The sequence below is a fragment of the Glandiceps talaboti genome, chromosome 12, assembly GCF_964340395.1.
Source record: "Glandiceps talaboti chromosome 12, keGlaTala1.1, whole genome shotgun sequence".
In the NCBI taxonomy this organism is placed as follows: Eukaryota; Metazoa; Hemichordata; class Enteropneusta; family Spengelidae; genus Glandiceps; species Glandiceps talaboti.
Window position 1 is genome coordinate 15,198,219 of NC_135560.1, and position 72,089 is coordinate 15,270,307.

The window sequence follows — 72,089 nt, forward strand, 5'->3', positions numbered from 1 at the left end:
GGTCATAGCACATGTCAGCCTGTATTCTTTGACTAGGACCACCAAGAATTAGAGCTGTGGGCACCTATTCCCGTCACGTGCACAAACAGTGTCAGGATCTTTAAGGTTTTTCGACTTTGTTGCACATTACTGCCAATATATACAGCAGATGTACGCCAATCGAATCAAAGACTTTATTTTGAAGAGTAAATCGTAATCTTGTAATTTTGTTGTGCTTAATGATGGTAAAACGTGACCGGGACGTACGTGCTCCCCTGTAGTCAATTGTGAACGACACATCACACGCTTCTTAAAGAGTAATACTGAAATATTTGTTCTAGACTCAACAGCATCATTACCTTGCATACTCCCAATTCTTGTACAAACTGCTGACAGCTATGAAGTAATTTTGCTCATTAGATTCCTATGGCAATATTGAAGGTAAACAGAAAAAAAACAACACTTAACATTCGTCAAATTCTTTCTTGAGGAGAACGTCCTTCCACCAGAGTCTACGTGACATGAATTTGTTATCGTATCATTAAACCCGTTAATTATCTCTTACAGTCACTCTAACGTAGTGGTTGTAGCCAAACGAGGGTACAGCAAGAATTACAAAATATCTTGAAGTCAATGAGAAGTCTGCAATTTTCCGTTTAACAGGAATTCGTTAAAATCATAAGCTGATTTTGGACATCGTTGATGGTCGGTTCATCATGCCTTGGTTTTCAACGACTATGATTTGACCATTATGAGAAATTACACAGCTCCTCGCCAAATTAACTCCTAAAGCAAGATGATTTAACTAGATTAAAGTAAGGGTTGATGTGTAACTAGGTACGTGCAATGATAACATGTCGGGAAGAAACAACGGTTACCGTACAAGTCAGAATCATACAAAATTAATTTCAGCACCGCCTCACGCAGAAGAGCAATGGTCATGGATGACGATTCCTCACCTATGTTTACTTAGAGTAGGAGAATGGTATTGTAACGTTACTTATTACATTTTCAAGCGAATTAATACGTCACATATTACAGGGAATGAAACTGTTGCCGTTCATTTAATTATTTTCTTAGCTAGAGGTAGGAGTTAGGCTAGTCCCCACCCCCAACCCCACCCCCCCAAAAAAAAGAAGAAGAAAAAGAAGAAAAGATTGGTTGTGGTCAGGACAGTCTGTCTACAATGATGTGACCACGGAGAATTTCTTTTTTTTTCTTTTTCTTTTTTTAATTCTCAAGAAACCTGTCACTCAGTCTATGGCAGTTACTTTTCTTTTTATTTACTACTTTCGTTTGCTTGTGATTGGCTCTGTAGTTGTATCCACTGAAGTAAGTAGGGGGTTATTTGTGTGTTTCACCATGAATCTGCAGACTGCACGGGCTGGACAAACACAAAAACGACAGACACGAGGGTATTTAAGTCATGCGTGCGCTGACCAGAAACATCTTTCTTGCCTTATAACACGTTTCTTGACAACACGCCACGAGGGGATATTATGAAATGTATCTGGACAGGAAGAAGAGATGTTGTATTGTTTGGGATGAAAGCTTCATAACGAGAAAATAGCAGACGTGATTGAGGTGAACGGATTCAGCAGTGTAGAGACAAGACAAATGTCTTCATAATTAGTTGACATATATCATGATAGCTAACCTTTCTTGTGTGTAATATTTTGATTTGAGAACATATCTCCAACCATCATTGCTGTAAGCGTTCGATTAGTCATAGCGTTTTGCGAAGACTATACATATACCTATCACCATATTCAAAACTGAATTTGAAAAAAAAACACTCATTAATATATTCTCATTTGGGTAATGTTGAAGTGGAATTGGAATAGCCTATTATATAACATACGTCGTTCAATGAATAGATTCAAGAGACTATAAGTTTCACCAGAAAACATTCGAAGTTTCTCGCTTATAAATACACAGATATCCGTAAATAGGTATCGAAGGCTATAACGACAAGCGAAATTACCTCTTAATTTACGTACTAATTCGGCCAGTTTTGATAGATCGATACGTTAAAGTCACAAAAGGAAAGTCTCCGTTTCCATCAATTTGTGTTTTTTATTGGTTCGTTAAATTAAACGAGTGGCCACTTTATTGCTGGGTATAGGTGTTCAGTCGCAATTGTCATCATTTTTCCAACTCTAATTTCTGTAATTATATCATTTTACAAGTGTATTGATCGAATTGCTGAAATGATTAGGCAATTTAATTTCTTCACTTATTCCAGTTTGATAATTATGTGAGGGATACCCTCAGGAAACCGTTTCCTATAATCCGCAAGGTCATTCATATACTTTTACAGCTGGAAACACGAAAGGTCTCACATGTCATTTGCAACCGCAATATGTGACTTGTGATTTTCCTCTGCTTTCGAGCTATACATCAATTACGTCGTTGTGGGTCAAAGGTCGACACTGGCAACTATTCTTGTGCAGTATAATAACAGATATTCTAATGTGTGGGTCTCGAGGACATGTCTTAATATCTCCCAACGTGCTCCTTCTATTTAGATAAGGAGAACACAAATTTTGCAAGGTATTAAGTGAAAGTCAAACATACTTTCAGATAAACAATCACCATGAAACAGTGGCCGCAAGATTTATGTTACCCTAGGGCAAGGAGTAAATTATGTAGCTGGTTCCATGCGATTTGTTGTACACTAGACACTGAGGCGGGCGTTATAGAATTTATTATTTATAAACTTTTAACAAACTGATTTAAACAATCTAAATATATTTATATCCCCTGCAGTGTACGCTGACCTGACGGGTAAAGTTCGTGATAGTCACATTATGTCTTCCGTGACCTAACACTCTAGTTTGCAAAACCTTTGAATTTGAAATTGAATCGACCAGTTTGCGTTAAGAGCAAATTGTTCATGTTAAACCCGAACGCGTTCACAAATTGTTCTTCTCAACGTCTCATGGTATTGATAGAATCGTTCAGTTACATTGTGGTGTTGCATGACATACTGAAAAGATCTCACCAAGACAATGTTATATTTTGGATTCCGACAGCTTAATACACACTCTATGTGACAGTTAAACAATTTTATCAACTTGTGGAATGGTTTTAATTGACATATATTTCAAATTTGTCTCCACCGGCGATCTTATATATTTCTGAAAATCAGCTTATTCGAAAACATAAGAAGGTATTGGTCTGTGTCATTCAACACTTGAAAGAAGACATATTGACTATAGAAAGGTAATGCATACATATAACGTTCATAAATTAGTCATAACTGACAGTTATAGTACGGCTCCCTGCCTGTTTGATGGATATGACAGTACACTTTTGGGACAATGTCTATTTATCGCCTCAACAAAATACCTGATGACTGCATGCCCCCAAACGTGTCAAGGTAAAACCATTAAGCTGCTGGGGAGCCGTACTATAACCAACTTGAGATATACTACTAATTCGACGGCGGGAACTTTATTACATTTTTTTATTAGCATGTTGTAATTAGCGTCATGCAGTATGTTACATAACCCCTGTACAATACAATTACTCGTTAACTTATTGATGAAATTGCTCCATGCCATAGTCGTTAAACACTGGGTCTAATGATTGTAACCCAGCAAAGGTATACAATTTTGCAGTTTTTTAAAGCACACATTACTTCAATAACAAGCAGACAAATAAAAACGAATTCTTAGGAGAGACAGCGTGTTTACAAGTTTACGAGCAAACCGTTTCGTGGTGATGGTTAACAAGATTGCAGACAGTTTCAATGAGAGTTAACAAGATTGGGGACAAATAAGACTAGAATGTTCTGTTATTGGTAGAAAATAAACAGGGTTTGAACAATGGGGATGAGTTGAGGGGGAGTTTAAAAACGGTTACGTGTGGCCAATTTAAGATTGCAAAGCAACCAACTAAACATCCCCAAACATTGTAACCTGCTTTCCCTTTTAATGACGTTATCTAAAGAAAACAGGGAGCATGCTTAATTTTTTAAACACAAGGTTCCTGTGCAGCTTTCCTACCAAGTGAATTGGATGTGTCCGTAGATAGAGAAACAATGCTCTTTCCCGATATGATACAGCCTAATCGATTTACTATATTAAACAACTCCAATGTATACAAAGTTTCTGAAAGTCGGCTATGCTTGTTTATCTGCCGACAAAGTGAATGTATATGAAAACGTTCTGTCCAGATGGTATATTGTTTGTGATATAAGTACAATGGGGGAACGTTTGCACTGAATTTATAGCCTTAGATATTTGAACTCACTTAAGTGCCTGACAACTAAGTTTACATTCTCACGACTTGTGCTAAAATACAGTAGAAATGCTATTCCAATAAATTGTGCATATGGAATTACTACCGGATGACTGTTCCAGCTGTCTTTCAATAAATTAATACAACGATATTTCCGCTCTTCAATCACATGGTCAAAAACTTTCTCCAGATGCCAGATTTTAATGATTGGGAATTGAATATGCTAATATACCACAATATTGTTATTATATAATCTCACGACTGTACGGAATGTTATTGTCGTGCTACGCATACATACTCAAATGGTTTCTGAAAGGAGTTCCGTAACATTCTCAATGCCCAAATACAAAGGGATTATTGTACTTTGATAAAGTGTTATATAAGATACGTAAATGAAAGGGAAAAATCACTATAAAAAGTTTGAAATCGCCTAAGAGTAACCTTTAAACATGGTTAAGCATATAGGTGTGAACCAAATGAAGCCTTGGGGAAAACCTAGGTAGTTTTAATACCAATTCAATTCGATCCTAATCAGACCTATATTTAAGTCATACGTAAAGGTCAGTTTCTTGATGTGTAAGCTAATTTAACAGTCTGGGCATTGATTACACTCGAATGTACAGTGCAGATGTTTACGAACGCTGTGCTGTGAGTGTACTCTGTACGTAGATGTTACCAAAAGTCCATCGTATTGGTTTATCGTGTCATTTTTAAAAACTTGGAATGGCTTAAGTTATTACAGCGAACTCGAGAATACTGAGAGATATAATGTATAATGTGCAACACTCAGCCAAAGCAGATAAAACAAGTCAGTAACAAACTAGTGTACCATCTGTAGATTCTACATCGAACACGTGGAACACTGGACAACCACTTGTTGTTGTTGTTGTTGTTGTTGTTGTTGTTGTTGTTGTTGTTGTTGTTGTTGTTGAGGGAGGGGTTTACTTTTGACAAAAGTTTTTTTTACAGTTACAGTTAATAAGAAAACTAAAATGTTATATTTTAGAGAGAGAAACCCTTAATTTTCTGATTCTGACTCCGAAAACTATCATCAACTGTTTATGGAACACGTACTGAAGGAGCATTCTATTACATAATCAAACTTGTAAAGGAAGTGTTCGATTTTCAACATGTGTTGAGCCATATAACATTTCTTGAAAAATTGGAAAATGTACCATTGATTTACAGCAGTATAACATAGAAACGTATGACAAGTAGTTTAAGTGATAAAGAAAGAAACTACCGGAGTAAAAGAAAGCGAACCGATAAATCAGACCATGAAGTGATTATGGTCTATTACTATCCTACTATATCAGAGTTTTATTCGGCGGCTTGCATTGTGACCATGGATGTGGTGATTATGTGCAGTAGACGTCCTAACCCTATTCCTGGAAATCTTTGTATATTAATCGTTCTTGAATGCAGCAAGATGAAATCTTCAAAGCGGGATTTACTCTTCAATGTGGATAACCTTACCTTAATTGTAAAATATAGTTTTTTTTTTAACAAAAACAACTTGGGGATGAAACGAGAGAGTATGCAGGCGGTTAAAGTGCATGACGTTCGTTGATGAATACTATGCGAGTTTTATTGAATATATGCGTAAACAATCAACTGCTATTGAAGCATTCCAGTATTGTTCTCTAGTTGTGTCATTTCAACGCCGAAAACAGCTGGAGTTCACCTCTGCCGTGCCCCGTGTTGAGAATCACCCAGTGGATGGCAATAAAAAGATATCGTAAAGATATGCGTACAGCAAGGGTTATGAGTTGATTCATATGTAAGCTGAGGACATTTTAATCAAATGTATGAATAAGGTCGAAATGAGCATCTCTGAATTCGTATCATGCTTGTCATATGATTGTATTTAATTGAGTAAGTCTTGAATATCGAAGGCTTACATATTTTTTTCGTTTGAACTCACCATTGATAGATATATTAATCAGGGGCTATTTTCTTCGCACTGTAATTTAGTCTTGCCGTCTCAAACATTACACGCTATAGTCCTTCGTCTACTATTGAATTGGAATCACATATATTCCGCATCACGAAATAATAGTTCACCAAGTCACCGATGCGAAAACAGTCTGTTTTTTGAACCATAAAATGGAATTGGATTCTAACATACACGGCCAAAGCGAGGGGCGAGACAATCACGTTGAATTTGTTTGTTTCACAGAATATATTCCAATATTACTTTTCCAACTGTTATTACCCACTTGAAGTACATCCCATAATGCAATATTGTTTATTCAATCGGGAAGATATCATCGATATACAAGTAATGGAAAATTAATTAATAAAACATCACAAATATTTTAATCTAAAACTTCAGCATTATCTCTGTCTTAATAAATATGGGGCATTATAAATTACTTATATAATGGTTTCCAAGGGCATAATATTTTCGGAGAAAGTTAAGTTATTTATTTTTATATATGTGGATTCAATTGTGTTGTTTTTGTAGGCAAGTCGTGTCTGTTGGCTAAGTTTAGCTCAAGTCAGACAGTAAGGGTGTGCTAGCCACTGTGTGATTATCTTCGAAGGACTATTGACGTAAAAAATATACATCCTATCCCCAGTGTCTTATCAATGGATCTACAAGCTTTGCTTTCAAACCACATGTATTAAACATAATATGTTGACAAGCTATGTGAACGTTATACTGCACAATTGTCGTAAGTAGGGTTTTGCACACAGTGCATACACTTGCAACGACACTTTGTAACCCATAACTTAGGGCAATATTGATACAATTTTCATTTCCATACAGAAGCATGGTATCTATGTGAAAAGTCAACTGCGAAGCAATCAATATGTAAATTAGCCACGTCACGGACAGGAAAGTGTCTATCAACAGTCACCCCTAAAGCATCAATCAAACGTATGCGTTATATTATTTTTAACAGAATATTTCTGGTGATGGTAAATACTATCAAATAACAGCCCGCGGAAAGGGGAAGAAAAAAAAGTAAATTTGCTGCATTAATATTCATCCTCGGGGCTACATTTGGCAATCAAGAATATGCCTTATAAGTATTTGTTGTCAGGTCGCCTCATAATTCAAATTCAGCGTATAGCTGCAATTACTACTTGGTCGTGAAATGGCAGACAACATCTTTACGATCCATAAAGGGCTTTGCCGTAGCATCAATTAAAATCGGGAAATAAAGTGAATTGGCAATGATGCGTGTTTTCTTTAATTCCACACGTTTTCCCATTGCAAACCGTGCACCTTATCGTATTTACCGAGGATTGGGTGAATTGTTCGGAATGACAGCTTTGTTTCCCCCGGGAGAGATAAGCTGATTGATGGACAAGATCGAACACGGGGAATGTTTATCCCCGTGAAAAGAGATTCCGAGATAGCTTTGACGATACCTTAAATACTACTTCGCGTGCAAATAATTCTAATAATGCTAACGACACCTGTGGAAAACATAATTCGGAAATATGGTCTTCAAGTTGGTCTTTATTTGAAAGGAAGACATTATGAGAAGTATTTCAATATGCTTACATGGAAGTCTTAACAAATATTTTTGGCTTACATATAAATTTAAGGCTAATGTTATGCTACTGCATATGTATCGTTCATTTAAAATGTTCTTTGAACACGGATTACTATCATACTACTTAATTTCTCACCATGTTTTAAATCTTATTTGAGCATTGACTGGGAATGAAGCGTAGGAATTCGCAAGGAAATAGCCACCCATATTAAGATGCTTCAAATATATTTACTCGTTTAGAGGATTCACTCGATTCACTGATTCACGTTCATTCTTGCACGTCCCAATATTTTGAAAATTAGTCATTATCAAGTTAAATGTGGTTATTTGAAACGTTCCTCTAGAGAAAGCGTACGGTCAAAACGCTGCTTCACAGGAGGTCAATTAACTTTCCAAACTAGTAATTATGTTTGAATATCCGTTTGAGCTTAGTCCTTTTGTTGTACGTTGTCATGTCCGTATCATGTCAGGTATTGTTCGGTATGTCATTACTTTGTCATAATTAGGTTAAAAGTATCTGCTCTGTAATTTATTCCCTTGTCAAAACACAAATCCAATCAGGTTGAAACTGGTAAACAGAAATAACTCGATTACTTTGCGGAAGGAGAGAGTTATTGGTTTCTTTCGCAGAGCGGAAATTTTCGTAGCGGCGTGTGACAGCTTCAATTCATACAACCCTAACACGCAGATGAAATCGTGTACAAGGTAAAATGTATAGGTGTAAAAGGACATTTAAAGACAGTTGATTAGCTCAACGAGGGGTTATTACAAAATCAAAAGCCATTTAGGTCCTTTGAGATGAGAGTGTAGGCCAATTTACGGTGATTCATGTGCACGGCAGTGAGAAGGAAATTTGGACGGATTGGTGGCCATTGAAAAATATAACGTTTAAATGAATGTGTCGTACCTTGCAATTGTTCGCTTCCTTCGCTTTGACTTACGATCCGGATATCGCCTACTGATCAAGATGAACGAAGCCAAAGATTACTGCGAGTCGGTATATATGATTATTGATAGTCGAGGAATATACTGCCTTTCTCTTGAAGGCACATTTGAAAGATGATTTTATGATCCCCAAACATAAAACCTGTCGACCTGAAGTAAGTGCGTTTTGCTTCTTAGTGGCTGACTTATAGCCGTTAATTTTGCAATTCTTTTGATTTGTCGTGCCAAGGAAACTAAAAAAGGATTTACACGCATTTTTAGTATCCGGGAATGAATCTGAGACTAGCTGTAAAAATATAGGAAACAATCTGTGCATTGAGCAGACTTTTCAATGAGAAGACAGACGCGTACGGATAGCTTAACTGACATAGGTGGCGATGTTTGCAGGTTCAATACAGCTAAAGTCGGCGAGGCTGTCGACTGTCTATTCACCTAAGATATATCTTGTATCATCGACATGTGAATGTGAATATATTGGGGGGGGGGGGGAAAGATTTTACTTGGGTAAAGTAATTATTCATATCTCGTTTGGGTGTTTTCAGGCGTCACAACAGTTCGATTTCAATCAGTGACCGGCAACGACACACCTGTTAATTAACTCGGACATGGGAATATGTGCAAAACAATAATATTGAATAAAAAAGCGAATTTCCCTCTTTCAGTTCACTACTTCTTTATATTTAGATTTCAACATGCAAACTATAAATTATACGTTATGTATGTAAAAACAATACACAGAGGTAAATTAAATGACTGAATTCACTAAGGACTGGCCTGTTTTCAAGTTATAACTTGGGATTCTCTGGTTAATGCTTCCATAAAAGCAGTGGTAACGAGTATCTACTACGCATGCGTAGAGTATTATTGTGGAGAAACATGTTACGTGTCTTCAGGAATATTAACAACTACCGCGGATTCATCGATATCTCCACACGGCCCGAACCTAATTATGCACGGATGGACGAATACGCTCTCGATGTTCGGTATATAAAGCTCGCAGTTTATGTATGAGCATTATAGTTTCACCGCTAACCACCAACACGCAGGCTACAGTTCACATCGTGTATAACATCATGTGGTACACTGTTGCACTGTTGAGTGTTTGAATGTAGAGTGAAGGATGGAGTCGTAAATGGAGTAAGCTATATCGCCCAGTACTAGTGTACGGGGTAGGAATTTGAAGGCCACAGAGGCGTTAAGTGCGACTCTTGCTGACGTTAAGAGCGTTGCTCTGCTGTGAAGTAGTGTTTGGATCTTTAAACAGTTCCACTCAAGACCAATCGAAGGAATCGGACCCCGGACCCGATCTATTTGTATCGAAACTTAACATCTGTTATTATGTTGTTTAACTACACGACGCCGTGTCCAAACATGAGTACATGTACCAATAATGCTACCAACGAGAGGTATCAAGTGGCGGACTACAACCGTGAACTTCGGCAAGTAACTATGGCACTGTTGTTCATTCTATCTGTGACTGGTAACGTCGCTGTCTTCGTGTGGATGTGGTTCAACCGTCGCGCCAAAGCCCGCATACACACGTATATGGTGCATCTTTGTACGGCTGACCTACTAGTGGCTTTCTTTGCTCTATTGTCTCAAATAATAGTCGAGCTTATCGCAGGCAGATGGCTGATCGGGGAAGTTGGTTGCAGACTCTTCAAAACTATACAGTCGGCTACACTATTCGCTTCATCCAGTATGGTAGTCGCTATAGCAGTCGATCGATTCCATTCGGTCATATATCCCTTTAAACAGCGGAAGAACGTCTATACAATCCTCGTACCAGCCTGGGTCATTGCTGGGCTGCTTTCTTTACCGCAGATATTTGTGTGGCACACGGCAACTAACCCAGACGGTTCCATGGGATGCCATACATCTTTGAAGAACAACTGGCAGAAACCAGTGTACTTGACTTACGTCAGCTTAGTGATGTTTTTTATTCCTTTTATCATTATAACCATCTGTTATCTGAAAATTGTTATCCGTTTGTGGGAGAAACGTAACAGTGTCATACCAAATAAGAGTGAACGACGCCGTAAAGCAAAGATGAAAACTCTCCGCATGACTTTTGTAATCATTTCGTTTTTCGTCATATGTGGGTTACCTTATTTCGCTGTAGACATGTATAAATTTTCTACTCGCGCTAGAATAGACCGGAATATCTACGCTGTACTGGCCATCTTTTCGGTTTCCCACTGTGCAGTCAATCCGTTCATATTCCTCGCGTTTAACGCAAAAACCCCAGCGTCGTCGAACAAGTATCAAGAAAACTCTACAGTGACGACAACACCGACGAGGACATCACTCTAAATTTCACGATCGTCGATTCGACGTCATTTTTTTGGTGATGACGCAGTCTCCGAAAACCTACACTGTCACTTTGTAAGCAATTATAGGACAATGACATTAAAATTCTGTTGACACACATGCACACGTTGAAACGATCGGGCGGAATAGTCGCAAGCAGACACCTGTCATGTATACATCCTCATCACACAGTATCAACAGAACAAAATGCCATTAAAACGCTATAAACGTGCATGCATGGCATACGCGAGGGACAGCAATTGCTATTCTTTTTTGCAAAACTCCTATTAATGCTCGAACTGAGACTGTACCAGATTTGCATTGAAGTTAATACGTTTGTTATCAGTTACCTGAATAATTCATGAATGTGTAACATATTGAATCGACGGCATTTTCGTCAGAAGACCAGAGTTGCGGCAGCATAGTTGAACAGTTTCAGTTCTTACTGGCGGACAGGTTGGAGTCTCATCTCGTGGTAGCGGCTGCTTTAGAGGTACTATAACACATATTACGCAGTGATGACTTTCACATCATGGTCACCTCCTTTTGCCTGGTTGGTTGTGTGCCAGCATCTGAGTAAAGTCTACGTGAGTAATGCATCTAGCTACGGATTTGCAACCATTGTCATTGCATGATTGAACAAAAACTCTTTAGAGAAATCATACAACATAGTCGATTATTTTTTGCGATAATCTTTAATTTTATGTTCTTGCCTTTCCATTATTTTCTTAACGCGTTAACGCGCAATTCTGACTAAGAATATTTCTTTCATCATGGATTACTTAAAGACCTAGTGAAATGAAAACGTTCATAAAGGCAGTGGTTGAGAACTAAAAAAAGTACAATGCCTGAGCTGTAGGAAGAGGAAATTAAGGGCATAGAGATATAAGCTTAGAGGAACAACACGAATCGAATTACAGCATCTGTGAAACTTGCTTAGTAGCAGCGAATTTAATGTTATATATCTGAAAAGGCACAAAGTGATTTGAACGCATCTTGAAATTGATAGATTTGGATATTTTGAACACAGCGTGTACTTGTCGCCTTGAAAACTTCCACTTTACACAGGCTACTGTGTTTCGTCATTTGCAGTATATTACGTGTTAAGATTTTCTTTTAACGAGGACAGTTATTCATGAACGTGTAACATAATACAGAATTTCAGATGATTTTTTTGTAACATAACTTCATGTAGACAACACTTGAACAATTCCTGTCTTGAAACGTCAAATACTATACAAATGGTGCTGCTGTTATATGCTAGCTCGTAGTCTGTTGACGAGGTCGTCTGTGACTTCTAGTTGTTTTATCCGCGGCAAAGTGACGTCACGTCAGCCATATTAGTCAATGGGTAGATAAGTGGACAATTTTATGCCTTGATTGTGTGGAATTTGAGATCTAACAATTCATAGATACTCAAAAGATAATTTGTATCGATGTCAGGCTATTCATAGCCCCCGTTTTCGTACCTGAAGGGTAGACACAAATCGTGCGCGCACGCTATTTCAAAATGTGCGCAGTTTTAGTGCGTGAAAAAAATTGTGCAATGTCCAAGCAGTCCATATTTCACCGTTTTGAAGTTGTATTTAGTAGTCTATTTGTGTTCAAACCGTACTGATATTTTAGGGAAATAAAATGGTAAAAACTTCACCAAAACAGTATGTTTACGTAGTCTGACTGACTTGTGTGTTGATGGAAACCGTCTTTTTGAAATTAATTCAGCAAATGCACCGTAAATAAAACTTGGACAAATCTGTCAAGTAATTATCGTTTAATAAATGTAATGTAATTTTTCTATCACTTTCAATATTGAATATAAAAACCCGTGAATTCTGATACTTTTTTTGTGGATGTTCTTCTCGTGTCAGGAATTTTAATGAAAGGTAAGCCTTGTAATCCGTTTCAGCAAGGGCTTATTGAACAAGTGTTCACGTGGGAACATGCGTATGGAACATGGAATAAAGCGCAATTCAACAAAATTCGTAATCGAAGGTAAATGTTTCTCAGGATCAATTTATTGAATTACTGTATGTAAGGACACCGGCTCTATGACTTCACTACATTTTATACTAGTAACAGGCTTAAATCGATTGAACAAATATGATACCGCTTTCGTGGACAGTAAACTCTTCATTAACTCTTCAGTAAAAAATGATGTAAATTTGCTTACTGTTGGTAACATTTTTTTAAATCGGTTGAATGGAAAATATGATCTACTTTTGAACATATATCTATAGTATTGAGAATGTCATACATCGAGCGGTAAGCTCTGAGCTATTTATGGTACATATGAAGGCATCTGGGTTGAAGGAAAATCCTTTGGCGCTACAAAATTATTGCTAATATTGCTACAAATAAAATCTATTTTTTTAAATTTTTTTGAATATTGCTGCATCTTCGCGACAAAAAACAAAACAAAATTAAAGTGAATGTGTTACTTTGTAATCCATTTGACTTATCTTCAATATAGTCATTACTACATTGTATATGATTTGGCGACAATCTTGTACAATAGTATCTCCCCTACAGACAATGTAGCAATGTCGGCACAATTGACGATGAAAAGAAGCAAAGATTTGTGTCGAGTTAGACAATGCGCGATGAAATATACCAATGTTTAATAGCAAGATATGTGTTGATCCATGCAGACAACGTTTTTGTTTTAATTCAGCTTGTTTCCATGGTAAATACCTTTGGTAAAACGACTTCATTAATCTCTGCAAAAAATCAAACTTATAAGCACACAGACGACATGTACACCTCAGTCTGAAAGCATAAGCTTGACCTGCACGATTCCGTGCCATCGATATGAATTGAGAAGACAGCTACATTGAGTTTATAGAGGTGTGGCCGTAACTCTAAATAGCAATCGCAGCTAGCAACTTTCCTCCAGGGAAAATGTAGATATAAAGTCTCAATTTCGTTTTAAATGGCCAATAGTACTGGGTTGTTTAATCATCCACTCTGGGTCACTTTACAAGATGAGACTGGTTGACAGCACCGGGTCCCGAAACGATAACAAACGCACGAGAATGTGTAGTTTGATGTAAATATCTTAAAGTTACAGACCCTTCAATTCGTTTAGTGCTGAAATATATACGTGTGTATTGGGAGCAATTCACTGTTACTAACAATCAGATCTCTCAGTCACATATTGCTTGATAAACAGATCAGATCAGCATAAAACGTCTTCATTTCAAACAAAAAGCTCTTAGATAATGCACTTATCATATATATTACCCTTCTGTGAATTAGCCCACTTACTCGACCAATGTAAAGACATTCATTATCAAACCAAATAGATATAGGTACTTGATTAACCTTCAGCAGTTACAACATGCAAAATGGAGCATTGTTAATTATTGAAATATATGTTCAGAACTTCAATAAACCTCACAACTGAATCACACGCCCCAAAATACTTATATGCCGACGTCAATGACCGTCAAAAATCTATATTGTATGGATATTAAAATAGTTTGACAGCTCTAAAATACACATACCTAGCTATTTTGTCTGAAGCAATTATTTCGAATAATCAAAATGAAAAACAAATTGTCTTCGAGTCACGTTGGCGACTTTCTCGACATGTGGTTGGGGTAACAGCAAAACATTCATGATAGTGTATTGGAACCGGTTTTAAACTCAATACTCAATACAACTGATAGACATAAACATTTATTTCCATCAGTGGACGTTTTGTCTTTATTTGCACACCTGTTGATGGTGTGTCTCACATTATTTATCCATCGTTAACTTCAGACTTGGTCAATAAAATGACACGTTGCAAAGCCAATTGCAAGTGTCTGCACTAACAAATAATGGACTCAGTATTGTTGAACATTGCAATACATCAATAAAAGTTATATCATCACAAACTGTCCAAAGGCTGTTTTTTGCACACAAAAAAAGTGACTAATTATAAATGTGTCGCTTTGCCGAAGGAAATACACGTGTCCTTGAATAACTGCGAGACAGCAAACAAATGAGCAATATTCAGAGCTAAAAAAATGCACCTACTTTTTCAAAACTACGAGGTTCTGACTACCTGTACACCCGACGATAGGTGTTTATGACTTGTCCAATTTTCTTTAGAAGGAACATAAATTTCTTCGCATCATTTGCGATATAAATTGTACTTCTCAGAGTTTCAACAAGTAAAAGGCCAACCATGGGCATTTCACGCTTTGAATCATCACACAACGTTCAGCATGATAATTTAAGTGAAATGCATCGGCCTACAGATCGATTGGTGTAACACACAGTTGCTCGTTACATCTGACATCTCGTTCATTAGCCTAGTTCCTACGATGCCTATATATACATATATATATTCCTCGCTGAGAAAATCTTCAATTTCTCGAACAGCCAGGGAAATAGAAACCATTAACATCACTTGTAAAGGTAGCGGGAGTGTGCAATTCTCAAATCGTGCCTAACGGCGCAATTTTAATAAGCACTACTGTGTTCAGGGAATGATGTTTATATATCTGTGGACTGTCCATATGTTTTACGCGAATGGAAATGAAATGTCATTTGTTAACATCGTCGTTTCTTTCAATTCAATTTATAGCAAACAGTCCGAGGTAATACAAGCAGCGGAATTAAAGTGCGGCTCTAGTTTGTTTTTTCGCTATCACTATGCCAACGTAAGCATGAAGTTTGCTTCAGTGCACCCTATCTATTGCCATAGCAACTGTACTCGAACAATACAAGGAATGAAACTTGTTTTAACGTGGTCACGGCACTGTTTGTTGGTTAATTAAACAAGCTCTCTACTATTAAATATACAAAGAAGGTAAAGCCAACCTAAATCGAACAACATGATGATAATGATGATCGGAATGGAAATACGATAATTCTGTTTTCAGTCAGTGTCTATGTTGAAACACATAGTTACAAGGAAGTGTTTGTAATAAAAACAACCACAACAGATCGACTCCTTGTTATGGTTACCATATCAATGCCTATCGTGTCTATATACCCCCTTTTCTTTATTTTCACACTCTTTGTTCAAGTCACGTTGGTGACATTCAGGTAAGCCAAACTCTGATTTCTGCGTCGATTAAAACGTTGTTTACTGTATTATTGTAGAGTTGACAGAACCCCTTAGCTTTCTGGCTTTTCATCGTGTGACACAGGGATATTAAGAGATAAGCCAGTGTTGGCCTCGTTAACTCTGTATTTCATTAAGAAGCAGAGAGGCTGATGCCATGTATGTCACATCGTATAATTAAAAAAACACAAAGACATTTTTTTGTGAGAATACTAAAATATGTATTATAATAGTTCTCTGTGACGTCAATGAAATAGTATATTTTATATGCCAATCATTGCAGTCCTATTGGGCCCTACGATTACGTGACTCACCACTGAGTATGTAATGAAGATTAACCCTTGGGCAAGAGAATCTATTGGAAATAGCAGTTGAAATGAATTGAAAGAAAGGGCACATCACTGTTATTATGTAAGATGAAGCTAAGAAGTTGAAACTTAAGAATCAATCACCAACAAACTATAAAACTAGGCGGAAACAGGCAATACTGACTAACGTATTGCCCTACTAACAGAAAACAAACAACCATATGCCATCAACCATCTACTCATTCGATCAACCGATGACCGAGTCGATATCTCAATCGATCAATCACTGACCGACCGACCGGCTGGCCGGCCGGCTGGACGACCCACCCACCCACTCGCTCGCTCGCTCGCTCGCTCGCTCACTCACTCACTCACTCACTCACTCACTCACTCACTCACTCACTCACTCACTCACTCACTCACTCACTCACTCACTCACTCACTCACTCACTCACTCACTCACTTGACCAGCCAGCCAGACTGTCGACCTCAAAACCAACAGAAACCAATGCATTGGTCAACAACAACAACAACAACAACAACAACAACAACAACAACAACAACAACAACAACTATATAAACTAGATTCCAGACATTCTACTAAGACTGGTCCGCATTGTCTAAAGCACTTAAACATTTTGTTATGTACTTATGTATTGTGTTAGTTGTCCATTGTACCTTGGGTCGTCGCAACAACTTCCGTTTGTCGTCAAGAGATCAATAGCTAGTAATGTATATTTCATGGGAAACTGTCTGTTACTACATCAACAGCTTATGTAAATGACACAAACTCTTAAACATTCACTCAACACATTTGCTGTATAATGATTCTTTCTATATCAATCACATGAATGTTTACTTTAATGATGATGACCAACGAAAATAGAAATACGCAAATTGTTTTAAAATCTTCTGCAAGGTCATTCTGGTTTACTGTAATGATGATAACCAACGAAAATAAAAAAAACGCAAATAGCGTAACATTCTTTTGGGAGGCCATTCTGATAAATATCCACAAACGTGTAAGATGCTTAGTTGTCAATGACTGGATTATTCGATCGAGACTGATGGCGAGTCGTGTTCTGTATGTCAATATACGAGTACATCAGAGGTATTTGCACATCGCTGCAGTTTATGAATTGAAATTGGAAGCAATAGCAATGTAATGCTATCGTGATTACCTTTGGCGCGAGACGAATTGATTTACTCAGTTTTGCAAGCATTATTACTCAGTTGATTTATAAGCAAATATCGATCTTCTCTGTTTGTCAGAACAGTAGTGTTTTTCCTCCGTCCATATAACTGTCCTAACAAAAATGATGAAACACTTTTATAGTTACACATTGTTATGTCCTGATAGAACAACTACAATGTCACCACAATACTAACCACAGTATAATAATATGCATGACGTTTGTTTGAGATTCATAAAGGACTTCTTTTCATCCATGTTACACGTAGAACACAAGTGCCATGGGAAAATGGAAACTCTGAAATCCACTTTAACGTTAGAGTGTCGTTGTTCATTGAATGTTAGTTACGAACGTATTCATCCTCTCCATCGAATACATATACGTGCTCAATAAAGTGGAAAGACCATTACTTGATCGTGGCAGTAACCCGAGGCAAAAAGCCATAAGGCTCCCTCTGGGTAATTACTATGACTTAAGAATACTACCGTGAAGATAATTTGTACTTCAAATTGGTCCTAGTATTAAAGCGCTGCTCTGATTATTCATTGCAAAGGAGAGATACCATCAATTGAGAGGTCAGGCTCACTAATGACACCTAATATGTAAATATTGGACTTATTTATAGTGTATTAAAAAGCCAGTGTCTAGACGTACAAAATGATGATTAAACATTTTTGTTGTCTATCGTTGTTGTCATTATAAGAAATTTTAAGAGACAGTTTAAATATTCGAAATACAGTCGACATTTAAACATTACTCCCTAATGTTTGTTGTTCAACTTAAGAAAACACACGAACGAGAGAGTAATGACATTAAGGGTCGTGTTGTTATAGCTTGAGGCAAGTGATAAAAGCTTTATGTCACCGGTATTATTCAGCTCTCAGTGAATGAAAATACTCATGGGAGGAATATAATTATATCTGCATATTCAAGTTTAACTAAGAAAGAACGGGGGTCGGGGAGGGGGGGGGAGAGTAATAAGACTTTGAACGTTTGAAGTCATATTTGGAGCACTGTAAAACCACTGACGTCGTCACACATTTTCGTGACGTAAAATGACCGGGGAATAAAATACCGTATTCTCTGTCCAAACACATACAACCTGGCTTGTGTTTGCGGTATGTTATACCATGTAAACTATCCGCTAAATAATTTTATTTAATGAGAGGTCATCTGGGAATTTGAATCCATGTCTCTCAATTTAAGAAATCATCAGTGAACGCGCCGTGCAATGTCTGTTGGGAACTTCATCTCGTTTCAATAAACGATAGTCAGAAAAATACCAGCTGCAGCAAGCTTGATCGTCTTCTTTATTGAATCTTCAACGATAACAACCATGAGATATTTATAAAAATAGAATACATTGCTGGCTGAATACATATAAATGAGTGCAGCGCAAACATGGCATCCGATACTGAAATTGCTCCTTGATGGGCTTGGATTTTGCAGACTATATTTTACTCAGTGCACTTACAGAAAAGATATAACGCCAGTAAAATATCAATGAATTAAATTATATGATAACATACATACTGAATTAGTACTATTATTGACGTTACAAACAGAGAGCCGACAAAGTAAAAAAAAATACCGAGTTTTAACAACGAAAATATTGCTGTTGAGTAAACTAGTAACGCTGAATTGCTTAAACACAATTCCAAATATATATTTCTGATTTAAACGTTCAACAATTAAAACTGAAATGAAAATAAAAAATTATTAATTTGTATTGAGTATAAAAATTGAATAAATAAAGAGTTACATAGATAGAAATTGAAATATCAAATTTGTAAACGTACTAAATATAATTTAGTGTACAAGAAACAGTTCGTACAAAAGTCAGTCTCATAAATCCAGAATAGTCAAATCTCAAATTGCTTCTTAAATTCCTAAGAGTTACAGCGCATTATTACAAAAAGGAGAAATTACGAGAAGTGTCGGCGATAGTTGCTTCTAATAAGACTGGACAGTTATTTTAGATCGTTGTGATAGTATCAGCTAGACATTGTTATCTTCGATTTCATTTCCCTTGATAATACGTGTAACCCTTATATATATATATATATATATATATATATATATATATATATATATATATATATATACATTTGTGTGTACGTAGATATGTATGTATACGTATGCGAGCGTGTGTATGTATGTATGTATGTATGTATGTATGTATGTATGTATGTATGTATGTATGTATGTGTGTGTGTGTGTATGTATGTTTGTATGTATGTATGTATGTATGTATGTATGTATGTATGTATGTATGTATGTATGTATGTTTATATATGTGTAACTTTGTGACTGACTGACTGAGTGACTGACTGACTGACTGACTCATCTATCCTCTAACTGAATCGCTATAATCATACAAAATACAATCGGAATTTATTGTTTTAGCTGTCAATCTACTCTGAATACTTAATGGCTTTTAAGAACGATATATTGAAAGGGAAAAATATTATTGGTCGTTTTCCCAGCTAACAGGAAAGCACGAAAAAGACATTACACATCGTTAACATCAATTGGTTGTGAAAAGGTTGGGTGACCACAAAGCGAATGACGTGTATTGAGTTTAATGTTTTCAAATAAAACCACAATTCGATAATATATAGAAAAAAGGCACTGTGGATCTACGGTTTCAATACTACATTATAATCATTTCAAAAAAAAAATAAAATATACAATATATGTGTGGTTTTCAATTTATGTCATCTAATTGAAAGGTTATCGAGGAATGCCAGTCAGAAAGTTAACGGGATGTCAAACTACTGTGTTTCACATTATACTCTAATTTAGTTTTCGCTGAAATGTACTCGATCGTACTTTCTCTAGTATATATGCCTCCGTTCAAGTTTCTGTTGACCCCAAATAACTCCGGGATTAGCTTTGATTGTCAGTTTGAAAGTAACCTCAATAAACGTATAATTGCATAAATGTAACCTGCGTAGCCCTGTGTTGTATATTTCTTTTATAGTAGACAACGTAGCCATTTATATCTATTCTTTAGTATCAAAGTCTATTAGAGAAGCAATATTAAAGTATCTCACAAATTCGCTGATGAAGAAAAATTAATATTGACAATTAGGTCTTGTATTGGAACGAACTCAAAAGAACAAGAAAAGGAGCCATGTGCAGGGGCCAGGTACGTTAAGGAACCAAGATTCTAGAAGTATCTCTCTAAGGCATCGGTAATTGCATGTCTTGCCATGACCTTTCTTCAAATAAAGACGGCAACGACTTGATTTCCTCTATTGAAGGTATCTAGGTTCTCAGAAGTGAACGGAAAGGAAACCGCGAGAAAAGTAATTTTCTTAATCCCATGGGTTAGAAACAATAAAAAGTGTCCACAAGGGTGCAAATACGTTGATTGTTTGCTGTACGTGTGTTATTCATAGCAATACCAATAAGCGATACAAATGAGCTCTCCGTGATTAGTGCGCAAATAAGCCGAGTCTGTAAAGACACATCAGGCTGAAGAATGAAAAATATGGCAATAGGAAAAGTTCAACCCCTTTAGTAAAGATTAAAGTAAATTGACAATGTTTAAGAATATTGACTCGGTATAGGTCAAAGAATTTCACAACGTAAGAGTCAATAATGAAAACGGAGTAGATTTTTCGCTCAAAGACACAAAATGAGATCTCTGTACATGCCCATGCATTGATTAATATAATTGAGAGTATCATCTTCGATGGGGGGTAATATTCTTGGCACGTCGGATAACCTTTTTTCAAGAGGAAGATGATACAGGCATGAAATGTGGCGTTCTGATTTGTGTCTTATGTTCTGCTATGCAAAGAGGTTACATATATATGGCCATTATAGGCGATGCGTATTATGTGTTTTGAATATATAATATATAGCTACCTACTGAGGGTTTACCGTGTGATTTAACACTGAGGAAATAGTGCCCATGCTGTGCAATTGTTTTTTTCAAACTTAACGATTCTCATTATGTGTAAGTACTGTGTGTGTGTGTGTGTGTGTGTGTGTGTGTGTATAAATTATGTAACCATCCAATCAACTTCACGCGCAAAACGATAACCCGTCAAGTAAACACATACATATTTGTCGAAGCCAGCTGCACGTAGTCATGTTATCGACTCGCAGTTGTGGCACCAGTATGCGTGCAACGAAATCTCCATTAAATGCTCATCAATCATTATATCCATTCCGTAAATTATCAAAACTATATCCATAGCCGAAACGATCTGTCCATCTAGCAATCAATTAAACCATGACAACATTTTTACCCACCGTCTATTCACCCATCTACCCAACCAAACCACTTACTCCTGCCCACCCATCAATCCATTCATCAATCCATCCATCCATCCATCTACTCCTCTCCCTATCCATCCATCCACCAAACCCACCATCTTCCCATCCATCCACCCATCCATCAGTTCATCCAACCATCTATCCATTTACCCATCTACCATCCAGCCATCTATCCATCCATCCATCCATCTATTCTCCTAACCAACCAACCAACCAACCAACCAACCAACTAACCAATCAATCAATCAATCAACCAACCAACCATCCATCCATCAGGCCATTCATCCACCAAGCCAACAATCCATCAAGCCATCTATTTATCTCCACATTTCTTCTCAGTACATATTTTCCTTCAAATCTAAAAATCCAAAACAACATTAACTAACGAGAATACATGTGTTTGGAATTCTTTGGAATTGTTATTACCCGTCTTTTTCATTTTTGCGAGAAAATAATAAAACTGGTCTTGCGTGCCTGCCAAATAAAGAGTTATTGAATAATTCTCGGTCAAAGGTCATCTCGAATGAAATAACACACACTAACTGCAAAACACGTATTTATGTGAACATTACTTGCTGTAATTTCGAAATAAAAAGTGAATATTGATCATTAAATTATAATTTGATGGACCTTGTGCCTAATAGAAAAAGATAGATCATAAAATAAAATGCTGCGGTTTTACGATAGAATTCCTAGTTACGAATAAAAAGCATTGGCGCGTTAAACGTTATGAATATCAAGTAAACGCATAACGTTATCGTAATAGTCCTATAAATATGTTAACACTTTTGAAAATTATCTTGGGAAATGATGTTTACGATCTACAAGGCGCTGGTCTGCAATCAGATTTGTCGGCCCTGACTGATACTTCTAAGATGTTCGAAAATCACGTTAAGTTCTGTACAATATTCAGGATCGTAACAATGTAGACTACCAGATGTTGCTGACTAGTTGTAAAAATGAAAATGTGGGGAATGAAAAAAAACAAAAAGCACGATGCAAGTAAGTTTTGAAATTATCCCGGTTATTCACTCGTTAAAATAATGAATGCACTGCAAATCAGGCTATTTCATTCAATAATGTTAGTTTTTATACATTCGTGTCCAATAATAGGAGTTTCACTAGTCAACTAAACATGATCAAACTTTTATATCTTAATCTTAAAACTGATAGTGTGTGCATTTTTTTCTTCGATAATTAACTGGTTTTGTTTTTTGTAGATGCTATGAGACTATTTTTTCTGGCTGTCACGCAATCTTTCAGTTGGCAGTCAACACTCGATTCTACAATATTCTCCTTAACGCCATCTATTCTGCAGCAGTTCACGTGTGCTTTGTATATATGTGCCACATTTTGCTCGGGTGATTCGCTATTGTTACAAATCAAAGACCCACCTAAAATAGATTTATTAAATCCAAACCTCACTCTTGTAATGTGAATAGTGTTATTGACTCCAACCATCGATATTTGGTCAATAATACATTACATTTTCTGCCATGTAAACAAGTTGAATCAATATGGATGGGAGCACTCGGTCATGTTGAATGCTCGGTGTCATGACTTCCATGGCTGACTGGTTCAAATAACAGTTATATATTACATTTGTACTGTTTTGGTTGCAATCTTCCAGGTGTATTAAAAAGAACGTGGGGAGCTGAACTGAATTCATACCTAATAAACCACGGCATTGTTACATTCAACAGCAAATAGAAGAGGTGTGACCTCTTTTATATATACGACAAGTGACATTGGAAAAAACTGACGTATTAATATAGAGGACTAGTATTTAAAGATTGGTGAGCTGGAATGCAATCTTTCAGCCAACTCAATAATCTAGGTTTTATGTTCAGAACAGCGGTACATGTAACCAATGTTAATATCGGGTTATTACAATCAACTTTTACAACAAATTGAAGTAGCAATACCGAACGAATGCGGGAGATGCCAGCGACCGTATGATAAGCTTATAGTTGTCTCAGCCGGTATTACAACTTTACACAGAAAACTGTTGAATTCTAATTATTAAAATACTTGTACGTGTAATCCATTTTAGCACAGAACTTGCGCCCCTCTCCCAACTTCTCTACCCATCAGAACATGCACACTTGCAATAGCAATCATATAACCTGGTCCAATATTTCGACGAAACATATCAAAATGCAGATTTCGGTTGATTTCAGTGTGGTTAGACATGTTTAAAATGAAGCATTTTATCTGCGTTGCTTTTCCTTCTCTCGGCCAAAACGTTTCACGATTACCGGCACTGTAATTTGTCCTGAATTAGCAAATACTAACGATTTTGTTAAGTAAGTGTAACTATCGATTGAGCCGAGTATTTAAAAATACACATATTCCATTTTCAACGGAACAATGTATTCATCATATTTAGCACGCTACATGTTGTATTGTTCTGCGCGTTGACATCAGCCAAAACAAACAGTTATGTTCTAATGTAAAGATACCTCGAGATATAATGGTTTGGAAGGGACCGTTACTATGTCAACCAATGCATGTAAGCATATACGATCTAATATTCCAGCTCTTACCATTTCTGTGTAATTCATATCAACGCATTACCTCATAACATTGTAGTTCTGTTATTGAATGGGTAATATCAGTGCTAGTGTGAATGCATCCTAGGCGTGCGTATGTCATACACTCTTAGACTTAGTAGATTATGCAAATTATGAGGTCACCGTAAGAACCAAGACACTTTACAGTTTATGATTTTCATTAACTTTTAACTGACTTTTAACTGACACAGTTTAGACACATTCCAGCTTAATACAAGTAGTCTTGCTAGTGTGACTACAGGATATATAAGCGTCATATATGTCAGGATAATTACTATCACGTTACAATTAACACCTCAATAACACATGTGGTCGAATTCTGTTGTTAATTCTTTACTACAAACCTTATTGAAATTCTGCATGTAGTCAATATGGTGTGATTAAAATGTCTTACATTTTGTGGTTTGAATACATATAGTACGAGTAATGTAATGTGATAGTTGAATATATATTGTAGGAGAAACAGTCCCAAGGCTCTTTATTTCGCGTTGTACATCGATTGCGTACCCGACAGGCTTGCCTCATACATGTATGTAATCGGTCCCATAATATTCTCTTATGTCTCTATCTGCAATTAACAAAGCTAATCAAGACCCCCGTTTCAAAAACAATCATCGACGATGGTTGAAAGTGGCTTCATAGTACAGAAAAAAAGAGCAAACAACTACATTACAATGCTAAGACGACTTCTTGAAAGTCACATTGCTGATACTGTCAACACCTTATCTTGACGTGACGGTTTGTGATCGTAATTCATCGCACTGATAGGGAGACGAGATTTCACAAGATTAAAGCCAGGAGTCGCCCAGGTTAATTGTTCTTGTTTTTTCGGAGGGACATGTTCAATGAGCTTTATCTTATGTTTGAAGAATTGATAGCCGGGCTTCCATGGGACTTAAGCTTATTACCTGACAAAAATCGTACTTAAGATAATGATTTTCTCATGCAATCAAGAAACATCACAACCTGATAACAACGTGGGAATGGATTGGATTATTAAATATGTAAACGTCTTTAATTTTTCACAGCCGACAATCCATCTTTCTGTTGTTGTCCTGTAGGCATCGATTTTCTAAGAAAAATCTGTCATATTCACAAGGGCATGATTTACACCTCACCTTCTCCCTACAATACGGCTCGACAGTAGGCGAACTATCGGAATGGATACATCCACATAATTCCAGAAGCACACAGTAGACAATGCACATATTACGTGTCTTAGTCTTTTGGTAATTGGTAAAATTTATGAATATACAGTAATTATTAACTGTTTTGTTCCAGAGGGGGTTGTCAAATAGAATGAGTGCCGTCTATTCAAATATTTACTGTGGTTTTTATCAGAAACACTACTGAGAAGAACACATATAAGCACATACAAAACTTTATAAAATTGTATAATTTTTAGAAATAAAGATATTAAGTAATTGACGAAAATAAGGCTATTTTAGAGTCCAATATGGCCGCCGAATATTGAGATTACTCTATGGATAACTGAAAGGTATTCGATGTCCTTGAAGAAAGACAGTGAACCCAACATTGACAACCTAACGCTTTTTAGTTCAAAGTACACTAAGAACAAGCTTTGATGCGAGTGTTTGCAGGTATTTCAAGAACTTTTATTTCCAAGAAATTGTAACTCTAGCCTTACCCGTTAATAGAATCCCTTCCTACACAAATGGCTATCACAGAAATACATATGGTGAGCGACGTGTGTTGTAGTGTATAAGAATAAATGGATGGCTTAGAAATTGGGTCACAAGAACTGGCTAGAGTGATTATATGTATATATATATATATATATATATATATATATATATATATATATATATATATATATATATATATATATATATATATATATATATATATTTATAATATACCTAGTGATATTGCTGTGCCATGATTCGCTAGAATCGGTCACGTGATAGGAAAATAGAATGACTATTTCCATAAACTTTTACATGGTCACGTGACCACCGCGCGTTCACAGCAGGTCAAAATGGCAGCTTCTGACGATGATGTATGCCACCGCGAGTTCACAGCATGAGGTATATTATAAAACACATATTGCCTGGCCATGAGGGCTATAGCACCCGTTTATTACACCCTCGTGACTGTGAGTTACCAGAATCACATGTTATTTCCCTCGGCCAAAGTATATATATGATATTATTTAAATCTTCAATGGACCATTCAGCACCTTTGTTTATCAAGTTGAACATTCTAGACATAAACCTTAGAAATATTAGGTAGGCTCTTCTTTATGGTTTGATCCATCATCAACACTCATCTCATATTTGTATGATTATTTTAGAGCTACTTGTCACGACGATGATACTCGATTTTGTGTATATCAAAATATATACCCATATCATGCCAGATCGAACCCAGGTCAATTTTCTATTTCTTTTTCTGGCGCAAAGGTTGCATGGAATGATATCCCTGTCAAGATGAAATGTATTAACTCTTGATACAAACAAACCTTCAAGCAACATCTATTGAAGCAGTACAACTGTATATTGGTATTTTTATCATGTGTACATAATACATTATATATTTTGAATCATGTTAAGACATTGCTGTGCATTTCTGTATATTAATATGTGAGGGACAGATCCAGACTAGCTCTAAGCTATTTCCTGACTCCCATTTACTCACTGTTATAATTTATATTTATTTGAGTGGATATGTACACACACAGGCACGCACAGACACACAGACAGACAGACACAGACAGACATACACAGACACAGACACAAACACAAACACAAACACAGACACACACAGACACACATATATATGTATGTATATATATATATATATATATATATATAGTTTATCTTATAAAATTGAAACTATTAAAACAGTTTATTTAATCATACCTAAAAATGAGTTTAATAAATACAGACATTTATACTCGAGCGATACACTTAACCATTAAATGTCATAACTCAATCAATGAAAGGGTTCAGTCTTGACTCAATTATCATGCGTATTAAATAACATCAAAGATAAATTGACAACTCCAAAGAAACAGAACCCAGAATTGTGTGTCTTTCAAAAGTAATGCGATACCCTGTAAATGATCAATAACCTGTATTATTAAGGTCAGAAATGGTACTTAGAAGTATCTACTTTCTTTTTAAACGAACGTTTTGTCCTAGTCCAATCATAAATTTGATCCATTACAGCAATCGGAATGCACAAGTACGTCTAACGTAATATAATCAGTGATTTGATAGTATCGGTGAGTGATATTGCAAGATATTTGACTGTATATTTTTTTTGTCCTACTCTTTTACAAAGTACAACCACATACATTATACCCTTAATGTTATCATGCTTTCATCTTTATGTCGTTCGTGAGGTTGGTGATGTGATGCGGGATAATTTGCTACCCGAACGTGTCTTTTAAGTTTTCATGCAGGAAATTTGACAGTAGAAGATGTCACACAACTGGTCTCACGTGACCTTTACAAATCGATATATGGTTCGACAAAAGTAGTGATTAAACATGAACATTTTTAATATCACGGTCGCAATTTCTCGCATTACTTTTTAAAATTACTCAAACAACAGTCTAATGAATTGCGCGTACTCAATTGGGTATAGTATTACATGTTAAACCCTGGATCTGTATCACCTCAATATGCACGAACGGTTAATCATTCCTGATTATTTTACATTTATCAACAACGTTTACATTATTAGACATATTTAGGTAACTTTTGATAGACAGCACAAGAAAAAACAAACAGATTTTGATCAATAATGTAAATTACTATGATTTCGAAACGTTAAAAAATAAAAAAGCTGATATTGAAAATTTCTATATTACGTTTTTGAAAACTTCAAATAAGAAAGAGACATTATGAAATACTATAACTTTTGATTATAATTTTAACGACGACTCTTAAACTACGTATTTGGTAAATTTCTCTCAGACGCTAAACCTCATATCTGTAGAAAAGTAACGAGGAAAAACATCAACAAATAAAACTCGGGTAAAACCTATTAATACATGCGTACGTGTATCCAATACGGGATTAAAGCATATAATTCCGTTACATATACAATTTGATTCGTTCCGTACATTCGTCCTGGTATCGGTGACAAATGATTACAATTCTAGATGAGAGATTTAACTTCACAGACTTTTTTCCCCCTCATTTTTATTTTGACAGAATAGACTGTTTAACAATTGCTTATAATTTTGGGCATTTGTATTCAGTCCATGTTCAAAATGCTCGTCAATTGAGATATCTAGTTGATACTAAACCTAGTTTTAAAACGCATATCTTTTATCGCGTTTCCTATATCAAATATTCGTGAAAATAACCTTTACAGTAATATATTTCAAACTATTTCATGAGCCTGTCGATTTGAAAACGCTGTTGACTTCAGGTTGAAACTTGGCTAGTCAAATGTATAAGCAAACTATGGACAACCCCCTGTCAGAGTTCACCACCTGGAAACATCATATTGCAAGCAGTAGCACGAAATGGGAAACCATTATCAGCAGTAAAGATGATTGGTCTGATGAACATTAGAAGTCAGCCAGAAATCAGGATGGCCCTTGTTGATTCACGAAAGGAATCACAGGTAAGTCTATATATCATCTAACCTTAATACATAGACAAGTTAAAATACGTCATGCTTTCTCAACAACAGCAACAATGACTATAATTGTTTTGATGATGATGACATCATCGTCGTTGTGGACATCATCATCATCATCATCATCATCATCATCATCATCATCATCATCATCATCATCATCATCATCATGAGCAGCAGCAACAGCAGTAGCAGCAAGAATTCAACAACAACAATAATAACAACAACAACAACAACACCATCATCATCATCATCATCATCATCATCATCATCATCATCATCAACAACAACAACACAACTACAGCAATAATGCTAAACTATCTTACAAAAATTTGAATCTTAAGCAAGAAGCTATTCTCTTGACAACGTTTTTCAAGATTTTATCATATAATCATCACTACTGAGTTTAGGTTATTTTGTATTTACTGAAATGTCTTAGGACGGATGAAGTGCATAGGTAACATATTCCTTAGTGTATGTTGCCAACTTTATGTAATAATAACTTCTTTACTGCGTGATGTTTCTTTAGGCTTTGTACCGTGTGACCCTTGCCAGGATGGGCAGGACAAAACATTGAGTGTAGCTAATACAGTCACTGTAATGATAGATACGATCGGTACGCCCACTCAAAAGTCTCTTTGCGCGATAAGGGAAGCACTGTGTATGTAACAGATTTTTTATCTTAAATAACGACAGAATAGCGATTTTTGGAACGGAAAAACCCTTTAACCATTACATGTCCTAAGCTTATTATCTGGTTAATGTATTCTTTTTATATAGAAATGTTCACTTTGTTGAAAGGTCGACGTACTTCTTAAATCGACTGACTATGGGGCATCTGATAGAAAAAGTAATAACATCAATCTGTATCTCTTAGCAGATTTATATCTAAATCATAAATATAGACAGATTCATATGTAGGAATCATCGATGCTATAATTTCGCATTTGAAAGGCTCTCTCCAATGAAGCAGACGGTCGTTTATTTGATCAATATTCATTGGAGATGACAAAGTTTACATGAAATTAAACTATATTGGAACAAAGTGGGAAGGAATATGCGAAATAATTGAAAACCTGATATGATGTAATTATTACGTGTCGTTATAACGCGCATGTGGACGTAACATGGCCGTGTTTCATTATCTAGTTTTGTTGTTATTCATACCGTCACGACTGTTTAAGATATTATGTGAGTTACATTATCAGATATATGCATTAAAACTTGCAGATTCCTTTCGTGAACACACGATTCAATTAAAATGCCAACAAGAGCACTAAAAAACACACAATGAAACCGCTATAGATACACACATATATCATATACATACTCAGTACAAATATTCAACACAAAACAACTCAAAACAAACGAGAACGATACCACAGTACACACTGCCTTAAGGATTTGTCAATGTGAAATGTTTATATTGATATGGTGTGTTACTCCAGCGCTGTATGATGAAAAGTAATTCAAGGTGTGAAAACTCAAAATACCATTTTGCCATATCTAATAATATTTCAGTAACGAGATGTATATACAATTGCGCCTTTAATTAGAATGCTATATTATACACGTCCGAATATCCCAACGCACATCTACAGTTAGATAAGGGTGGATAGAGAAAATGCCTGCCTGTACAGAAATCCTTATACATCCAAATTGTAACATGTTCAGTAAAGTATATTGACCTTACCATTGGCTTTATTTTGACCCTGGTGATGTTTACTTTGTATGTAAATACGATATTAGTGAATTAACATATTAGACTGCAAGATTTGTGTTAATAACCACGTTGAATTTACATATGCGAAGGGCATCTGTGTAGTTACCAGTATAAAAAGAGACAACGTAGCATGGTATGTACTCTACTTGACAATCTTGACATCTCACCTGTACTGTGACTTCGACCGTGAGTGGAACAGACTATTTCATCAGTAGAAACAGCTGTCAGCAAGATCTACGGTTTGTGTAGTTCCAAGACTGCTCTTCGACACAAGAAAATGAGACTGTTACTTTGAACTTGATGAGGAGTATAACCTTAAGACAATGCACTGTAAAACATAATTAACTGTTGGCCAGATTAAAGTAGCAGCAGCAGCAACAGAAAAAACAACAACAACAACAACAACAACAACAACAACAACAACAACAACAACAACACACAATAATTATTTTATAATTATAAGTATTCTTTCGTGTCTTTTTGCTGTAACACTTTAGTGTCCATGTATCATAACTCTACATGCATGTTCGTTTATACGCCAGTGACAAAGTACGAAAAATGATGGATGGATGTGGTTACTCTGACATCATTGGACAACAACACACATACACGATATAAACTTAATAACGCCATTACATCCTAGTACACAAAATAACAGTGCAAATGTTTATAAATGTCACCAGAAACAACATCAAGCATAGACAATTAAACAATATATAATTGCCTTATGTACAGTGCTTTTAGTGGTAGTTTGAATCATGAAGCAATGCAACACATTGATACATTAGGGAATTTGTTCTTGTGCATTGGCGTAGATTTGGCTAACATTATAATTACTGTGAGAGGCAAACAAATCGAGAAAATGGTTGCTCTGATAATGTCGCCGAATGGGTACACATTCAGTGTTGACTAATAAATCCAAGTAGTGGTAGGCCATGTAGTAAATAGGAATGTCATCTACAATTAAATGCGGTGAAGTCAACCCATTCATTTCAGTGGAGTTAAAATAACTATGAAACATAAGTATATGCTCAAGAGCAAATAATCATGATATGTGTGCAACTGACTTTTCACAAATTACTAATATAACGAATACTGCTGATGTGAGACTGTTTTCGTCTTACCCAGACTGGTATAACAGCAACCGCTGCCAAATTTGAAATTTGCAGCAAATTGAAGTTGAAGTTATCAGTAAGTACACATATAATAACGGCACTACTTTGATATTTCTGTAATTTCTGAAAGAAAACTACTTATGTATCAATATGTTGCGCAATTTGATCGCTCACATTTCGTTAAAAAGCATCGTACGTAAAAGGGTATATGGTCAAAACTTTTCTAATACATCACATTATGGAAACGAAATCAATGAAACACATTTATTAAATGTAAGAACACCTTCCGTTCATCACGATGCTTACATACGTTTTTTGATCGTCTGATTGCACCTTACATAATGCCCTACTTTCATTTTAACGTGCTATATACTTTCTCTACAATGATATCCACTCACAGGATATTGTGTACTGATTATACACACTCACATTTATAGAAAATCCGACACTCTTCTCGCATAATGGGGGTCAATACATGACATTGTATATTATGTAAACAGACACTATAGAATATCTCTTCCACTCAACAAATCCGTGATGTCTGAGAACATTTTTTTGAGGGTGATTATCTATTAGGATTGACAACATCTATGCATGCCATATTGTACACAAAATGTCTGGCAGAATATATTATTACAAACAGCGTCTCTACGTATATTGCAGTAAGAGCTTTATACCACATTAGTAGCCCAATACAGAGATACACAGAGACACAGACAGACACATACATAAATACACAAGACAGACCGACAGACAGACAGGCATGCAGGCAGGCAGGCAGGCAGGCAGGCAGGCAGGCAGGCGGACGGACGGACGGACGGACGGACGGACGGACAGACAGACAGACAGACAGACAGACAGACAGACAGACAGACAGACAGACAGACAGACAGACAGACAGACACACACACACACACACACACACACACACACACACACACACACACACACACACACTTGGCCTGAAACATAACCTCGTGCATTTGTTATAAATGTGTATTTTGGAACCTACTAATAACGATATTTGTATAGCATTGGAGAGAAATTGTAGTTACGTTAATTTTGAGCAGTCACAGTGAAATAGATAGAAACTGAAAACTACTTTAAAAAATATCACACATGCACTAAGAAAAAGGATCATTCAAAGATGCATATCGACACTACTTCGATCGATTGATTGATTGATTGAATATTTCACATTTCACGCATCTTCGACTAGGTCCACTGTCGACAATCATTACTCAACAGTAATCCTTGGAGATAGAGTTTTTAATCTTAGAATTTAATCCTGCAAGACGCAATTTTTATCTCACCGCAATACCGGTGATTAAGTAACATTCACAAATAATCTACACAACATATTATTTGGAAATGAGTGAAATTTCCACGTCATCTATCGTGTCTTATCACCCTGCATTAATGTTCACCATTTTCCTTCCTTAAGTATGGAGAAATCGCCTTATGGCGCCAACAAGTACCACTCTTGAGAAATACCAACATTAGATGGGTGAAAGAGGATGAAAATATTACGTCGATAAATAAGCAATCTATGCAATCATTTTTAGCATTCACTTTTTTCCTGATCTTTCAACCAGCTCCTAAATGTAATGAAAGGACTGAGCAATCACTCCAAAATAAGTGTATATTGGAACAGCACTTTTCTAAACGCAAGAACTTGATATTCTCAATGTGACTGATTGTTTTTTTTCTATGACTCTAACCATTGGTTCAGCACTTACAAAAGGTAAAGCGACTCCTCGGATTATAAAAACTATTTTGGTACAGTATTTACTTTACTTTGTGGAGTGATATCTCTTTGTAGACAGGTTGAATGAAACCTGAACACATTTCTCAGCTGACATGACTTTCCCACGTCCTGAAAACATTTCTCAGCTGACGTGGCTTTCCCACGTCCGGATAATTTAAATCATATATTTCCATTTCTCACGAATACGTAACAGAAAAGAGACAATATGACCTCTAAATTAGTGTCTCTCCTAAATATTTCTAACCATTATACCCTGAACATTATCACTTTTACGTTTATAGTATCTAGAACTAAATATCATCATAAGAAATATTGCACCCTTTTGAAGATGAAGATTTGTTATTTATGCCACAGTTTAGTACACACATGTACACTTTACATGTTTTGTTCACCAACCTAGGCAGGCGCGACAAATCTGAAATTCGGTAGAGAATTTAGAATACCTCATTTGTAATATGTCCAATATATCAACACACAATGCAACAGAAACTTCACGATTACCAATTTCCATGGAACACACTATGCAATCTAAACACAGTCATTGATACAATATAGGACACTTTTATGCTGAACAAATTAGCTTGTGAAAATTGATACATGGTTATTACTTCAGAATAACATATAGTCGTTACCAACTCAATCCAATATACAACGTGTCTATAAAAAACCATCTGCGTATACCTCCTAATAGGCAAATCGTAACAACTCAATTGAAATTGGGAGTTATTGATTTTCGATAATTCTACCAAATGGTGTATAAATTATCCATATTTCCTTAGTTGTCATATGAGAGAGAGGATAATACATCGAGCAATGTTGGTTTGTCAAGATTGAGTAAAGTAAGATTGAGAAAATAGGGTTTCCAGTTATTAATGCCTTGTAAATATTTGGTTTTCGACCTTTTAAATGCCGTAAGATATGCTAGGGTCTGGTGATCATGAAGGTATTAATTATTGCAGGTATCAGCTTTCTTCATCCATTAAGCAACACTTCGGGTGATAACATGAACAGACAAAGATTTTACGCTCGCAAGACTCCAACGATGTCAGTAAAGTGAACAAGAAAATGTTAATCCAGTAATGACATGTGTACACGAATGTATGTATCGGAAGTAGATCACTGCATGAATGACTGATAACCAAGATTGTGAGAATTCACTTGGGAGCTAGCTCTAATCTTACAATCATCATCATCATCATCATCACCATCATCATCATAATCACCATCACCATAATGACATTTTGGCGTTTTTTTCCTAAATATATTGTCAACGAAGAAGAAATAATTATACAGCAGATCAAAAGCGTCGATGCAGGAATCACTAATGGCATCATAATCAAATATTTGCAATATCGTAATAGCGATAAAGAGGATGAAGGCGATAGCTGCAATTGGGTGATCTCTAAAGTAGTTTAAATGTTTATTGCTGTAAAATGTATTCACCAGCAGCTTCTTCCGAAATTAATGTATCATTGCCAAATCGGTTAGGTATAGCTCACCAGTTACAAATACAAGACAAGAAAATACTCCCAGTGGACAAATACACGGAATGACATTTGCTATCGTGCATTCGACTGAAATTATTGAAAATGTGTCAAACACTACACTCGATTCTTGACAGGGAGGATACAATTAAGACAACATATGTGAGCCCGAGGGACATTTTAAAGAAGGGAAACGAACCCCCATCTGAAGCACATAAATTGTCCATAACGGTAAGTAACTGTGGTAAATGGCGATATTTTCGACCTTCTGGTGTACCAAGGCAATTTATTTTTATTTCGGGCTACAATAAATATCCTTCAAGTCATATATTAATATGATTTGCATACAAACTGTCAATTTTCCTCCCCAAGTGATGTAAATTGGCGCTTTTACGACTTACTCATTTAAATGGGTGACATCTTTATGATAGATTGTCGGTTGCAATCTGTTCAAGAAAATGAAGCAGCCATGGGCAAAATGAAATAAATAGTCTGCCAACTTGCACAGATACACCATGACGCACACGCAAAGCTTCCTAACTACCATGTCATGCTTTGACATTGATATATTGCTTTCAAAGTAAACGACATGGTTTGATATGGCTTTGGTTCAGCTGAATCATCGTGGGCACCAACAACATTTTAATTTCCTAATGTGCGTGTCTTCTGATAAATACCAGAAATTAAAGTTCTAATAGCTAGCTCGCATTTATTGTTTCGTCACTGACATTTGCTTCACACCTAGTAGTCTCTGGGCTTTGCAAATAAGTAGTCGTCGGTGAAATATTCTCTGTTCGGGTGTATTTACAACATGATAATATTTGTTACAACCTTTGGGATCAAAATAGGCGATTGTTTAACTAGATTAAGCAACATTTTGATAATTCATACTAAAGAACGTCACCCACCTCAACGATTCTTCCACCATTAAGAATAGAAAGATGTCATATAATAATTAACCACGAACTTAACAAAAGTGAACATTCCTGGGTTTTTCTCTGATGCTCTGTTCCTCTAAATTTAGAATATGTAATAACAAACCCTAAGGTACCAAAAATGAGTTTAAGCATTATTCTGGCTTGATATCCCGACAGTGCGAAATAGTACAATGCTTTAAAAATGGGGTTGAGAACGGAAACCATGGTGACCAGCTCGTTTGACGTCATAAGGTATTTATTGTATCCGAAAAGTAAATTATTCATGGTTTACTGTACTGGAAATACCTCAAGTATTTGAACATGTGCCTTTACGTGTTTAAACACTTCATGTAAATATCGTAGTTTCGAAAAAAGGTTTTAAGTGGCCCCGGGTACTCCTACTAAACAGTTGATATGGGTATGGTTGTCACAGAAACTGTACAAATTCACTGGTCTGCCCTAAAATTGTCAAGCAAGATAAAATCAAATATTCGTTGTTTGTACAGCAACTGAGCATGCTATGTTTAAGCACTTGAACATAGTTTTATAACTTACTGAACGATGTCGTCTATAAATTATGTAGACATTGCTTCTGTGGAGATTATAACCACCATGCCAGGATTATGGCGAAGTTGAAGAAATATCGGAATGACACCGGAACGATAGTAGAAGGGTCGGTGACCTTACATGAACCTATGTTATGTCCTGTGACATTGAATGATTAATGAACAAAAAAAAGGGCATGATGAGCTTATATAATAAAACGCTGTATATATTTTGGACAAAGCAAAATACGGTATTCTAAAAAATATGAATATTTGAAATGGCGAAAAGGCTATATAATAAAATGATTAGGTTGAGGATCTACAAGTACAAAAAATACTGCGTCACATGGCATCCTGCCCATCTCATTGCTTAAATGGCGCCATTATTGACCAGTACTCTGAAGCATTATCTTAGTTTTCAATCAGATGCTATACTTATAAGCACATGTGCAATAACGATATCAATATTCTGCCCATAAGGTATAAACGACTTTGATATGGCAAATACCATATATTGTTTCAGTTTCAAGTATTGTTCCTTTCTATATTTAGAAATATTGCATAGATGTGGTATATTGTTACAATAGTCGTTGGTAAAACTACCTAATAGTTTTATCTCAAGATTGTCATTACATGTTCTGTTCAAATGTACTCAATCATTAAAATAAAGCGGGCAATCATTTAACCATACTATGGGCGAGGGAATTAGGGGCCGGGTAACTTAACAAATAGGTCCTCGAGAGGGCCATATTTTCGAAAATAGAAATTATGGGAGTATCACGTTAGTTTGTTTATTTGGCATGATCTCACCGCTGCCACTGGTTCAAATATTACTGCGACCACACCCCACAACTGCCATCATTGCAAAGTAATATCATAACTTTTCAGTGAAATGCTGTGAATCAACTGTTAGTTGTGGTGTGAGGAGAGGAGTGGGTGTCCCAATAATAAAGGTTGAACGCCGAGGCAATATTTTGGGGTTATTGTGGGGAAGTGGTGTTGACTTCGGTCCCGAGGTTGGGAGTCTTTGAGAGTTCTGGCCTCCAGCTCAGCCAATTTGATCCAAACGAAAGCAATGATACAAACACAAACTCACAGTGATAGTAACAGTGGGAAACAACAAATACCTTTAAAACTATCTATGTTATTCGATCTTACTACAGAAAATACCCTGTCTCTAGTGAAATTCGATGTTTTTCATCGGAATATTTGAACAGGGAGCAGGTCATATTTTAGAGAATGGAAAATGAGGAAGGGGCACTTTTTAGCACAAAGGTCTAGGGGGAAGGGTAACATTTTATGCCACAGACCGGACTTGATTTCCACCACTCCCCTTGTAATTACCGAAGGCTCCCTAAAACCAAAATTGAAATGAAATAAAACATGACTATAATCCTCTCAATATTTAATCAGTTTTGCACATGTAGCAATTGGAGATTATTCAGTCTGTGTGACGCATTACCAAATTCCCCCCAAAAAACATTCAACACTAATAATTTATTCGTATATCCAAATACTAATGCCCTTGACTTTGACTTACATTATATTTTGCAGAATATAAAAGAGTATCACTGTGTGTCTGATACGCCAAGGAGTGTGTCCAAGGAGTCGACCTGATCAGCTGCAAGTATTTTTTTGGCATCATTAATAACATAACTTTTATAAGCATTGTATTGTTGCATGTTGTATTATTATGGCTAATAAAAGTACATTTATTACAACACTCCCAGTCAAATTCATAATCTCAAAATAATTCATTCATGATGATCTACAGTTCTTGCAGCATATTATGCAAATTTGCGTTGTGAATCTCTCGTAGGTCGTTTTACAGATGCTATCGTGGACGTTAATTATGTATCGACATAAAACCAGACCAGTATACCTCTTTCAGACAAGTTAAAATTACAGGGAACTTGTCTCCTGAGTTGAACTTCCACCTTTTGCTTGCGAGGGTGAAAACATTGTTATATATTCTTTTGAATGGAACGATTGGCCCTACACTCTTGGCAGCTTTTAACACATATGAACCAAGTGATGGTGTTTTTAATTTCGGTTAGGGTGCTTCAGTCTGAAGGTGTTTGGATAAAGGTGTTGTTCAAAGCATATTGACACAACTATACATAGCATTCATGACCACGCCCTTAGAAACCACCAAATAACACCAGCCTTTTGCAAAAAAAACCCAAACACTGATGAGTACTCAAATAGTCAAATGAAGAATTGGTCGAAGTTGGACAATTTATGAATAGTAATAAAGACTACGCTCATAACAACAACAAAATCAGTGTGTTTAGTAGAAGTAGTCAAGTGGTGAGTGTTCGAAATATAAACACATATACATGCGGCAACAAAATTAATTCACATGGATTAAAACAAAACAATCTCAATATCTTTTACACAGGCAACAACGCTGATGAGTAATGAAATTAACAAACGAAAATAGACAAAGCATGCATAGTAACCATGGCAACACCCAGTGTAACAACGCTGATGAGTAATGAAATTAGCAAACGAAAATAGACAAAGCATGCATAGTAACCATGGCAACACCCAGTGTAACAACCAAAGATAACAATAACGATAGGTAGCAATCAACCCATCTGAACGATATCCCCATCAATCTCTCCAAATATCATTGCACCTTGAATTCCACCCCTCACCTAAAAACGTACACAATTGTGCTGCAATATTAATGGCGCTATCTTTAAATTCGCTGAAATTATATAAGCCCTATAAAATCACGACTTCAACATGACCCTCAGTAGTGTACTATTTTTTAGTTATGATATAACACAATTATTCCCGAATCCTGATTCAAGGCGCACTCATTAGGAGACTCTAATTGTCAGCGATGGCTTTCTAGTAACGAATTGCCATGCAATTGCGTGTCTCAGTAAAATCGTGTTGCACTGCTCTATAATTCGATTTTGTCCACTGCGTCAGATTTTCAGTCGACTTGTCACAAATTTCTTATATTGATTGGTAAATGTAAAACCTCCATTGCCAAGGGCAGACTTTGCCTAGTTCACATGAGCAAGGTCATGGACTTAATCAGGCTTGTGAGCTAAAGCCATTATGAATATCTTTTAATGTACAAAATCTGCAAGCTCTGGGGTAATGTCAAGACCTGTAATTATGTAATTACTCATTTAATATACCTCAACATTATTTCCTAAATTTCTCCATGTTATAGAAATACAGGATAAGAACTGCTTCATATCAATACTAACCTTCGAATTTGTACTATAAATTCGCACGTTTTAGTTTTACAATTTTCTCAGCAGTGAAAAGTGTAGGCGTATTGTCTTCACCTGTATAAACACCTCATATAAACGGTACATCAAAAAACAATCTAAAAGCGTACACTTGCTTCGTTTAACCAAAATCTTTATCACGTATTTATCAAAGTATGCTACCTATTTGAAGACCTCTTTCTACGCTTCTTGGAAACCGAATCCTCAATTACTTATCAGAGCAAAGTAAGGCAAGTACATTATTATTACAACAGCCATTTCACTAACTCAATATAAACGAGATTTCCATATATACGACGAATTCCCGCAAAGTGCATCAGACTGATAACTTATAAGTAGGACATAACCGATCTCAATTCAGGTAAACCTAACAGAGGAATAAGTTTGTCACCGCTTTAGTCTTTTTTCATGGCTTTGGCGCCAAGGTTTTTTTTCCAATTTGCAATTGGGAAGTTATTCATTGATTAAAACCTCGCCTGACAGGATTATTTGTGTGGTGTAGGAAGCCACACAAGAGGATAAAAACATCACGTAATGTCTTATCGACTAGTATTGATTGAATATCTAGATTTATAGAATAACTCAAGCACCAACTGAAGGTTATACAGGTGATAGTTAAGCATTTAAGCTAATCGAACGCCGTGTCACTACAACGAATCAGTCAGCGCTCAAAGAATAAGTTGACCCTGTGGATTGATTAGTAAAGAAATCAAGTATACACGTGATGACTTTGTATAGTCTGTACGTTTTCCTATACACTTTATAAAAGCAGAGTTAGAGCTGGCTAGCAGGTTGGCGAAGCATGCTCTGGCCGAGCGTGACGGTGAGTGTGTGATTGCAGCCATGCGCAAACTTCCACAGTGATAGTCACAAATCTAGTGTAAGCAAGGACAACGTGTCTGGGTTTGGAGATGGTTGAACGGATTAGCGGCTCCACATGACCTAAAATTCAATGGCTACTATACTTCGAAGTATACTTTTACCACTTATCCTGAACAAATAAGTAAACAAGAAACAGAAAAAGGAAAGGTAGAACAATCTAAATCAATGTTTGATATTTGCATCAACAGAAATATTTTCTTGTCGGTATATGCAATCCCATTTTATATTAGCAAAAGCTGTGTTGTACCGTGCAATGGGTAATATCAGACACCAAGAAGCAATCTTGGTCTAGATCTTGCGTATTATCACGAAACTAGAACAATCCCAGGTGATGAAGTGGTATTTAATATAGTCGCGTCACTTTGTATCTCGAGATACTGTCAACGGGAGAGAGGAAGACAAACCTGATGTGGATGCACAGTGTTTTTCCGCAGTACAATTGCTTAGCCGAAACTTGTCGTGCTGCAGACTCTGCATCTGACTTCTAGCTTGCATCTGCCAATTGGAAGAAAAACCATTCACGTTTAGCCGTTGGGCTGAACCGTTTCTCATAATATAATTCTTTGTTCATAGATGTAGTCCTCTTTAATGTAATGAACCCGTGAAATAACATTCTGTTTATTCATTGTGATGAACACAATCAAACTTACAAGATTGGTATCTGCGGGCAAATTCTCACAAAATGATTGCTTTGTATCTTCGTTTACACGATGACTATATAACGCATATTAGAGATACCTGTCGATTTTTCTGTAACTAGTCGCAGGTTTTACATACATGACACTTTTATAGAAGGACTCACAGTGGTCAGATGGCAGTGTACTACAGAAATTAGAAAGAAAACCAATCTGAATGGAAAGTAAACTTTATGGAATCAGAGAAAAAGACAAATTATCACTCCGTTGTATCTCTCCTAGATAAATAGTGACGACGCTGCTCATCTCCATTGCAACCAAATATCTTATCAAAATCTATTCTCTTCCATAGATTTGTTTTGGTGTACTCTTAGAGATTCGGAATTATTCAGCAAATTAGCACGCCCACGTATGCGGGGAAACAAAACACTTTCATGGTCCCTAGATATGGCATCTTTGATAAGAAGGTGAAATTCAAACTGTGCGGAATGAAAGTCTCTGGCTACCTACGACTACTGTGCATATTATCTCATCCTATTACATAGCTATATGTTACTGTGCAATGGTCTGTACCTAGAACCGAAATCGTGTTGAACCAGTTTTAGGAGTTTTTAAGTGTGGTATTTTGTTGTTTTACCAATACTTACATCTGATACCAAAACATTAAGCCACGAGAGGTAATGAATACATACAACCTAGCTAATACTCAACCTGCAGCGCGAGATTTCTGCTTCCCAATGTTACAACAATGTCGATCAAAAGTGTCGCGCCTGAAAGCGACAATTGCACTTGTTCAGATCTAGCCAACCCCGACTAAGTGATTGGCCTAACGCCTGTGTTAATAACAGCTAATGACTGGACACCAATGACCTGTGCTGTAAGCCACTACATTCTCCAAACACTATCTATGGAGAAATCATCAGTTCTCTATTTGCTCTGCCTCATACGTAAATTTCCCCGAAGACTTGCATCATCACATGTCATCAGCGACTTTCCATTAGGCCAATGATAAAATGTATGTGTCATACCACCCCAAGGAGCACAAAACCATCGATGATAAATCTGCCAATACCTTGGTACCAAACGTGCATGAAGTATTAATGCGTTCTACCCAAACGGTGATAATAATCGTATCGACAGATTCGACCATAAAGTGTTACCAGCAGGAATAAGAACCATATATGGTAAGAAGGTAAGTTAATACCACTCCCAAATCAATTTGCAAGTCTTAGATTCATATTTGATTAATGTTTTCCTTGTAACTCATGTATAATTTACAAACTTCGCATCGTTGCAAAGTGCTAGTCTTTGTACGCGTATGGTAATTTCAGAAAACGACTTAAGGTGAGCTTCTTGCTCCAGCAACGACTCTTACTCCATTTCAGCATCTCACGCAGATTGTTTGCCTCGGGTAGTGGTCTCTGACTTGTTTTACAAATTACTCCATTTAGTAAAGAAGTCGGCATCCGCATCCTGCCTGTAGATCAGTTGTCATTCGAAATTTCCGGACTAACTGTTCTGGAATATGCGAATGTCTGATAGCATGACAGATAGCTGTAAAATGAGATGACAGATAGCAAATTACTACGTCAGTGAAATTGCAACTTAAAGCACTGAGGAAATAGAGCAGTCTATTTTCCCACGCTGCTATCCCAGTACATAGCTAACCCCTGTGCTCTCTCTGAGCTATTCGCCCTTCTAAACCACTTCAGGATATTAGTGATGCAACCCTACTAAAATCAGTCTATTTTTGCTGAAAGCCTCAATTTGTTGCGTAGATGCACTTCGTGGAAAAGGTCAGTTGTTGTAAAATAGCCTTCATAATGGGAGCTTAACAAAAGTACAATATAGTTAATGCTAACGTGCATTGCATGACGTGATTACATCTATTTACTATATTTTAACAATGCATTCAACGATAATAAATACTTAGAATTGGGGATTTTATGTAAAGTATACACAGTGCTCGAACCTATCTATCAATCAACTAAAATAACCTTCAGTCTAGGGCATACATTCATGTATTACATTTTATGTTCAATTCGAAAGAATACATGTATTTCCTTTGTGACATGTACATGTTAGATAATCTCCGATGTCATTCATTATGTTTTACACTGTTTAGTTCAAACGGAAATTTGAATATATATATATGTGTGTGTGTGTGTGTGTGTGTGTACTCGCGCATGGTGTATGTATATATGATGATGTATGTGTGTACGTATGTATGTATGTATGTATGTATGTATGTATGTATGTATGTATGTATGTATGTATGTACGTACGTACGTACGTACGTACGTACGTATTGTATATGTATGTATGTATGTATGTATGTATGTATGTATGTATGTATGTGTGTATGTATGTACAAAAACTGTCTGGCTAAATGTACGGCTATACGTCTGTCTGTCTGCGTACATTAGGTATATATGTGTGTGTGGGTATAGCACGGCAAAAACGATGTCATTCATTCAGTAGCTAGGTGTTCAGCATGGTTCATTAACTTCTTCTCAAGCAAGCAGCTTCCGTCAAACGAAGTGATCTGAAAGTCTTGATTTCTAACAGATGACAGCTTCCACGGAACGTTGGATCATTATATAATACACTAAAGCTAAGCTACGTCTATCAAACAAAACGTATATTTTTTCCAATCTTTTGTTTTTAACGGAAACGTGTTATGCATGGTACACTTCCTTACGTTATCTCAATGAGTTTTTCCCATCGAAATTTAGACTCTGTGACCACTGTGCACTCGTGAACAAAATAATCAATAAACTGACTTTCGGAAAAGCAAGTTTATATGTATCGATACAATATTTATGTAGTACATACAGGCTGCTAGAGTCAGACATTTGCAGCGATATAAAGAGTTCAACCATCATATATACAGCCTAGCCATTGTCTTGCGGACAGAGAGCGCTGTAGTTACATCTTGGAGACTAGCTAGTTGTCGTGCATACGAAATGCAGATCGTGAGAATATATGTATTCTTAATTACACATCATTTCATGTGGCCGACAGAGTTCACTTAACGTGGATTGTATGATGAATAATAAATACGCCACTTTTGAATTTTAAGATTGCAAATCCTTAACATTCCAACTGAATGATACTAATGGGTAAAGAGAAGATTGTAACAGTATCGGAACGTGATCCGAGCCAATTAAGGTCTTAATTACGTCTACGGGGAGGGAATTGAGAGATCTGTTAACACTGGCACAATGATGCATCTGTAGTGTTTTTTTTAGATCAGCCACCGAATACTTAGGTTTTAATTGCAACGGTGACATCAAACAGCTTTTATCTTATATCGATACGCTGATACATCATATTATGTTTCAAATTGATACGATAAATCATTTTACATCGCATCGCACATGGGGAAATTTCTTTCGGCAAGGTGTAAATAAACTACAAATTGTATATATATATATATATATATATATATATATATATATGTGTGTGTGTGTGTGTGTGTGTATATATATATATATATATATATATATATATATATATATATATATATATATGTATGTATGTATGTATGTATGTATGTATGTTATAAATTATTATATATGGGGTATCAGATGACACCTCCCCTCCCAACACCTTCCGCTTCTACAGTTGTTGGAGCACTGAACAACTAAAGCTTTAAGCTATTAGCTCCTGATTCCTTATTACCTTATCATCCGGGCCTATCAAATAGAGAATGTAGCAGAGTCTCGAGAAGAGCTAGATTATAGTACAGTAATATGCACACACTCTGTGCGATCTAATGTTTATAAATTAGTCCTCCTAGATTCAAATATTACTCGGCAGACTGACATCATCACCCGTTCAATTCCATTTCTGCAGCAAACACGTAGAAGAAGAATGATTGAGCTCTGTTTTTGCCTAGAGGCAAACCATCGTCTCGTCACGTGAACTTTGGAAAATACAACAATTGGGAAGGTAAAAGAAAGTAGACTTATCCATGTCTAGAGGCACAGATTAACTTTTCTAGATTGCCAGCATCCGTAGACGTATTAACCGTTCAAGAAGTCCCGTTCAATTTTAAATTCATTAAAGGTACTGGTTTGATATATTACAAGATGCCTCCTGGATATGGAACAAGGCCGATAGTACCAACAGAAAGGTGCTTCCCTGAGTTAACAGTACGTATCTTATTTTGCATTTAATTGGGGTTTACCAGAATTTGTAGTAAGTTGACTCACTAATCTGTCATATTTTCTTGTTGTTAATTCCCCCCCCCCCCCCATATTTTTATGAATATAAACGAAACATACTGTGTTACTTTACATAAAGTATACAGACAATTTTAAAGTCATTATGTAAAATATGCTTTTAAACTTTAGAATCAAGTTCGGAGTAAGCACAGTCACAATGACTAGATCTTAAGTTTGCATCGTGCATAACGAAGGAAAGTTTGATTGCATACGTTGCTCTCCGACTTGTGTCATGTATAGTAGTTATACTTCGAATCAAAAAGACATTACAATCACGGAGTTCGATCAAAAGAGACACTGCATGGAAACGAAACGTGTTTGCGTAGTGCCGGTGTGTTGTGTCTCGTTTGGGCTCTAACATTAACCTATCAGTTTGAATACGGTAAAATACATCGATATATTGGTGAAGTGGACGTTTTAGTAGGCGAACAGTATAAAAAGGTCTGGTTAGCGTCGTTTGGCTTTAGGGGTTGCAAATGTTTAATTTGTTAAGGAACATCAAAATGTAATTGCTAGGAGGATATTCAGTGACTCCACAGTAAAGTTCAAAGTGTCCCAGTTGACAAAATCAACCCAATCCAACTCAGATCCACACACACCCTTTTCATTTAGTGAACAACGAGGTATAAATATCTCATATATATTCATGGTTTAATGAAATGCGGTAATATCCCTGTAGTATTAGTATGGGGTCACATGCTACATTGCTAATTCCAATGACATTACCACGCAGATTTAGTTTTCCCCGTTTATCTTTGGATTACATACATACATACATACATACATACATACATACATACATACATACATACATACGTACGTACGTACATACGTATGTACATACATACATACATACATACATACATACATACATACATACATACATACATACATACATACATACATGCATACATACATACATACATACATACGTACGTACGTACGTACGTACATACATACATACATACATACATACATACGTACATACGTACGTACGTGTACACGTACATACATACATACATACATAAATGCTCCATTCGACCATTTCACATCAATCATACCTTGTATGTTTAAAAAATGTGACAGCTAATTTACTGTAAGCTTATTGAAGCAGTGTGTACCAGAAACCATAGATCAACACTTCAGACACAACAGCATTTTACAAACGAAAATAAACTGTAAATAAAAGTAACACATTGTTACCACTGACGTCGTTGAAGTGTGAAAAATGTATACATAATACGCTTTATTTAGTCTACTGCAATGACGTGTATGAAGTACTGTCGCGATCCATATCCATATCCACTGTTGTATGTATGAACCAATGAAAAAATACATCTGTGCCACACACTGTTTTTGCAAGCTTGGCTGAAAATGGCTGTAATCGCAAAAAGGTTTCAGCTCCAGCATGCATTGATTATGAGGATTAGTTGTTCTGGAAAGGTTAATCGCAAAAAGTACAAGAGCACAAAATAAAATGAAAGTCAGTACAAGAAGCTCACCCTAAATTGAATATTTACTATGAATAAAAATAAAGACTAATTGACATTAAAATATATTACACGGTGAAGTTTTGCACATGAGTGACGGCGTAGAATGAATTTGTTCATTAACATAGATTGGATAAAGGCAAATATTTTTTTTTCCGTCAACGTGTTATTAACATTTGTAACTGTTTACCAGTAAGGGTTATCGCTATTACACAATTAATAATTTTATGGCTTGTATTGGTAACCACCTCAGAACAGTAAGAAGTCTTTAAATAGCTCACTGACTTCCTCCTGTATGTAAATTCACACGGTAATTTTGCATACAGTGTGTGGATTTACTATTTAGTATACCAGTGTTATGAATGTAGAATTCTCGTTAGCAAATTCGGGATTACATCAAGAAAAAAAAATCCAATTGATTGAGTCTGCGCATGCCTTAGTCTTACAAACAATTGTTTCCTGACATCCTGTTGTAAGAAATTAGAAAGGGGGTAGAATAAAAAATGAATTTGTATTCTTTCAAATACGCTAACTACTTTTATGGAGGCACATGTTGAGGTATAGCGTACATGTAGATCTGTCTCTGCATTATTTTCGCACTGTATATTATTGTTTCCCTAGCTGTGCAGTTCAAAATATTGGTAAGTATCATGTTTCATTAATTATATATGTTGCATCGTATGGCTGCGTATTGAATCCAAATATTTAGGTTTTAGACTAAGTATTTTGGTTTGTGACATGTTGTTTATTATTCTACTTCTGTGTTGTGCTGTAGTGTGTTTTGTATTTAATTACTGTTATGTATTATTGGCTATTATTAGCTCAGGTAACGAGGTCGATGTAAGTGTTGGTTCGAAACCAACTTCTGACACCAGATGTCACGAAAGCCGAGTTTTTAGAAAATATTATCGGGTCACAGGCAGTGGCGAAATGAAAAACAGCACATGTTCAAAAGTTTACCTCGAACTTGTCTTATTTCGATTTTTAAAAAAAAATTGTTTTGTGCATACAACAAACTGCTTTTAATTAAATATGACTAAATCTAAGATGCTAGAGAAAACTCTATTTGTGATGGCTGGATGCGGCTAATTAAACTGCTCACAAAATGTCGACATTGAACTATACTTGTCTTAAGTACAAGTGTGGCCAACACAACTCAACACAAGAGTATATGACATTGGTGACTGTTCACACAGATGAAATCTTCTGTTCCACATGGTTCACGATGACAGAATGATGTTAAGCTTGCAAGCAAGAAGCGAGTTCAGAATTTCTTCATTATGGGACTCTTTATAGTATTCTACAGCCTAGCCTTAGGTTCACATGGACATTATTATGCAGTATTGTGTTTACCACACATTCCCTTTTATGGTATGTAAATTTAATAGACACCAGCTCAGTCATCTGGTAGTCTAATATGCTAATCCACTGCTAACTAATTTACATAGAAAGTAAACACAAAACCATCTGGTAGTCTAGCATAATAATTTACTACTAGAATTACATACACTCTCTGATTGACATACAAAGTAAGCACGATTTTGATTAGGCTTAACCTAAGGTCAATGACCTTATTAAACACGTCGCGACTTTATAAGTTCACTCTGTTTAGCCTATTTGTCCATTTGCTAGAAAAAAAATAAGTTAGACTGTGGGTGAATTTAGATGACGATTCAAGTCTGTCAATGAAAAAGGTTTCAATTGGTGATACCGACATTGCAAAATGCAATATACAGTACTGACTGATGCAATGAATGTTGCCATCCTCAATTTCTATAAAGAAAATATGTTATTTTTTATGAACATTTCAATTATAAAAACTAATGACAACTGCTGTGACAATGGATGTTTTACGTACAAATAGTGTGTTCTTATGAAGGAAATATTGCTTGTTAAATTACACATTTGAAGCATAAAATCGTACCGATTAAAACTGCATGGACGTTGCCTGTTTAAAAAATAATATATTGTGAACGTAGTCGTTCCATGCTTCAATAATCGCCGGTAGCATAGTGTTGCAGGAGAGGTACTTTGTATGCGCTATACCGAGTGTGTACTCCCTAATTGCAGGCTATCGTAAATCACCTCGTACTGTCCTGTTTTCAAGTTTACAGTGTTATACTCATTTATATTACATTATACTGTACTTACTGTAAACAAATTTATAGGAGAGATTAAACCACACTAATTAGAATGGAATTTGAATACATTGTTACTGACAGATTGTCACGTTCAGTGTCAAACAACGAAAGCTGCGAGTGTCCCATCTAGCCTCGTTTTCGAATAAAAAATGTCCGTGGCCAAGACAAGTGGCAAAATCCCGAGTTTATGTATTATCACGGCTTTATTGTTAAAGAGAATGTTCAGCATTGTGCTAATTATGTTGTTACAGGAACTACATGTACATCGATCATCAAGTATATAATGTTCATGTTGATCAATTCAGTATTTCACCGACCACGGGGTTTCATCGTAAACAGCAACTTGTTCATTGCCATTTGAAGCAAGCCAATATTGCATCAAATATTTACGCATGGGATTAATCAAGATATTGGACAAACAGGCAGTGACGTAGTAATTATTTCTATTTACCCACAGCCTAATTATGTTTCACATTGTTTAGCGTACGCATGACAAATTTAAACTACATTTTTACCGTGTTTAAAATCTATGTTTGTGAAATGCACGCACACTAGTTAGCTAGCACTAAAGTGACTATCTGACCGATATGGGAAATTAATATATGTTTGTTATTTTTACATTAGTAAAAAAAATTGATCCTGTTTGTTGTTTGAAAAGACAACAACGTCTAAAGCATAGAACAATGAAAAGTATGACCCGAATTTTCAGAAACTGTAGCATTTGGCTATGTTTACTCTATGTCTCGATCGATTTCAAAATTGTTCATTGGGTTTATACGAAGGGGCACACAGGGTGATTCTAAACGTTATTTTATACATGGCAGACGGCGACACCTGTATATATGACAAACAAGTCATTACTCTTTCAAAGCCCATGTACACCATTAAAAATAAACGTACGAAAAGTGAATCGGGGTAAATTATTCAAACCTCAGCGAAGCTGATACCGAACATCGAATCCAGTGCCGCCAAGAAAAACAAGATAGCGGTTACAATCGATACTAAGAACGCTGTCGAGTATAAATAATTTCTTATCTTTCGCAAATTCATATAAAGCATAATTTTAATCCAATATACGTTTTACTGCAAGGCATAAAGAACCAAGATATTAAGTGAATGGCTGAATAGGTGATTCTATACGTTATGGTGCTTTTCGCTTTTGATTTGAAAATAAGAACACCTTTTTTTTCTGTAAATGCATGTATGTATGTTTGGAGACGACGACTTTTAATCAGATTTGAGGACGTAGCCCTACTCAAAGATTGCATAGATAATACAACGTGAAATTCGATATTACTTTCGAGAGTAAACATAGAAGCCGTGACGGTTAGATGAATATAAAATTGTTTAGCAAATAATGAAATGTCCAATGTGTCTTAAAGTATGGCGCTGTATAATACACATGATCAGCTGTAGATTTATATCATGAGAATGAGAGGATGCGTTAATGGCGACTCAACGCTAAGATGTAAAGATATATTAAATTTTATATTTCAAAAAACGTTATATTGAGCTTTAGATTTGTGTGTTTATATGCGGTGGCAACAGAAAGAAAAATGAGCATTATTACATTATCCGCTACTTAAAAAGTTTGTTTTATTGGTTCAATAAATTAAATTCCAACGTCATATTGAATTGCGGTTAAACCATTTAATTTCATGTTACATTTGAGAGAGAGAGAGAGAGAGAGAGAGAGAGAGAGAGAGAGAGAGAGAGAGAGAGAGAGAGAGAGAGAGAGAGAGAGAGAGAGAGAGAGAGAGAGAGAGCGTGTTTATTCTGTATAACTGTAGTTTATATCTATACATTTACGTTATCCTTGTAAAGTCAGATACTAGGACATCAAATATTCATGAACAAACTCTGCCATTGTACTTATGTTGAGATACTCGGTATTTGTTCAATGTTGCATACAAAGAAATGAAGGACATTTATTATCAGGAAATGGGGGAAAATATATTATTTAAAATCAGTAATGCGACCAATGCATGGGAGGAGGTCGATAGTGCAACTAGTGTTGTAGTTATTGAATAGAAATTGCTGATATCAGAGAATGTCATTTTATCAGTGGATGGATAATTGAACCTGGCCTTTAAATTGAAGGTTCCATTAGCATTCCCTTGCATGTACATGACCATAATACACCGTATAATGAAATGTTCCCAACTGAATCTCTTAAACAATACAGACTTGAAAATCACGTGTTCATTATTGTTTCATGTTGTATCCTGCTGTGTTTCAGTCATGCGTATCTGTACAAGGTTGATGTCACTTTATTTAGTAGCTTGATATGAAAACACAAAACATTTCGGCAACTTCAAAAGTCCATCGCTTTTATTCGTTCGCCACTACTAAAATGATGTTTTGATCACAGAATGTTTTACTCAATAACCATAACAATCGTTAGCTACAACAATAATGAATACAAAAGAAAAAAGAAGCAAACCATGAAGATGGCTCAGAAATCATGGATAATGATGCACTGTCCAGGATCACACAAGGATGTTGTCCAGTGGCCTGTTCATGTAATATAACAAGATATCAAATGTGGTTTTTGGACTGCTAAAAAACAGTTTCGCTTATCTGTATATGAAGCCATTTCCAAACCTTAGTTAGAACATGTCTAATCCATCTTGAGATACAAAGTGTAGGCCACCCAATCTGAACCGTGTTTTATGTTTACGAATTAATCTATGAACAGACATTAAACAGCCAGCCCCTATCCTACAACAGCTGTCTGATCTGGAAAGTAAAAACAGGAGTTTTGTTTTAACACTCTTTAGTTGATGTATTTAATAAACCATGAGTATTCAATGCTCATGTTTAGTAGAAAATCTGGAAGCAACCCTAACCTTTTTAAAGTTGCAATTTTATTCAATACAAAAACACATTTCAACGATTACAATGTACGTCAGGGTTTTGGATTAGTTTTTCCTGTTTATAGTTTCTTACTTCAGTTACAATGTGGTATTTAAGCCCTTTCAAACAATGTTTACATTTCTTTCCGTACTCTCAAAGCATTTATATTCAATTTAATGGTTAATCTGATTGCATGATTTAGTGGAAACCAAGCTCAGCTAAAAACAGAAAAAGTACTTTTAAAATGATACAATACGATATGACAACACAGCACAACGCAGCGCAACGTATCGCAACGCAACACAACACAACACAACACAACACAACGCAACGCAACGCAACGCAACGCAGCGCAGCGCAGCGCAACGCAGCACAACGCAACGCAACACAACACAACACAACACAACACAACACAGTTAGCCAACAACATGACACAACAAATATTGTGTATATTGTATACCATATAATTCATTTAACAGACTAATATTGCATTTATTGTGTCTTTGGCTGTCTGTCTGTCTGTCTGTCTGTCTGTCTGTCTGTCTGTCTGTCTGTCTGTTTCACACTAATAGTTTGAATTTATGTGTGTATATATTTGTAATTGCATCCGTCTTTTCATGTGTGGTCTTTGCCAGTCGGTGTACCAGCCTATACAGAATAATGTATATAAAGTGTGGAAATTCTAATTGCTCTTCATGACTCTACATATTAAGGTACACAAACAATTTTCCAATATAAATAGCAAAACTTTGCGTTTATGTAATACAAGCTTTATTCCAATTTATTACCGTACTCTGCTGACGTGACACCAATCACTTCAGTCTGGAGATACGATACGGGATGCGGGGATCGTCAATATCTAATTTCTAATCTATAGCTGCTTTATTTTGTTTCAAACCGTCAAGATATTGAAATATGAAATATGTATGTGATACATCATAAAATATCTGCACCAGACAGATATAAACAGAGACATACATCAAATATATGATACTTTTTTCTCAACCAATGACAGGTCAACTTTAAAATGGTATCATCTGAACGGTAAACTTCATTAACAACAACAACAACAACAACAACAACAACAACAACAGCAGCAACAGCAGCAGCAATAACGCTATCACCAATATCACCATAAGCAATAATCAGCAATATTCAGTGTCGACTATACATTATTGAAAGACACCTTCTTCTGCTAATCAATTCTTAAGAGAGCCAGGGTATAAACGCTGCATTGCTTTTCAACATGCTTACAGAAAACGCCAATGGAAGCTCCGAAAATAATTCTTCATAATTATTTGAAATATTCATTTGTGACCTAGCTTTATCTCTGTGTGTGCTTTGATATATTCTTGTAATGCGCGCCACACCCAAATAAAGTCTTTTGATTTTATCAGTAAATGATTGATGTTACAGCACTCAAGATGATGAAGTTGTACACGTTTCCTGGCAAACATACGTGTGGGATAATTTTAACATGAGGCATGGCAAAAAAGAAATGAATCGTGGCTTACGGAGCTACTCAGTAATGAACATTCTGTGAACCTTTCCTACTCAAGGGCCTGTAGTTTTACGAGTGTAGTCATCCTAAGCAACGTGTCTGTAAAACAACGCAAAGCTCACCCTCAGCTGTTATTGACAATCAACTTACTGTAGTAGTCCAAACGTATTAAAAAGTAACAGTTTTATGATGCCCATAAATTGTAAACTAGGGCGATATTAGACATTTTAGTGTACAACTGGTTCAAGGAAATGTTTCAATGGAATAGTATTGATCAATATTGCATTTCCTTGGGGAGAGTAGCAAACTAGAGAAAAAAACGTTTGGCGCCATTTACGTGCCAATAAATGTATAACTTCACGCTATGTAGTGACTATTGAGGTCGTAAAATATTAAATGTTGATATAAGTATTAATGTATTCATATTAAGGATTATATAGCATATTATCAATACTTTAATTTGACAGGTCAGTGTCGCTTAGCTACATTGTAGCAAGATACTTTAACAAAATATAATCTTAATTGTTAATTTAAACAAAATAATCCATACTGACGAATTATGCTTAATGATATCTACAATTGAAGAGAATGTTAAGTTGTCTGGCCTAGTTTGTTCAGACACGCGGGCTATCATTTAATTAAGAATGACATAACTTTAAATGTCGTTACGAAAACAAACAACCAAAACCCTAAACGAGATTGATTGGATTAAAATAAAACTTGCAGTTACTGTAATCGAAGCTGAAAATGCAATACTCCTGGGTCTAAGGAGGCAGTTAATTCACATTCAGTGTACGTTATTGAGTCTAAGTATACCAGATTTATAGGCTACGATTGTTTATATATGTTTTGGCGGTACGATTAGTACTAGAAAATGTACTTATGGTCAGACTGTATTGTTCACCTCCAAAGTGTAGTAAATTATGCGGTTTCCTCACAGGTACATTTCGTTGAGTAAATATATAGTGTTATTTATCACCGAGTTAGAAATAACATCTATTATGTATACTAATAACTCTGTCATGACGTTCGAATGACGCGACTGGATAAGGTTCAATTAACAGCCAGACTTCATGATCCTATACGTGCACTCACCATTTTGTTGTGCTCAAGCTTCTGTACAGTGAATTTCATCCCTCTGAAACAAAGTAGTACAGAGCTTGTGTCACATATTAGCCATATTTTTACCGTGTCATATTAAGGCAGAATCAACCATGTTGGCTGCACTTTTGTTGGTATTATTCAAACGTTCTAAATCGTGGTAAATATCGCCTTCGTTGTTGAATCATGTTCTATGTAGGCCAGCTCCCTGTCGAATGGTGGATTAAAACTTACTGGGATGTCAATAACCTCTGTCAATTGTAATATATCATTGTTTATGCAGCTTTACGAAGAAATGACATTTACGTCTGTCTCACGAGCATGCGATGTTCCCACAAGTGTGTATTTTGCTTTACAAATTATCTCATTCCACACGTCGTGTGTTCTTGTCTGCGACTAAGTACTTTGGTACATATTCCGTCATTGCCCTAGGTAGCGATTTATCCATAACGGAATTGCTTTTACCCATCACATTTTTTTTACGAACGGGTAAATATTGTATGACACAGCTCTTCTGAATGATATTACGTGACGATAACGAGAATTGTATGGTACTGCACTGCACTATATTACATTACACTAATATTTCATTGCACTGCATCCCATTATATTCCATAACATTACACTACATTACATTACACTACATTGCATTACTTTACTTTACGTTACTTTACATTACATTACAGTAGATTACAATACAATTCATATTGCATTAGATGTAAACATAAAATTACATTAGCGTGAACTGTACTGTTAGTACTGTACTGAACTGCATTGCACTGCACTGTAACGTACCATGCCACACTGAGCTAGCTATTCAGTAGTATACTGTATTTTATGTTCTACACTGCACTGTAGTGTACAGTGCTGTGCTATTCTGTCATGTCCTTTCATGTCATGTCCTGTACTGCACTGTACTATCTTGTACTGTACTGTTCTGCAACATCACATCACATTACATGTACATACAATGACATGACATTACATTGCATCATATATACATAAATAAATAAATAACATTACATATCAGGTTATGACATGTCGATCAAAATACGAAACATGATAATCTTGAGAGCATTGAGAATAGTTCAGTCACGTGACAACATGGTGCATCATATTTCAAAACATCTATCGCTAGGCGACCCCGTCATGTGTACGTTTACTGACTCAAACCACCCCGCCTAATAAGTAGTGATAGTATCTTGATATTTTATATATATCATCCAAATGGAATGTCGAGTGCATCAACAAAGGTTTACTTCATACATACGTTCGTTCGTTTGAAGGGTAAATGCATCGGACGTGTTATCTGTATAACAGACAGACATACGATAAATGGGTGGCCATTTGAGCGAATGGAGAGAGTGAATCAACTCTATTCGCCAAAGATTTGCAGCTGTGGTTTGCCTATTGTCCGTGCTACAGTATATACATGTATAGACTTAATGGACCACCCTATGGGCATACTTCAAAATCATAAACATTCTATCTTCATGTTCATAATGCTTTGCTTCAAATTGAAAACAGAATATTGGTTGAAAACCGATATTACAGTAGATGTATAGTGTTGGAAATATTTAAATGTCACACTTTTTCTATCCAATTATGCAAACACAGCCATACCCCAACTTTAATGGTGTTTTTGGTTGATTTGTATCACCGAGTGTGTGCAGAAACAGAAGAATAGATGACTTATAATGATACAGCACTTAATCCAATTAGGGAGGAACAGGAGAGACAGTGTAATGCCTGGGTCATTAACTTCTCCATCAGCCTGTAGGCAGAGAGAATACGTTTGCCATACGGAAAACTTTAGGAAAGAAATTTGAAAAATAATATACAGCAGTGAATATGCTATGTGTAAATCTTCATACAAAAACACCATGGCATGTGGTTGATAACATTGCATTATGTGCATACTTGTTTATTAAATGCAGCATTATTACATTTGGAAAATCGCTAAAATGCCTAGCAAGATTTGAACAAGAATAAAAGCAAGTAAGAAGCAAGAATGAAACATTGTTTGACACCTGTGCATATTTTGTTACGTGAACAAGTATGTTTCATTAGAAAGTACGGTGTGTCTGAGATAGGAAATGGAGGTGTCCAGTTCAACTAGTTTAATACAAGTCTCCTGTGTTCGAAGACATAGATCCCCAACCCCACAATATCAACGAACAGTGTGCTATTAATTGGCCATGCTGTCTAAAATATGGTCACCCACTTAGCTAGCAATCTATGCAATGTCGATAAGATCATACATGGCAATGTCTACACATAAGATAAAGTTGTGTTAATCGATTCCTGACAGGAGACAATGGACACCCACATTGATGTATGAGATAAGGTCAGTCTGACTAGATAGCTTTTATCTGATGATGTATGTCTAGCCACGTACATTCACAGTGGAACATCTTACCCAATTAGTCATGTATTGATATTGTCTTTAAAGATTGACGATTCGAGCCAAAGGTTGATTTCTAAACATCTCGAAAGTATGGGACAGTATTATTTTTTTGTGTGTGTTGTATGTATATATAAACCAAATTTCATACTGTATTGAGTAAATTGATAATTGGCCTTATATATAAAGGTCAAGGTCACCCGTTTGTGTCTGAAGAGCAAGCTCACATTTGCTAACATTGGTGTAAACATTTAAATTACAAGAAGTCTAGTTGTGCAAATTATTGTTTTACCTTGAATATGGTGATCAAGGTTAATGGTTAGTGTCTGGTTTAAAAGATTAGTTAGCCTATGAATATACTTGTGGGAGCAAATATGTAGATAAAATGCATGTACAAAAGTTCTTTGCCATTTCATCTTGAAGGTGAAGGACAATGTCTAAGGTCGGTGTCAACTTGAATGTGTCCTTGTAATAATTGCAGATATATGAATTAAGTCTGCATGAAGGTCATTTAGAATTAACCTAGTTGACACTGGAGATGGTGGTAATGGCCAACAAAGAATTTTATACAAAAGCATATTACGTCTAGACACTTGGGCCTACACACTTTAGTAGAATGCCTCTGTATTTAACGTTTTGACTTGTGGTTGAAAATGTCAATTTTGTTCAGTTAAGATACTGTAACTTGCGAAATCAATTGACAATTATAAAATGTACCCTGTGACCCCAAGAGTGATGATGCTCTGACATGGATCACATGGTTGTGCTAGTTGGAGAAGAAATATTCAAATGAGTAAACGTTATGTATTCATAAAAGGTATACACAGTTATTTAGCCGTAGAGTACAGCAAAACAACTTTCTTTCTTGAAAATTAATTAATAGTCATTAAGCCAATTTCAAAAGTGCAGAACGTTTAACAATATACTCAAAACGTACGGGATCTATATCACAAAATATCACTAAGATGAATGAAGTATAGAACGTACAATGCAAAAAAAGTTTCGAACTGTAGGCACGACATCGCTTTAAACAAAATGGTTAAGATTCTCTGAAACAATGATTAATATTATAGTCGTAATATACTTCAAACATATATGGACAATAATCGAAAATAACAATAACACGAATGAAGTGTAAAATGCATAATTCAAGAAACCATCTGGAACCGTGGGCACAATATTGAAAAACAAACTAATTAATAAGATGAAATGAGTAAAATAAGTACGCTAGAAGGGTGGGTAAAGCTTACACCACTCCATCAGAAACGGCAACGTTGCTGTTTACGAAAACACGTGGGTCCCGAGTTTACACCTTAAGTTTAAGTATAAATTGCGTCAATATGTCGAATATGGAAAACGGAAGTTCGTTTCAAATTGTTACTAATAACATGAGCACCAACATATCCTAAAGGCACGTTTATATAGTAGAGATTAATAGTGAGTACTGCTAGTGCACGTATCTTTGATTTACATTCGTTGAAAGTAACTTTTAAAATCTTGTATTGCATCCTCTGGATAATAAAGACAACGCAGGTCGTCGGTTCCGAGTCGTGATGATGTTATCAGACTGTCTTTTTCCAAAGGTGAGGCGTGCTACTTTTCTAAACGCATGGATGCTTTTTTATTGTCATTTATATTCTGTGGGCGGTATACCACTTGGATCAATTAATCACTAAAGGATATTTGATGTTTGGCCAAGGAATGCCCTAACTAGACGAAAATAAGTTTCAAGAACTTTAGTTCTGTCATCCAAATGTCATCTTTATTGAAGTTTGGGGTTATAAATATGTACTGTTAGTCTGTTTTAAGTCAGACAACTAACGCGATTTGATTGTCTGGAATTGTATTAATATTGCTGAATAGACATCCAAGTGTAGCCGTTTGTATATTTTTAACCCTTTTCGAATTTTCGTATATATGATTTCTGTTATTAACGCTTGTGTACATTGACAAAGTTTAGGTATACTTGGGTGTCATCTTCTTTGACTTCGTCACTCATATTCAATCGGAGAAACGTAAGTTGTGACGGATTTCAAAAATACTAAAGTCCATGCTTCAAAGCAAGATTGCAGTTGAGTCGAGTATATCCTGTAAGGCTAATCACATTCGGACTGCGATTTTCACATGTTAATGATTATAGATAAGTGTTGCGATTGGTGTATTACACGGTGGCATGCTCTAGGATTGATTGCCATACATTTTGATAATAACACAGGGGTATTGACCAGGCGCATATTATCTTGTCATCTTCTAGCACAGAATCCGATACGGGCGCGCCTACTACAACAACATCGTTGAAAATACGCCACATCCTGCCCGTGAAACAGTAATTGTTATTTTCCGACTAGCCTTTAGATTTATGATCAAAATTCCAGTTTCTTATAAATCAATTATATTGCAAATAACGTCACGAAACTTTTATTTATCTACTTGACATTTCTACCACACATATCCTGATTACATGCGTACAATTGCAGAGATTTACGTTCAGCTAGCAGCGCTTCTGATAACGTTACTTTAACGAGACGTGATACAACTAGTACTACAACGAATTGTTGGGTTGGGTTCAGTTAATGTTCAGTTCTGCTGAATGTTCTCCCGTTTAGCATTTGCTCGGATAATACAACTAAATCTTTTAAACACAATCTTAAAACCAATCGTTTTCAGCAGTACTGGGTTTGATTTGCGCAGTGTTATGCTCATTTTAGCCTTGTGAACGCTATCATTTTTATCATTTTAGTCACGTAGTTTCACGTAATTGTTATTGTCATTTTAGCCTCGTTCACCATGTAATATTTATCATTTTAATTAGTCACATAAGTTGTTGAAATTGTATCCATGTAATGTACATTGTTGTAGCACTGAGACATATGGTAGTGCGCTTTTAAAATTATTTCTTTTTATCATAACATTTAATAATTATATAATGTGTCTTTATTGATGCGTGTTCTTTCGATGTATATGTACCCCGGTTGTCTTCAAATTCCACTCACGAACTTACATGGACTTTAGCATTTAACACTCAAAGTATCGACTGGTTCAACCTAATATACTTTGTTAATACAATGCCAAAACCCACTGAAAAGGACTTAAAGGCATATCATCGGTATACGTTGTACTTTATGCTTGAATTCTCGTCTGCCGGAACGAATCTGTGGATTGTGTGTTCTTCGGCAGAGTAGACTAATGGATTTGTTCTCCTTCGGTGAAACTGAGCCCCAATTATTATATATTGATAGCCAACCAAAGCTTCGTTATTTGCCTACGCTGAACTATATTCAACACAGTTGTTTCCCTATATTTGTTAATACATCATTCAAAGCTGACAACGTTCATCAACGTGTTCGTTTTTCAAGACAAGAAATAAAATGTATCATTACGTCAAAACATGTTTCGTTATCTTACTCATTTCATTGGGCGCTGTTTGCAGTCGTCCTTTGGTATACAAACCAACTTAGTAACCAAATATTGTATCTATAGATACTTCTATTAAGCAAACGAGTCAATCAAAAATGCTAGCCAATTTAATTTACTGCGGATGTAAATGATCACTAAAAAGTATTGTGGTTATTCTACACCGATAACGAAAACCTTACACGTCTACCGTCCATTGAAATAGAATGTAATACGTTTAACTGCTGTAGGGGAAAACTTGATCGTTCAACTGTCCGCACCTGCTGAGAAAATGATATATCATCAAGACCAACAATGGATTGCAATCTGTTACCACCCACAGTACTAGCTAATGACTTTCAATTAATATTTCACATCGACGTAACCTTGATTACGATAGTTATAGACGTTGTCTGGTCTGGTATACTCTCTGTTTTCATTTAATTAAACGTGATATATCACAGAACGGTTGTATGATGAGGGTAGTATGATAATACGGAAGCAAAGTTATCTTAGTTACATACACTGACTGTTTCCATCCATAACAATATCTTCTAAATATGAATTAGAATGTAAACTGTGTATTTGATTAAATGCAAGATCATTTAACTACTGCTACTGACACGTCCATCCGTGATTTGTTTTTTAAACGCGTTCTTTTGGCATTTGAGTCAATCACTTGCCTCTGCAATGTACTCTATTTGCACACCAAACACTTTGAGTCAAGTGTAAAAAAAAAGTCTTACTCTAATGTTTACTTTACTGGTGACAAACATGTAATTCACTTTGAACACTGTTTGAACATATATGTATGTAATCGTACATGCCTAATTAACTTCAAACTTTACATTTGAACAGCTTTTTATTTACTTATCATTGGCTGAGGTATGTGTTCATCTGAGACAGATTTAGTTAAGATTTGTCACAAGTGACTGAAGGGTTAATTAGGAATAGTTACTTGTATAGCCATCACTACCCGGCTGTTCAAAATAACGCACAGTGTGTGCATTCTGACACTAAATAACATCATTAGTTACTTTCCTCAGCACAGTTGTTCTTAGCTTTCATTTCATGTAAGGAATCAGTTATTTCTGATTGTATTTTTTATCAGCTTGTTTATAAACTCAGAAACATAAAGCTAGTATTTCATATGGGGCCCTGCACTGTTTCCTTAGGCCAAATAAAAAAAAGTTTTTGGTTCCGGTTATACCCTACCCCACCTAGTTTTTCACGCCGACCTTACACTTTTTTCCCACATATTCGAGAGAAAAAATAAGAAAATCGCGAAAGTTGTCTCGCAAGAAATTGTTGATGCGGAAACTGAAAAAAAGACAATTATGCAAAACTGTTCTTCCAATCTGTAATGGCTGTACATCTGCTGAGAAGAAACCAATAATACAGAGACCATATGGAAAAGAACAAAAAACATAACTACTTGAACTAGACACTCACATATAAACATAATTAAGAAAAAATAACGTTAAAAATCTACCTTCCCCAACTATTCTAAAATTGTCTGTAATCGGAACCATACATTTTAGTTATACCTTTCTAAGATCATCAAGAAAAATGACGACACGTGACAGTTTGTTTCAGCATTTCTATAAAGCAACATAGACAAACCTGTGTGGAGAATGTCAATAATACGTTGCCTGATCATGACTACTGAAGCAAAAAACTATTGTCGAGTCTGGTAATATTAACCATAATAATAGTAACATGGTTACGTTGTATGTCGTAAAGTGAACCCCATCATGTACATTGTACCCAGGAAGCATTTACGTCATGGATTACTGTATCGATTTGTAGACTTCCTGCAGGAACGATTTGTCACCATAGAGAGTCGTGGATATAATATCACTAGCATAAAACAAGATTAAGATAACCGCTTAAGGATACTTATGTTTTTTTAAAAAATCACATTATCTTTTTTTTTTGTAATAGAAAGCGTGTTTCAGCATACATATACCAGGCAGATAATAACCTAGAGAGATAAACACAACCGTTTCCTCAAAGAGAAATCATATATAGAGTGGCATTTATATCTTTTGTTACTTTTGAATAAACTTAATTTGCTCAAAGGATATCACCGTGTAAGCCTATTCCAATGTGACATTTGGATGTGGGGATAGTATCTTGTTGGAGGGATGATTGCTATTCGAACAATTTAACAAAACATTTCCCTCATTAGGAAAATACTATTAGTTTCAAATGATTGGTTTGTGCGATTGTTACTAATAATAGTATGTATTTCACAAGTTTTGGATTTTGCGCATAACTTGTGAAACCTATGTTGTTATCACAACTCTGTCTGTCTGTCTGTCTGTCTGTCTGTCTCTCTGTCTCTCTCTCTGTCTCTCTCTCTGTCTCTCTCTCTCTCTCTCTCTCTCTCTCTCTCTCTCTCTCTCTCTCTAGCATTAGGTGTAATGCTATCGCAAACACCGAGACTTTACCATTTTTATCACGTGACTGGATTCACGTGTTAATAGCATAGTTTGAGCGAAACGCAACGTCGCCAGAAGCAGTTCTGTCTTATTTTTTTGAAAAACATTTTCCTGCGCCAGACAGTCTGTCTTTTATAGAATGTTTAATTTTTTTATTCTCTACATTTGTTTGTGTATAAAAAACAATTTTGCTTTATTTTGCATCATGATGCACCCTGCACAACAGTATTTTGGATTTTGCCCCTTACATTTGTTAAGTAATCTTTTTTCATATAAAATGGATGTGTGTTTGCTGTATGCATTGTATATGTTTGCGCGTACAAGATGTTTTTCATTTGGAAATATTAGTCATGGTGACCTTTCACATGATTGTGTAGAATTAAAAATAAATGTTCATGAACGTGGTTGTTTGAACACGCACTTTTATCTTTAATATTGCAAATTCTCCATCATACCTCATTATATTAGTGTAGCAAATGCAGTGACATCCAGTATCACCTTGGTTCTAATTAATCCACTTGGATGCAATATATTTCAAACTTGCCCCATAGGTACCAACTGCAAGTGGGGCATCGGTAATTATTCATACACTGATGTATTACATCTTACAAAATTGTTGGACGCCAAGACGTAGTTGCTGAGTTGTTACCACGTCAAATATATGAATATTACATGTGCTTTTAAGCAGGCGGTAGACGATCTTCTAGAAATAATAAGACGTACAGGCAAATGTTATCAACAGAACTCGAAATCAGCTTAGACTCGGTCAATACTACAAAACCCTAGATAATTTGTCATTACGTGCCGAGACACACAAGAGGGCTGCGAGCCAAAACATGAAGTCAGAATTCCAGGGTTGTTAGCGCAACCTTGATTGCAAGTATTTGTGATCTCGCGCTAGCTCTAGGTTAGGTTTTACCGGTTAAGTAAAAGTCAATGGAAGGCATCGACTTTGTCATTAATGTACTACAAACTCATAGACTGACTGACAAATTAATTGTAATACAGTCTCTTAGAATTTACGTTGATATATAAGTTTTTCCTCTTAATCGTGTTATGAAGCGAAATCAGCCAACACATTCGTGGTGTGAATTTGAACATGAAAAAGTGTGTAGCTTGCAATAGAGAAGGTTAAGCAAACGGCACACTGGCGGAGTCCACATCTTAACATTTCCGACCCTTAAAGTGTGCGAAATGCATTTCCGTTGACTAGTAGAGTCGGTACTGTGGCAGTTGTTCCTAAACTTTCCTTTTTTAAAAAAAACAAAGAATAGACATGAAAAGGAATGGGGAAAAAACGACACTATCCTCCCGGAATGAATATGCTATGCACATCTTAGTTTCATACTGTAATAAAATCAATGAGTGTGGCTATGTGTCCTAGTTTACAACAACACAGCATTAAATTGAGACCACTGTAGCCTGACAGGTAATTCCAATACGACTGGGAAATAGTGTGAAATATATACGCAAACATTTAAAGGACGCCACCTGCAGCATTATAGGCTGTACCATGGGTATTCTTTAGAATAGATTCTGTTGATAGTATCCAGTATAACTCGGATCTGTCGCGATGTTCACAAAGTGGTTAGTTTGTGGGTGGCATACCATCTTGTCAGTGATTTCAACTAAAGAAAATTAAAGTTTTTGAGTGGGTGGTAACTAAATGATAGCCGCCGAAGTATTATCACCATGTAGTATACAGTAAATAGTAAAATGGAATCACGTTGTTTACGGTTCATAGATGTGTGTTATTAGAATATTTTAAATTATAGTACACATGGTTATAGGAATAGTTCCATTTTCTAAATCGTAAACACTGTCAGATAGAAGTACAGTTAGACAGTAAGACTGGGAATTAACAACAACCACACATTAACAGTTACTGTATATAACGTTGAAGACATGCGTATTGTTTGGTAGAAATATCAATTTTTATTCAATGCTCAAAATACGTTTAACAAAATTAAAAACAAAATATAACAAAGAAATAATCTAATAATAATAATACGCCGAATAAACATGGCGACAGTGACTGTCAACAAATACAGGGTCGGTTATTTGAACCGGCTGTTGAAAAATGAGCAGTTGTTATTACAATCACGATACATTATAATGATATCACTGCTTCACGCTTCGAGATACCCACCATGGTTCCAGTGTGTACTTGGTACACGTAGACGTAATCTTCCAGATCTTCAGGTTATTTGTCAGGACCAGCGTCCGTGACGGATGTACCTGGATGGATTTTGCTTTATAGGATCTCGAACAAAGAGAAAATTGGTCTCATCAGTGAATGACATGTACGAGATGGGTCGTACAACTATTCACGCGGACGTGAACATTGCTCAAGTCAAATTTATCACTTAAGATGAAATTTAAAAGGAACGGGGAAGAACACTTTTTGAAATGACAATGAATTCTAGAGTGTCACATTTCTTGATACGTACTGATACCATGTATAGTTCTTTTGAATTTTGTTAGCAGCTGATAACTAAATTAATACCATTAATATTACAGCTGTCCTTATTTTACTGGAAATGACGCAATGGCGGGTGAGGTTTTTATTGACATAGAAAATGTACAAACTGTGAATGCATTGCCATTTTATTATGCAAGTAATTTATATCATGATTATTATTATCTTTTGCGCTATGACGTGTGAACATATTAAATAATGACTATTAAAATAATATAGAACATTTTCAATGCTTCTAATCTCTGCAAGCAAATCATTAGCTAGGCACATATACGTGGAAAGCCTACGAATCTAATAGTTATCAGACCAATTGTAATCAAATATATTGACATATGGATACAGTCCTAAACAATATAAACAATACCCAGGAGTGCCAATTGTTTAGAAAGCTTCGGAGGTGAATTTTTGTAACAGTTCAAAAAAGTTGAAATAAGGCTAGTTATAACTGTGTATGGACATCAAATTATGGCATCGAAAGAGAAACAGTTTTCTTTACTTTTGAAGAGGAGGGTTTCGAAATATAAACGAACATAATTTGTATCCTTAGTCTCAACAATCATAATTTTTCCGAGACAGTTCACATATTCCCTAGCCCCTTTGAAGTGTCAACAGTCGTTAAATGCAAATTTTTAACTATCGATATTCATTCACTTCTGAGACAATTGTTAGTTTAATAACATGATTGTACGTTTTTACGTCAATGACTTTTCCTATATGAATGCATCACGTGATGGAAAGGCCATGTAAAAATGTCGCCGACACACGCGATGAGGATAATGTTTTGCTATTTTCAACAACGACGTAAAAAGAACTGACGTTTGTTGTAAGAGTCACTCTGTGTATACAGCGTGTTGTTCTAAGTGAATGCCTTTTCTAAACAACATTTAACAATTAAATTGAAATAGCTATTTTTATATAATAAACACATCTTTAATAATTCATATTATGTCAATTTGTAGAAGGTAGTGTAGACAACACGCAATGTCCATACACTATTCATGTTAGTCTGTGAAATTGACTGGTATCACCTCAGCCCACACCGATTGAAACATTATATCAAAGCCGGTTATGCTTCATGATCAGTGGTCACATTCCAACCGTTGTATGGTGGTATTTTGTATACTGACTAAACATATAATTTATATACAGTATATGACATTTTGAAGTCTTCCACAAAAAGGAAGTTCGGTAGAATTGTTTCATTTAACGTATGTGAAACTGACAATATCGCTTCAAAAAGACTGCCATATACGATAGATAGATAGATAGATAGATAGATAGATAGATAGATAGATAGATAGATAGATAGATAGATAGATAGATAGATAGATAGATAGATAGATAGATAGATAGATGGATGGATGGATGGATGGATGGATGGATGGTTGGATGGATGGATGGATGGATGGATGGATAGATAGATATATGGAGAAATAGTATTAAGAAATCTAAAACAGGGAGCCCGTAACGAAATATGCTCATAATACTATATAGTTAGGATGCGCTCTGATAAAATATAAAAATAATTTTACTCTGTTCCCATGGTCACCATGATTTACTAACCCCTTTTTCATGGTGAAACGTTACTATGCCACAACCTCAGTCTCCGTATATGCAATCTTGCAAAACAAGTTGTATAAATAGTGAAACATTACATGGACTTTTCGAATTTTCTAGGTCATTAAATTTCAATTTATTCTGACTGTATAATTAATGGCCTTGTTGACATTTCCCAGACTGCCAGGTGACAAGAAAACATCGACTACTCGCTTTCTCTAACACGTATAGCACAATAGAGATGGTGTCGTTGTAACCTCATTCTCGTCTGGTCTTCTTAAACTTATAGTAGGATACACTGTGAAACTGTGGACACTGCCAAATGATAGAACTTCAGTTACTTTTTTTTTTGGGGGGGGGGGTGGGGGGGTTGTCATTATGCATATATTCATTTTCCTGTACTAACTGCAAATAGCATTCGTCATGTAATAACATTTGCAAAATAGTACCATTTTATGGTAACATATTATATGAAAATACTTATCGTTGATAGCATCTACATCTGCACCTGCTCATGCATGACAAATTCTTGCCACAGACAATCTAGTTACAGTGTAAACTTACCATAAGTAGCGTATTATACACTCTAGACTTGGTTTAGCAAGTACAGTGCACTTGATCACGTACACATATTAGATAGTGTCTTGAAGAAATCATAAGCTCCAGCTGTGTGAGGTGAAAGCTATCCAAAGTTCAAATGTATAAAATGGGACTATGTGCTGCTAATAATCACGATGCAACAACCGGAAATAAATGGACATGATTTACAGTGACCTCATTTTAGTTTTAAAGACAGGAGACAGGAGGTATATATACGTTAATGTGCACATTTGATTTGTTTGTTTTTTAGACTAGTTTTATTTTCAATAAAGATTGTATAAAATATGTGTGAAATATAACATTACTTGGTGTCCATGTCTATCACAATTCACAGGTTATTTAGTGGTATGAATTACAGTTGTTATCACTTGATTCCCAAGGCTACACATTATGTATTGCTCCGTCAACACATTTATCGTTTCATTAAGCATTCCTTGCCTGGTTTATGTAACGTAGGTATGATCGATATAAATCAGTGACACAAAACAGAAAATAATACATCTTATTAGCATGCTCCATGACAAAAGCCAACCCCAAAACATGATAAAATTGCCAGTCATTCGCCTCTGAAGATACACGACAGAACTTAATATTTTGTTTTGCACCGTATTTGATCTTGATGTTACATGAACCTGAACTAGTTGTTCTGCTGCGATTTACAAAATAACAATTGCTGTAGTTGAGTTTTTAGGACAAAAATGTCAAGCAGAAGATGACGTCAAGAAGAAACTATTCTTCTAATTTGCATCCTTGTTTTGTTTTGCTTTTTACATCCGACGCATCGCTGTTTCAATATTTCGCATTAATTGTTAGATGGTGTTCACACATATGTCTAATACACAATGCATAAATATGAACATCGTAGGCGGCATTATATTTGGTATCAAAAGGTGGTAATTGGAAGCCCATGCTTTATCTAAAGGCCAAGGATATTTCGTGGTATAATCATCTCGCATTTAATTAGCGACGGATTGCTAGTTATTGGACGGCGATGTATGATTAACAGTTCATTACAATCTGCTGGGTGTAAGATATTTATCCACTCAAGGTCAATGCTCCAAAAGCGACATTGCCGAACAGTTACCAAGCACTAACTTAATTTGTATACGTATAACACGACTATGCTATAGGCACTTATTGTAACTGCGCAACTATTCTAGCGATACGCCAGCTGCTAATATCATGTTATTTTATCATTATATATCCTTGCACAGTTAATACAAAATCTTATCAGCAATTTTACCGGGGTATATTAAGAATTAAACAGATAACTGTCCTTGCGCAGTGTTTGATAACGAACTATCTATAACCATGATCAAATGAAATGAACTGTATATTGCATATTGTGATAACTATTCGTGTTTGGATATCATTGCATCATTTATTATACTAAACGCAGTTGCTGAAACCTTAATTATCAATTTTATGTTTCGTCGCTGTACATGTTTAATAGTTGGGTACATGTATCTTTACGAAACAACACACACTGCATCAGGGCTGGGGGGCATTTAATTCATCTCCTCACTATGCAGAAATAATCACAATGCAGGTGTTTAACGTAACGTTTATAAAGACTCATTTCAGCCATGCACTCTTTATTCTGTGATGCAATAATGACACAACAGTTTGCCCGCCAATAACATTACTAGTGCGTATAGGCATCTGGAAAGTACTATTCATGTTTCAAAATGGCTTGGAATTACTGGGTAATTGTGAACACTTTTATCGCTCTCCAAAGAGATGTAAAAGAACTGTTGAAAATGTAGGCGCTGTTAATTCCTGTATATATTATCATAATGTTATCAGATTTAGGATTGGCATAGTTGCAAATAAAAATTTGAAACGATTTCACAGCATTTTACGCCATATAGAAAACACTACTCGCGCGCGCGCGAGAGAGAGAGAGAGAGAGAGAGAGAGAGAGAGAGAGAGAGAGAGAGAGAGAGATAGAGAGAGAGAGAGAGAGAGAGAGATAGAGAGAGAGGCACGCATCGACACACATAGACATATTGCCAAACAGGCAGACAGCTAGACAGACAGAGAGACATAAAAGGTTGAGAGAGAGAGACAGAGAGCCCGAGGCAGAGACGCAACAGACAGAAAGAGATAGATATTAGCCGGATAGATAGATAGATATATAGATAGGTGAGTGGGTGGGTGGGTGGGTAGGTAGGTATATACGATAGATAGATAGATAGATAGATAGATAGATAGATAGATAGATAGATAGATAGATAGATAGATAGATAGATAGATAGATAGATAGATAGATAGATAGATAGATAGATGGATGGATGGATGGATGGATGGATGGATGGATGGATGGTTGGATGGATGGATGGATGGATGGATGGATAGATAGATATATGGAGAAATAGTATTAAGAAATCTAAAACAGGGAGCCCGTAACGAAATATGCTCATAATACTATATAGTTAGGATGCGCTCTGATAAAATATAAAAATAATTTTACTCTGTTCCCATGGTCACCATGATTTACTAACCTCTTTTTCATGGTGAAACGTTACTATGCCACAACCTCAGTCTCCGTATATGCAATCTTGCAAAACAAGTTGTATAAATAGTGAAACATTACATGGACTTTTCGAATTTTCTAGGTCATTAAATTTCAATTTATTCTGACTGTATAATTAATGGCCTTGTTGACATTTCCCATTGATACCAGAATGTTCATTTTAATACAGTTTATAACATTCATTGTTATATTTATGTAATTATGAAATTATAAAATAATGTATATAATTGGTTTTTTTTCCACATTATTATAAAATTAACTTTATACACCCAAACGAATCGTTCACTACAATGCACAACACAAAATTTCCAATCACTTCTATTTGCACAGTATTTACGGTAACTTTATGAGCTAACCTAATAATAAGAACGTCAATTATTGGCAAAGGTTCTTGACTTTGTGAAATAAAACTTTGAAATAGTTTCATTGTCGCTACGCCGTTCTTTGTTTATGAGCTCCACGGGAATTACACAATCATGACACCGAGATCCATGAATCAATATAACTCAGTAGGTGACATTTTTTTTCTTTCTTAATTTCAACAACAGGTCTTGTTTACATGTATATAGCGTTATGATGGCAGAATGCATGGCTGGAGTGACTGACTTTGTATCTACAAGATGCTACATTTTCTTTCCGATTGACTAAAATCCTTGGGTAAGATTTGAACCACGGCTATGCCCCCGTTAGCCAGGCTCCGTATAATTGGAGACCTGGTAGCTAAGGAGAGAAGTTAAACTGTGAATATTTTTAGTCCTAAGCACCTGATGGAGTCTACAATGTATCGTATGCTCCTACGTGTAGGAAGTAAAAGCGGGACGTTGTGTCATTGGTCCATGCCAGATAGAGGTAATAATTGTAAGGCGCCTTGAGTACAGTGTGGAAAGAGCTATATATATATATAAGCTAACACCATTTTATATTATTGGGTGTAGCCAGACTTACTATTATCTGAATACGATGGATATGTTTTGGCTCTGTCCACTTGAAACTGTTACTATGACAACACACGGCTTGCTCGCAACCACACACAGTAAAAGAAATAAACTTGGTAACCAATACATAAGTAAACTTTGTTAGTACAGTCTTCCACCTGTCACATAATCCATTTGCTCTTATCACTCACAAAGATGAATTCTCATATGTCAGCAACTTGTAAAACAGCAACACGTTGTATGTGTCATAACATTAATGTACGTGCACCTTGTAACTAATACATAATGCAATATATCGTGATTATTATCGTACAGTAGAGACGGTGAAAGTTATTATTAATATGTTCTCTGTCAAGTTGTAGGCGATGAAAGGGGTGATTGATTGCGCAGAGGTCGCCGTGCTTCATTAAAATCCTAAGTATCATTATGATCTTGACTGGCCATGGATATTTCGAATGTAGCTTAACAGTGCGACATTAACAACACGATAGTATGCCGAGTGGGGGCGCATGCTATTAAAGATAGACTAAAACCATACTTACTGTAATACTTGAATACATGTACATGTGAATCCTATTTATGTATTCGTCCATCTAGCGCTATCCATCTAGCACCACCCATCCCTCCAACCATCCATCGCTCCCTCCCTCCAACCAACCAACCATTCATTCATTCATTCATTCATTTTTTCACCCGCCACACACCCACCCACCCGTATGTCTGTCTGTCTGTCTTGCTGTCCGTCCATACCTACCTACCTGTCTGTCTACCTAAATGCCTGTTTGCCTGCCTGCCTGGCTGGCCGCCCGCTCGCATGGCCGCACGCACGTACACGTTCATACATAATGCTTTGACCAATCCCCGCCAACATTCACCAAACCTAAAACAAGTCTTCATATCTTGTATCCCTTCTATCGGTTGAATGGAGATGGCTTCTAAAGAACAGATCAGGAGCATAAGGCGGACCATTGACGCCAACTGTACGTGCATGGTTTCAAGATGAGATTACAAGATCCGGAGTCTGGACTGTCATGGGTCTTCGCAATCATGATGTTAATGAATTCTGTCTGGGAGA

At 36.0% G+C, this 72,089-nt stretch overlaps 1 protein-coding gene across 1 annotated transcript; it reads left to right on the top strand.

Annotated features, from left to right (window-relative positions):
* The first annotated feature begins 9,713 nt into the window (after positions 1-9,713).
* On the top strand, positions 9,714-38,203 carry LOC144443439 (mesotocin receptor-like). Its single transcript, XM_078132915.1, has 2 exons — positions 9,714-11,575; positions 38,132-38,203. Exon 1 carries the CDS (start codon positions 10,017-10,019, stop codon positions 10,989-10,991), a length of 975 nt encoding a protein of 324 aa, XP_077989041.1. The 5' UTR covers positions 9,714-10,016; the 3' UTR covers positions 10,992-11,575; positions 38,132-38,203.
* Positions 38,204-72,089: the final 33,886 nt, after the last annotated feature.

Excerpts from the sequence above, each read along its gene's own strand:
- LOC144443439 (XM_078132915.1), top strand. The coding sequence starts at position 10,017 with ATGTTGTTTAACTACACGACGCCGTGTCCAAACATGAGTACATGTACC.